At 38.5% G+C, this 72089-nt stretch overlaps 2 protein-coding genes, 1 long non-coding RNA gene and 1 pseudogene across 9 annotated transcripts; 2 read left to right on the top strand and 2 right to left on the bottom strand.

The window, feature by feature from the left end:
• Nucleotides 1-34124: 34124 nt before the first annotated feature.
• On the top strand, nucleotides 34125-39832 carry LOC103956986 (mitogen-activated protein kinase kinase kinase 1). 2 transcript variants are annotated; one of them, XM_048581277.1, is made up of 10 exons: nucleotides 34125-35295; nucleotides 36596-36680; nucleotides 36842-36904; nucleotides 37512-37669; nucleotides 37868-37940; nucleotides 38048-38110; nucleotides 38735-38845; nucleotides 38973-39221; nucleotides 39363-39371; nucleotides 39464-39832. In XM_048581277.1, the coding sequence occupies exons 1-8, from the start codon at nucleotides 34316-34318 to the stop codon at nucleotides 39183-39185; spliced, it is 1746 nt and encodes a 581-aa protein (XP_048437234.1). In that variant the 5' UTR covers nucleotides 34125-34315; the 3' UTR covers nucleotides 39186-39221; nucleotides 39363-39371; nucleotides 39464-39832. The 2 variants fall into 2 exon arrangements, with proteins under 2 accessions (XP_048437234.1, XP_009367318.2); XM_009369043.3 differs by having other exon boundaries at nucleotides 39363-39832.
• Nucleotides 39833-43256: 3424 nt separating this feature from the next.
• On the top strand, nucleotides 43257-46258 carry LOC103956985 (annotated as a pseudogene).
• Nucleotides 46259-47091: 833 nt separating this feature from the next.
• Nucleotides 47092-49370, bottom strand: LOC103956984. 2 transcript variants are annotated; one of them, XM_009369039.2, is made up of 3 exons: nucleotides 48091-49370; nucleotides 47588-47752; nucleotides 47092-47435 (listed from the first exon to the last, which is right to left on the bottom strand). In XM_009369039.2, exons 1-3 carry the CDS (start codon nucleotides 48430-48432, stop codon nucleotides 47346-47348), a joined length of 597 nt encoding a protein of 198 aa, XP_009367314.2. In that variant the 5' UTR covers nucleotides 48433-49370; the 3' UTR covers nucleotides 47092-47345. The 2 variants fall into 2 exon arrangements, with proteins under 2 accessions (XP_009367314.2, XP_009367315.2); XM_009369040.2 differs by having other exon boundaries at nucleotides 47588-47749.
• Nucleotides 49371-50860: 1490 nt separating this feature from the next.
• Nucleotides 50861-55358, bottom strand: LOC125475904. Of its 5 annotated transcripts, XR_007257269.1 has the most exons (4): nucleotides 54598-55358; nucleotides 53995-54120; nucleotides 53591-53675; nucleotides 53012-53499 (listed from the first exon to the last, which is right to left on the bottom strand). It is a non-coding gene; the product is annotated as an uncharacterized LOC125475904 (long non-coding RNA). The 5 variants fall into 5 exon arrangements; XR_007257270.1 differs by lacking the exons at nucleotides 53995-54120; nucleotides 54598-55358 and adding an exon at nucleotides 50861-51953 and having other exon boundaries at nucleotides 53164-53499; nucleotides 53591-53987; XR_007257271.1 differs by lacking the exons at nucleotides 53995-54120; nucleotides 54598-55358 and adding an exon at nucleotides 50861-51338 and having other exon boundaries at nucleotides 53164-53499; nucleotides 53591-53987.
• Between the last annotated feature and the right edge of the window lie 16731 nt (nucleotides 55359-72089).

Genomic DNA, 72089 nt, shown 5'->3' with positions numbered 1-72089 from the left:
AGACAGAGAGATTCTAACTGTTATGCTGCTCTACTTTGTCAAAGATGCAACAATCGACATTTTGGGGAGTGTAGATGAGGTAATAGTGGATGTTTCACTTGTGGCCGGATGGGGCATTGGGCTTACTAATACCTGTAGAATCAGCAGAAACCATAGCCTCCTGTTTTACAATCAATAGTTCTTCTTTAGCAGATTTAGGTGCCTCATAGTTATACCCTGACGGGTTACAGTGGTGCTTACCACTATCAGAGGGATGTAGCTCCGTATTCTGGTGGAGCCTATCAGTATCCAGTTGATTCGTATTATCATGGTGGTTATCCACCGTATCAGGGAGATTATACATCGTATGCACCATACCAGGGTGATAGACCACAATGGTATGTTGGATGACAATCTTAGAACTTTGATGTTACTTCTAGCAGTGCTGGTTTGACGAGGCAGCCTGATCAGCCCAGTCAGGGATGCGGTAATCATGAAATAGAGCTCGTGGAGGTCAGCAGCAAGCGTAGGGCGGTGTTCATCACATCACTCTGCAAGATGCTCAGAGCAACCCTGATTTGATTATGGGTACGTTGAATATTCTTGGTCATTTTGCTAAAGTATTGATTGATTCAAGTGCTACACATTATGTTATTTCTCATATATTTGCTCAAATGACTTAACCTTACCCCACACCTCGGGTATGAGTTAGAGTTTTCGATGCCTAGAGGTGAGACATGTTATATTAGTAGGGAGTATCAGGGATGTCCTGTTCTGGTGAAGGATGTTGTCATGCCAGATAATCTTGTTCCTCTGGATATTGTCGATTTCGATGTTATTCCGGGCATGGATTGGTTACATTACAATCGTGCCAAGTTGGATTGTTATGAAAAGGTTGTTATTTTCCATCGGTCGGGCTTGCCTGTGGTTACTTTTGTTGGCGAGCGTTGTGGATTGAGACAGGGGGTTATCTCGGTCGTAAGAGCGGAGAAACTGTTGAGGAAAGGATGTCAGGGTTATCTAGCTCATATGGTGCTAAACGAGGATACTTCTCCTCGTGTGGAGGATGTTCGGGTAATCAGGCATCTTCCTGACTCTTTTCCTGATGATTTACCAAGATTACCACCATATCGTGAAGTGGAATTCGATATAGATTTAATTCCAGGTACATATCCTATGTCTTTAACTCCTTATCGAATGGCTCATACTAAGTTAAGAGAATTGAAAACCCAATTACAATAACTTGGTGATAAGGGTTTTATCCAGCCGAGTACTTCGCTGTGGGGAGCTCCAGTTTTGTTTGTATGAAAGAAAGACGGAACTCTATGGCTATGTATTGATTATTGACAGTTGAATTGGGTGATGATTAAAAATCGTTATTCGCTGCCTCGTATTGGTGATCTTTTTTACTAACTTCGGGGTGCCTGTGTGTTTTCAAAGATTGACCTAAGATCAGGGTATTGTCAACTAAGGATCAAGCATGAGGATGTCCCGAAGACAACATTTCAAACTCGATATGGTCATTACGAGTTTCTTGTAATGTCATTCGGTTTAACCAATGCTCCAGCTGATTTTATGGATTTAATGAATCAGGTATTTCGCCCGTATCTTGACAAGTTCATTATTGTCTTCATTGATGATATTTTGGTATATTCTAAATCTAAGGTGGATCATACTAGACATCTCAAGCTGGTTCTGAAGAAGTTGAGGGAACATCAGTTGTATGCTAAATTTAGCAAATGTCAATTTTGGCTAGATCAAGTATCATTTTTGGGACATGTGATATCAGCCCAGGGTATTCTTGTGGATCCTCAGAAGGTAGTTGCAGTAGAGAATTGGGAACAGCTTCATACTGTCATGGAAATATGGAGTTTTCTTGGTTTAGCCAGCTATTATAGACATTTTGTGAAAGATTTCTCAGCTATAGCTCTGCCATCGACGAGGTTAACCATGAAGGGAGTTAAGTTCGAGTGAAGTGATGATTATGAGCGAAGTTTTTAGCAGCTGAAGTATTGCCTTACTCATGCACCTGTTTTAGCACTTCCAGATGATAGTGGGAACTTCGAGATTTATAGTGATGCTTTCTTAAATGGCTTAGGTTGTGTGTTAATGTAGCATGGCAGGGTGGTTGCTTATCCCTCACGACAATTAAAGCCCCACGAAATGAATTATTCTACTCATGATCTTGAGTTGGCGGCCATTGTTTTTGCTTTGAAGATTTGGAGGCATTATCTTTATGGAAAAGGTGTAAGATTTTTACGGATCATAAAAGCCTCAAATATATTTTCACACAGAAAGATCTTAATCTTTGGCAAAGGAAATGGATAGAATTACTCAGTGATTATGACTGCACGATTAAGTATCATCCCAGTCGTGTGAACAGAGTGGTAGATGTACTTAGCAGAAAATCACGCGGCCGAATTAATGCTATACATGCATGTCGTATTCATTTCCTCACTGAATTAAGATCTACTGGAGTTGATTTAGAAGTGGAAGATTGGGATAAAGCCTTACTTGCTAGTTTTCGAGTCAGACCAATCTTGATAGATCATGTGCTCGAGGCTCAAATGAATGATGCAGAATCTCAAGAATTAATCCAGGCAGTTTTAGACGGGAAAAAGAAAGATCTAAGGATTATGAATTCCAATGGTATGCTGATATAGAGCGACCGAATGTACGTGCCTAATGTTGAAGAATTAAAGAAAGATATATTGGATAAGGCGCATATGTTGGTTTATGAGATGCATCCTGAGAGTATCAAGATGTATCACACTATTTGACCTTTTTATTATTGGCTTGGTATGAAAAGAGAGATTGCTGAATATGTGAGTCACTGTGCAGTATGTCAACAAATCAAGGTAGAGAAAAAGAAACCTTTTAGGTTATTACAGCACTTCCCATACCTCAGTGGAAATGGGAAGATATTACCATAGATTTCGTGTACAAGCTACCTCATATGCAGAATGGTTATGATGGTATTTAGGTGATAGTGGATCAACTCACCAAGTCAGCACACTTTATACCTGTTCGAAAAAATTTCTCGTTAAGTCAATTAGCAAAACAGTTTATTTTGGAGATTGTCAAGTACCATAGTGTTCTAGTTAGTATCATTTTTTATCGGGATCCTAGGTTCACTTCTAAATTTTGGGTAGCTTTCCAAGAAGCTCTCGGTTCAAGACTGCTTTACAGCACAGCTTATCACCCTCAGACGGATGGGCAATCCGAGAGAACCATTCAGATGCTGGAAGATATGTTGAGAGCCTCGGTTTTGTAGTTTAGAGATGCTTAGGATAAGCGTTTGGCTTTGATCGAGTTTGTTTATAATAACAGCTATCACTATAGTATTGGTATGTCACATTTTGAGGCCTTTTATGGTAAACCATGTCGTACTCCATTATGTTGGTCTGAAGTTAGCGAGAGAGTGCTGGTGGGCCCTGAGATTGTGGATGAGACTACGTAGAATATCCAGGTGATTAAAGCTAACCTGAAAGCGGCCCAGGATCGACAGAAGAGTATCGTCGATAAACATGTCATTGCTAGAGTATATAAAGTTGGAGATTTGGTATTTCTAAAGTTATCTCCGTGGAAAGGCGTGGTACGGTTCGGTAAGAAAGGTAAGTTAAGTCCTTGTTAAATTAGACCGTATCAGATCACCGAATAAGTTGGTGAAGTTACCTACAGGTTTGAGCTACCTCCAGAGTTATTAAAGGTACATGACGTTTTCTATGTATCTATGCTTCATCACTATATCTTTGATCCATTGCACGTGATCCCTCTTCAACCACTAGAGATTAATCTGGATTTGACCTACGATGAGGAACCGGTGACGATCTTGGATTGGAAAGATAAGGTTCTTTGGAACAAGACCATTTGTATGGTGAAAGTTTTGTGGAAGAACCATTCAGTCGAGGAGGCCATTTGGGAAACTAAATAGCGTATGCGAGGCCTATATCCACATCTGTTTTATGGTTATTGATGTGTTGTTGATGTGTAGGAATTTCGAGAACAAAATTTTCTTAAGAGGGTAGACTGTGACAACCCATTCCAATTTTTCATTATAATTTTCTCCCCGAATATGTAAGATGACGATTATGCCTTCGGTGGCTTAATGACGAGGATGTACATATGCAGTTTTAAATTATCTTCCTCGTTAGCGTAATTAAATCGTGCTCGATGTCACGAGTACGTTGACACGAGTTAGACTCGAATCGGATTGTAACGAGAAAGTTACGATTATTGAAGTGCGTAAACGAGTAATTACAAACTAATTATATAGGCTCATTTTCTCTTAGGCCCAATCAGATTTTATTATTTTCTTTTCTTACTAATCATACACATACGCACATGTACACCCTCACCTTTTCTCTCATTCCTTCTCGACTCTTCTCTCTATCTGTACACCCAAGACATCCTAGCTCACAAGCTTAACTAAATCGGCACAGATCGAGCTTATAAGGACCACCATCATCCTTCTCTTGACTTCATGATCATCACCATACCCTTAGTTTTCTATTTTGGTAAACGCTGACTTGTCAATTCTTGAGCTCCGTCACGGTGGAACTTTGGACGACGTGATCGCAGACAATTCATGAAGTTTTAAAGCTTGAGGAAGCTTCCAATCAACTTCCCTAGCATTTTGGAGTAGTTTTAGAGGGGAGTGGACGTCAGAATAAGAAAGTTTGAGAGGGTACATAGTTGGCCCGAACTTTCGAAGGTTTTTCTGACTTTTTTTCGGTGGATTTTGGACCTCTATTAGGTATGAACGTGTTCTACTTTCAATACCTTCAAATCCATATAAATTTCATAGATTTTGATTGAGAAATGATATAGTTATAAGGTTTAGAAGAATTTTCCAGTTTCTGACGAGTACAGACGGCGGCTTGCGACGGCGGATGGTGGAAACCGGTAGAGTAACTCGAGAAGAAGGCGAATATTCCATCAAAGATAACTGAATATTCCTAATGGCGTCAGGTACCGGTGTTAGGATTTCGGTTAGCATGCTAGGCACGTGCCTGTGCGTCGCTGGTGCGTGTGGCCATGCCTTGGCCGGCATGTGGTGGCGCATTTGACGTCCAAAAAATATAGGGGGTGTTCGTGTTGTCGAGTAGATCACTTTGGTATATTCAAACACCCCATTTGAGCAACGTTTGAGAAGTTGTTCCTAGGGTTTGTGTATGTTCTTTAAAATTAACATAAAATTAGTTATTTCGCATATGGGTGAGACGTAACTAGAGGACAAGCATGGACAAGCGAGATTGGGGGGCTACGATCCTGCTACTTAATAGTGAGTGGGCATTTGCTTTCTATATATGTGTGTATGTGTGTGTATATATATATATATATATATATATATTATGGTTTCCAAAACATTTTTAAAATGATTTATGTTTTAAATGCCACGTCGAAAATGAGTTACATTTTAAGTATTGCATTATTATAAATTGTGAATTATATCGTTTGATGTTGCGGAGGCCCATGTAAGCTTCAGGTGAGTATATTATGATGGTATTGGTTGCATTGTACATTGTTATGCATATATGCATTTGGAGTTCATCATTGCTGCACCCCGGTGTTAGTGCTCCCACCCAAGCCCCTACACAGTCCTTCACGTTATGTTCACCTCCCACACCGCACGCTCACCTTGGATCCAAGTTTGGTGCTAGCCCTATTGTATAGACCACAATAGGTGGTTTCGACTCGTAGGTGACCCGCGATTATTAACACAGCCTTCACATGATCGTAGCACTTGAGCGTACATATTACACTCAGCCCTGTCATACAGACCACAATAAGTGGTTCCGACTCGTGTGCTATCATATATTGATGAGCTATAGATCCAGTCGTACAGGTCACATTAGGTGACTCCGACTGGCATATTATTTAATATTGATTTCACCTGGCTTACATCTTTTAGTGCGGAAACGATATGACATGGCATACTTCAATTTTTACTGGCCTTATGCATTGGTATTCGTATGTATATACATAGTATTATCTTCTAGAGACTATACGAGTTTTACAGTGAGGGGTTATTATGTTCAGAAAAGATAAATGTGTTTTCAAACGTTTTGTTTTTGCCCACTCACCTTTCTGTTTTGCACCCCTCTAGGTCCTAGGTAGTCGTACATCTTGGTGGCTCACGAGGACTTCACGGTGATTCTGATGATCTACTAAATAACTGTAGGGATTTTCTCCCCGTTTGTATAATTAGTACTTCGTTTGTCTGACTGCACTGTTTATACATATGCTCTAAATACTTGTGTTTGGTTATGTTCACTTTCACACACTTATTTCTAGTCTATATAAGTTTGAGTTTCATTTTTTTTTATTATAATCCACATTTTCGCATAATTATCACTTATGTTGCGCACTTGGCTACGTCACCCTCCCATGACGGCCAGCACATCTCGACTCCGGTCGGGGTGTGTCAATATTGCCCTTACATAAATAAATTATTTTCATACTAATTAATTAAATTAAATTCTTAATTAAATTTATATAATAGGATAAATAACAAAAACGTAAAAAATAAATAGGGGAGGAAATAATATCATTAAACCCATCATCATCTTCCCCACATCTTCACGCCTGAATTTTCTCTTTCTTCTTTCTCCTCCTCTTCCTCTATTTTTTGTTTCTAATTACAGAACCCTCAGTCTACAGTATTCAGAACCCCCACCCCGCACCTAGGGTATTTATCCCAAAACCCCCATCTAGGAAAACGCCACAACCCATCACATCAACAGAAAAAATAAAAATAAAATAAAAACCAAAAAACCAGTTTTCACAAAGTGAAAGTGATAAGGAGATCATTCATTCCATTCGGTTTCGGTAGAGTATGAGAAGTTTTGGCCCACTACAAATCACAATTTTCCTCTCAATTGAATTTGTGAAATGACAATTTAGGCGTTCGTTGTTCTAAATCACAGTCATCGTTGAGGCATCGTTCCAGATCGCGACGATGGGGTGTATTTGCTGTGAGAGAAACACACGAAGGGAAGGGAATGCAAATAGGTATTTTGGGTAGAAAATTTTGATTCCTGATGTAACCTTCTACCCAAAGCTCGATTACTACCCCTATAGAGGTAATCCAATTCCGGGATATTAAGGAATTGAACTCCTGATATTGGGTGGGCCCTACATAATTTCTGATGCCCTACTTGCTGGCAAATGCCAGAATACTTTGCGAGGAGTGCAATTCCGTTTCTCCATATTCCAATCTCGATTGGTAAACACACCCTTGAAGAATAGGAATGTGGAGAATGGGAGTCATTCCCATTCATAACGAACCTTTGTTTACTTACCCAAGGAGAATGAAAATTTTACGAGTCTCACTAGAAATTAGGAATCACATTCCTGATATTCAAGGAATTGATGACACGTTTACGTAACCGTAATCAAAGTAGGAGGAATTGGATTGATGAGGAATTGAATTGATGAAGAGTTAGGAATGAGGAGGAGTTAGAATCAGATTCCTATTGAAACTGTTTACTTAAATGTTCTGTAATCGAAGTACGAATAAAATTGAGTTCATATAAGTTGTTTACTAATTCACCTGAATCGAAATAAAAAGCAATATAATTATTAAAATGCCTTTGTTCCTTTTTGTTTTATTTCATCTGTATATTTATTTTTAATAACATTTTAATTAGTTATTTAAATTGGTTTTATTTCATGCCCTTATTCCAAACAATTAAACTTGCGTACAAATTTAGGGATTTATTGTATTACCAATATTAAAATATTAAACACTTTAACAACAAACCTAGTTAAATAGAAACCTCTCTGCAAGTCTGCTTACCTCTTCTCTCCTAGCCCTCACCTCCATCTTCCCCATGCACCCTACCCTATAGCTGCCACATCTTCTACCTGCGAAGTATTTCATGATTTCTGAGTAATTGCTTCCATGGATTTGTGGGTTTGGATTTGGCTTTGAATTATTTATTTTCTAGGTTTGGGTGGTTGATTTTTGAATCCTGTTTGGGGGAGATGTGGCTGGGTTTCTTGAGCTAGTGGGTTAGGAAGTGAAGCACGGTTGCACAGGGAGGTGAAAGTTGGAAAGTAAGGTGCAGACGCATGAAGGCAGGGTGCGCAGGGAGCAGTGAGCTTGTTAGGTTGAGTGGTAGACTTGAAACTTTAGAAATAATGAGAGGGTCATAATTGGTAGAAAAAAAATACATTTTTGATTCCCTCACTCTCCTGAAATCCAAATACTAGGGCTGGTTCGGATCGGGATCTCGTACCAAAACCCTCAACCCAAATCCCAAACCAAAACATTTCGGGATGGGATTTTGTATCTTGAAACTGAACCGAAAAGTTACAATTCCCGAAATTCAGGATACCCGAAATTGTTTCAGGATTTCGAGTCACTTTAGGATTGTCGATCTCCCCTACCTTTATTAAGCACTACAATTTCATAGACATAAACAATACCAATCCTATTGTCGATATCCTCTATTTCTATTTGTCTAATGTCCAATTTCATAACCTATCCCCTTATAATTCGTGCAAGTCCTATTTCCCCATCCTAATCTAGTAATCTAAGTATCAATTTATCTGAGCCTAATCCTAATTTGTGCACCCACCACTACCCTACACGGCACACGACTGCAACCACCCACCCTAAACCTATGAACCTTACCTGGATTTTAGGACTAGATTCATGTTGGATTCGCATATTCCTTTGTCTCTATGTGTGTTGCCAAAGGAGTGTCGTTGAATTGGATGAAGGAGTGACGTTGAAGTGCACAGACTCGACGGATGAGTAGGGTTCGAACTGGATGGACTCGACAGAGGAGTGCCGTTTGAATTTTTCAGGAGTGAGGGTAAGAGCGGATTGAGAGAGAGAGAAATTAAGTGAAGGTCTACAAAGTTACAAATGACCTAATTACAATGGAGGGTTGGATTTAATCTTACCCAATCCAACTGTCCAAGTAATTTCTAATTACAAATTAAAAATAAATAAAATATACATAATATTAAAATATATATATATATATATATATATATTAAATATTCAGTTCAGTTCAGGATTACCGAACCATTTCAAAGTTAAGGTCGAACCCCAAATCAAAACTTTAGGGATCAATTCGATTTCGAGTATCAAATTTTTCGTGAATTTTGATTCGGCATTTTCATGTCAAATTTCGGGATGGGTTTGGGATGGTTCAGGATTTTTGAGAAAAAAACTTCACCCCTGCAAATACCTCACCCATCTAAGGAGTCCAAGTCCTCTAATTTAGGGAGTTGGATTCCTTATTTTGTGTGGGCTCTACAACCTTTTTTATTCCCCAGAATTAGTAAACGCTTCAATACTCCGTAATCAAAATTCAACTCCTTGTTTTGATTTCCATTACTAGTACGTAAACACGCCATAAATTTTGAAGGGAGGAGGCCAAATTGGGAAGGTAGAATGGGAATGAGAAATTGTGTATAGTTGAACAAAATTTATCGATAAAAATTAAAATATTATAGAATTATTTGGCACAAAGGCATTTTGGTAATCAAATTGCTTTTTATTCCGATTTTGGACAATTGTAAACAGTTATAAGGGGAATTGTAACGACCCGTCCCTAATTTTCCATTTAATGTTCTTCCTAAGTGTGTAACATGATGATTTTGCCCTTGATGGCAAAGTTGAACCTGACGTGGACGTAGTTATTTGGCTTTTAATTTATTTTTCCTATTATCGTAATTAAACTCGTTGTTACGAATGTGTGAGCGTGAGTTAAACCCGAATTGGATTCGTAACGAAAAAATTATGCTTAGTTAAAGTACGTTAACAATAGGTAGAATTATACATGTGTGCGCTAATAATTTAGAGTTGGGAATACTATTTTCAATAAGGTGAGCCGGATTGTGTAATTTTAAATTGTACCAAATCTTATCACCTTCTCTCTTTAAAATCTGTCCCATGACCGTACTCACTCACCAATCACTTCACTTCCCTCACTTTTTCAAACCAATTAGAAATCTCTCTTATTTCTGTCCAATTAGAAACTGACTCTCTCTTTCTCTTCTTCTTCTCTCCTTCACGCCGAGCCTGTATGTTCTCTTTGCAACACAAACACCATCATCAAACATCACATATCATACCTCAAATCACCATCATCGTACTCCTCTCATCATCATAAGTCCATCTGTACGAACCAATTCTAAAATGATCGAGTTTTGAGCTTTCAACTTGGAGCAACTCGGAGCTCCGACTTGGGTTTAGGTTTTCTGACAACTTTCCATTCGAGTATCAAGGTTTTGGATGGTCTAGATGCAACTACACAACCCTCTAGAGTCCCTAGGTTAAGTTTGAAGTTGAGCTAACATGTAAACATGCGGTTTTGAGACGACGAAAATAGGTCTGAGAGTTTTGAGCTTTTTTTCAGTCCATTTCCATCCACTTTTTGGACTTTTGAAACGTACAACCTTGTTCTTCTCTTCCCAAGCTTCATTTCTATATAAAGTACGTTGAAAATGGTTGAGAAATGAGAAAGTTATGAAGTTTAAAAGTTTTTACAAAAATCCAGCCAAATTTTCTAGAATCCGACGAACCAGGTGGCGGCGGTGGATGGTTGTGACAATGGCAGAGGTCTATAAGAGAAAAAGGATGAATATTCCGTTAGGTAATGGAATATTCTAACATTGTTAAGGTATTTAACTGACGCCGTTAGATTTAACGAAATATTCCGTGACGTCATGTAGAATGTTTTCGTATATTTAAACCCTCCGTTTGAGCAAACTATGGGGGATTTTCTTAGCCTTTTAGTGTACATCCTAATTCAGTAATTACTATACTTGTTTCACATATAGGAGAGAACTATCCCGAGGAGGTATGAGGACAAGCAAGGCTAGGACGCTAGGAGGCTATGATTCGACTACATATCAGTGAGTAAGCATTTGGTTTTATATATATTTTATATAAAGTTTTATAGTTTCCACAAATGCTTTTGGATTAATATTATGCTTATCATGCATGTTTTATTTTATTTGGAAAGTGATATTATATTGTTGAGATTTATAAATTATCATGGCATGTTCATATTCATTTTACTTGCTCATCATGCATGCTTGCACCGGTGTAGTACTCGCCCCGAACCAGGGCCAAGCTTCACATGTATGTTCACTTCGCACCGCACGCTCACCTTTGATCCATTGTAGGTGACAGTCATGTCCTAGGTTGCAATAAGCAACTATGACTCGTATGTGATGCGCCTAGCGCTAGTCTTCACTTGATTGCAGTACTAGAGCGTATCTTATGATTACACCCAATCTTGTTCATGTTAGAATCCCTCTGCATAAACTCGTGTGTTAGCATAGATTGATGAGCACCTGATTTTCTTATGCTATGATTGAGATACTATGATTTTTGTATTTCTGGAATTATTGTTGATTTACATTTGATTTCATACTTATATGTAGTATGATTTTCTAGAAACTATACATGTTTTACAGCGAGGGTTTAGTATGTTCATAAAATAAATGTTTTTATAAACCTTTGTTTTTGCCCACGCACACCTTCTGTTTTTCGCCCTTCCAGGACTTAGTTAGCTGAATTCTCTGTGGCATACGAGGAATCTCTGACGATTCTCACATATCCCTAAATAAATGTAGGAGCTTATTTCCGGTTATGTAATAAGTACCTTAACTAAATTCGATTGCTCTATTTATGTCGTACTGTCATATATGCTTTGAACACTTGTGTTTAATGGGTTCTTCCAACTACCACGCACTCTCTGTATTAGTTTAAATAAATTCTAGGTTTGGTTTAAATTTATCCATATTTTATACATCACATTCCTTTTGGCTACGTCACATTCAGGTGTTGGCTAGCATACCTTGATTCCGATCGGGTTGTGTCAAGAATGATATTTATTTTCATTTTGATTCCTATTAGTTAATAAATATTTTAATAGAAATACCTGATTTCAATTCCTGCTTATTCTAATTCATGCTTATCATGATTCTTGTTTACTTTGATTCATGCTTATTCTTACTTGCTTTAATTTGTCGTTAACAAATATACCCTCAGTGTAAATTAGTGCACAATATAACTTGTACGGGGATAACTGGCCAAGATTTGTTTTGGAAAAGTTATAGCCGACGTAACTAATAAGAGCTAAAATAGCTAGCATGATGGAAATGTTCTTGGGCATCAGAGTCATTCTCTATCGAGACAGCACTGCTTGTGTGGGATAGCCCACCTAATATCTGATTTTGAAACTATGGCCCACCTACACAATACGATGGTTTTAGAGGAACTCCACCGTTGGAGTTTGCTTGGGGGACGGGCCAGGAAAAAGGGCCCGAGAGCCCGAGCTCCGGGGCCATGAGGAAATGCCAACCAGAGAGCTCGAGTGGATGTGATGCAAGGGCTGACGTCGGCCCAATTTTTTATTTTTTTTCTGTTAGGCGCGTGCACCTCGCCCGCCTGTGGGGGTGCATCACCCGACACGGTTTCAGCGCCTAGGGCCCACGGCGCAATCTGTCGAAGTTACCGTTGGGAAGCCACGTGGCTTCCCACGGTCTGTTCGATCTCAACAACTCTTTAAATTGGACTGTCCGATTTGCAACGATAATAAAAATTAAAAAAAAAATCTTATTTAATACCAATCGTTGGATCTGAGATCAATGGTTGATATTATTCTACTTTATAAATAAATAAAAGAAAAAATAGTTTTAAAATTAAGAAAAGTTATCGTTGTGACACGTGGCACAATCTGGAGTGTTGGAATTCAATTTTTTTTTTAAATCCAATGGCAAAGATTAATTAGTTCAATAAAAATTTAAAAAAAATTGTAAGAAATCGGAAAAAAAATATGAATTTTTTTTAAAAAAAATTGTTTTTACTTTTCTATAAATACCTTCTCATTATCATTTACCTTACACCACAATTTCATATTTTCTCAACTACTTTCAATCAAATTCCTATCTTTCTCTCAAAGTTTCAATCCAATTTTTTTTCAACAAAATGACTACTGATGCAGGTACGAATTGTACGCTTCTTGGAGATATTGCGTTGTGTACTAGCTGGGTTGAAGTTACTCATAGTTCGCTTACAGGTAATAAGATGCAGTTGCGAGAAATGTTCAGTCTTATTCATACCAATTATCTTGAGAAAATGGGTGGGAAAAGAACCAAAGAATCAATGTCCAGTCGTTGAAAATTACTTAGCAAATCATTTAGTACGTGGAGAGACGCCTTGACACAAGCCAGTAATAATATTCGAAGTGGGGAAAATTATGTGGATCATGTAACAATATATTATTTATTTGTTTGTATTATTTATTTGTTACCTACTTTCATTATAATTATTTGTTTGTATTATTTATTTGTTACCTACTTTCATTATAATTATTTGTTTGTATTATTTATTTGTTACCTACTTTCATTATAATTATTTTTTATCCTGCATTGTGTAGCAACTTTAAGTACAAGCTTGGTATGGTGCCAAAACCAAAACAAAAAATAAATCATTCAACCGGTGGGAATGTTGGAATATTGTCAAAGATTGTCCTAAATTCAAAGTTGTGCATGTCGGTCCAAAAGTTTTCATGAACAACACCCCTCTACATTCTACACCTGATCATGGCTCCCATGTTCATGAAGATGAAGCAGAAGAAGTGCCTGAAACGCCCCCCTGAACAAGCATCGGGATCGACCCGTTATCCAATTAGGCCTGAAGGTAAGAAGGCTTTAAAGAGAAAAAGGAGTGCTTCGAAGAATGATTATGCAAAGTATATGGAACAACTTGCTCGCCAAGGTGAATTGACGTTGGCGTGGGAAACGGTGAAATTTGAGGCTGATAAGGCTAGAAAGGAGGTAAATGCTGCAACTGTTGAGAGAGCATTTCAAGCTAATGAAAGAGAAAAAGAGCTACTTAGGCAAGAAAGGGAACATGTTAGAGAAGAAAGAATGGCTCAACGAGATTGTGACATTATGAACACGCCTTTAGAAGGGAAGTCTCCAAATTCTAAATATTTTTGGAAGTCGGAGAAAGCGGATATGGTGCGAAGGTGGAGTGCAAGAGAAGCAAGAGCAAGATGAGATGGTCCTAGCACGACAAGAGAAGATCATCCTAGCACCACAAATTGGTTAAGTGATTGATAGGCGCATATTCATGCGACTTAATTAGCTTGTTCTCGTGCATTTATGTTGTGTTTACTTATCTATTTCAGTGTTTAAGCCCACTTTTGTGTATTTTCAGATTATAAGGCCAAAGTGTGCAAGAAGATGCAAATTGGAGTCTTTTGGAGCGAAAGAGGAATGAATGAGTTGAAGACTTGAAGAAACGACGAATTCCTACGCCAACGATGAATTCTTACCAAAACGAAGAATCCTACTCAAACAAGGCTTCCTATTTTAGGAAAGTTGACCCTAAGTTTCCCGTTTTGGTAACCTTTCCTAATCTTAAATGTCCGCATTTTCTAGCCACTTTGAAGTCCTTGTAGGCGCTTTAGGACACAAAACCAAGGCCCTAGCCGCACCCTTTAATCTTTCCCCTTTAATTTCTGATTTAATTCCCTAATTCTAGCAGCCTTTGAATTAACTTTAATTTAATTTTAATAAGCTAGGGTTTATTTTCTAAAACCCTACACATTTTTACTCCCCTAGCCGCACATTATTCTTCATATATCCCATAATTCATTCAACCGCAATTTTGGACCATTCTCCCTTAATCCATTCCATTTCAGCCGTGGCCCCCATTTAATTATCACCCTAATTCCATTCCATCCGCAATATCCCATTCATTCCATATTTTATTCATCACTTTTCCCATTTTAATTATCAATCCGTCCACACCTACCATATAACCCTAATAAACCAAAACAGTTTTAATCCGTAGGACCATCCCATTTTAGTTTTCTGACCTTTGCCGTGCATTCCATGAAAATGCACCCAAATTCCCTACAAGCCGTGGCCCCCCCCCCCCCCATTTATCATTCACCCTAATAACCTAAACCAGATTCCATTATTCTCTAGCCGCAATTCCCATTCATGCATTTTTATTTTTTTATTCAGCCACCATCCCATATTTTTCCATCCAGCCGCATCAACCATTTCCCAAAACTGTGCAGCATCATCCCATATTTTCCCCAACAGCCGCAGCCTTCCTCCATTATTCCAGCCACCATACCAACCTTCCTCCATCACTCCACCACCTTGCCGCACCACCACACTTCCCTAAACCCATTCCTAAACCAGAAAATCACCCAAAAACACAATAAACCTTCTCTGCCGCAGCAAGAAGAAAGGAGGAAGAGGACTTAGACGCGCAGAAATTCAAGTGGATTCGTTGGGCGTTCTAGGTGTAATCCATCCTTTGTTCTTTATGTTTAAATTCAATTTTATTTTTCTTGTTGTGAATATGAGAGGCTAAATCCCCCTAGTTAGCTAGGGGGTGATTCGAAACCATGTTTATGCTTGCAATATGAATTGATTATATTTGGTTGGAATTTCATAAGTTGTGGATTCAATTTGTTTAACTGCTTGATCGATAACTTATTTATGTATGTTGATTGAGAGTGCACGCTTAATTTTCATGCATGAATATGACGCTAGAATATAAGTGAATTTCACCTAATAGTTATGAACTTATTTTCACAAGTAGTGGAGGTTGCTTATAAACAATCGCGTTAAATAAATTCTTGGCATAAGTTTCATGCAATCATAGTAACGAATGCCTCGTCAATACTTATAATTTTCAATGTGCTTAATGATTCTTGCTTGTATCTCTATTATGCAATTCATGTAGGGAACTTGTGGGGAATGCTTTGGGTTGTCGCATGCAATCATCCAATTCATTAACTTAAGGAAAACTTGACGGTTAATTTAAGCGGACCTAATTAACCCGGGGTGTTGAGTTTCATAATTCATCGAAAGACCAACTGAAAATCAAAATGTATGCAAGTGTAACATGTGTGGAGAAGAACCTTCTAGCTAGCATTCATTCCATATTTCATCACATTCATATTTAAATTCTGCCTTTAAATTACAATCGTTGCATTTAGTTTAATTTCGTCAAAACTTCAATCCCCCTTTACTTTAGTGTCCAATTTAGTTAGAAAGTGTCTTAGTTTGTGTTTACAAGTGTTTTGTAATTCTTGAGTCTTTTGATTTGTTTTAGTTTTTTTTATTGTTTAGTTTTGCATTCTTTGAGTCTAGTTTAGTGTTTTTAACGTTTGTTTTACGTTTTTGAGTCAGTTTCCAAGTGATTTAGTAATCCCTCCTAATCCCCGGTCTAGAACGATCCCTACTTATTTATATACTACAATTGTCACAAGAGGGTTTTAATTTGTGTGCTTACTTAGTTTGCATCAAATTTTTGGCGCCGTTGCCGGGGATTAGCAACTTTGCTAATCCCTTGGTTCTTTTCTTTTTGGTTTAGTTGTTTCCGTTTTAGTTTCTAATTTAGTGTTGTTTTCTTTGTTTGTTGTTACTTTTGATATTTGATTTAGTTCTCTTTCTTTGATTTTAGGTACTAGAGAAGTAAGATATGGATTTTGATAGCATTCAAGCTCAATTGGCAAATCTTACTTCTCAATTGTCGCCGTATGCCGAAAGGACCACAATGCAGAGTGTCCCTACATTTGGTGCTTCATATAGGCAAGGATTTCAAGCCAATCAATGTCCACAAAGCGATTGGAGGGATCATTTGAACTCTATGTGGTGGGAAGCTCAACAAGTTCAACGTGAAGCATATTGGCAGCCATATGAGGAGCTCTATTCAAGACCTATGCAGCCATCACAACTTCATATGCAATATGCTCAATTAAATTCAAGTTCATCAATAGATTATAATCAAATTCTTAATGAATTAAATTCTTTGGTGCAGGGGTCACAAAATCAAGCCAAGGAGGCTCAACAAGAAGCATATTGGCAACCATATGAGGAGTTCTATACGACACCTATCCAGCCACCACAACCTCCCCCACAACAATTCCAATCAAGTTCAAGTATGTCCATGGATAATGATAAAAATTTTCAATTACTAACCTCTTTGACGCAGGACGAACAAAATCAAGATAAGAAGTTGGGTAAATTGGAGGAGCAAATTGGGCAGATTATGGATTTCATGAAACAAATTCAAGAGCAAAGTGAACTCTCCAACTCAACTATTGAAAATTCGAAGGAAGATTTTGAAATCCATAATGCTATCACTTTGGGAAGTGCTATGGAGGTTGGAGATGACCTAAAAATGTCCAAATATAGCCTCGAAGTGGATGAGGAGCTGCTAATTGAGGAGGAGGAAGAAGACATGCACACGGCAAGGGTAGAACAACCCTTGCCACAGCCCCCTAAGCCCTCGAAACCGCCCACCACAAGTAAGGACGTCCCAATTCCATGTTATTCTGATGTTATTCCACCCAATGTCCCTTTTCCTAGCAGGTTTTTGATTCCCAACCAAGAAGAGAGTAAAAAGGACATCGTGGAAGCCTTCCCAAAGGTGCAAAATGCTATTCCAATTCTTGGTGCAACACAACAAGTTTTAGATGGTGTTGAATTCTTCAAAGGACTTTGTACACCAAGAAGAATGATTCAAGAGAAGGTAGTGGCTGGAGAAGATGTAGAAGGCATCAAAGAGGACATATTTGAAACCACAAAATCCAAAGAAGTAGAATTTGATGACATTGGACAAGTCATAACCATCACATGCAATTTGGCCAAGTCCAATATCCCTGAAACTTTCAAAGGAGTGGTGTTTGTCATTGAGTTCTTGTCGGACAAAACAAGTAAGTCATCTTCTCCAAATTCCATTACATTTTATACTAACTGGCTGATTTTGATGAATCAGGCACCTACACTAGAATTCAAACCAATGCCGGTTCACTTCAAGTATCACCTTCCATTCAAGGATCAATTCCATGCCGTGGGACCTAGGGAAGTTTGAATGGAGGTCTCGTCTGGCTGGAAGACGTTAAAGCAAGCGCTTCTTGGGAGGCAACCCATGCAATCAACAAAGGAAGAACTTGGGAATCGCTCCACACTCAGATTTGCGTCCCTAAACCCTTCCCTTTGTTGCTTACTTTATGTTTTGTGTAATGTTTTTAATTGTGTTTAAAACATTGAGGACAATGTTTAGTTTAAGTGTGGGGGGGTAACATTCTGTTTTGAGACTTTGTGCATGAAAATCGTAGGGTATTACCACCTAACATGTCTAAACTTGTTCTTTGTTGTTTTTAAGTGTTTTTAAGCTATTTTAGAGTGTTCTAGTGTGTGTTGACTTAAAAATCCGAAAATACCATAAAAATTTGAAAAATTGTGTTGAAAAACCCAAAAAGAGTTGTTTTTGTGTGTTTGTTTGTGTCGTAGGTCACCTTCCAACGCAATGATGAGTATTTGGTTTTTAATTGCATGATGGTTAAAGAAAGTTACAAACATGGATGGACGTTGGATATACTCTTTGTTTATGCTTGGTTGTAGTTATAGTTTACGAATTCACATGTAATCACAAATGATAAAAATCAGTTTTTGTAACATGCTTGAAGGAAGGAACTTAAACAAACGCTACATCCCTGTGAGACTTGAGCCTAAACGTTATTTGGAGAGTTATAATCTATGCATCATTGTTTTCTAAGTCGTTGCATGATCTCATTATTCATTGCTTGGTTACTACTTAGAAGGCGTTTCATCACTTAGTTCCAAATGCTAGAACTCATGCCCATTTCATTCAAAGCATGTCATTGATTTGCATAACACGTATTCAAGATGAAGTTGTGTAGTGAACACCATAGCCAAATTGCCATATTTCCCTTTTCATTTGTTTTGTAGGATTTAACCCCGTTGAGCCTTGTGTAGCCTACTTTCTTTGTTAACCCACATTACCCTCACCTAGCCTAGATTAGGACCATCCGTACCCTTGTTCTTGAAGCATAGTAAGCATGAATGAATTCCCTTTGATTAATGTGTGCAGAAAATAAGTGTGGGGGAAAGTGTATTGATGTGAGTTTATGTGCCATAGGCACGGTTAGAAAAAAAAAAAAAAAAAAAGAGAAAAGAAGAAAGAAAGAAAAGAAAAGAAAAAAAAAAATGAAAGAAAAAATTGAAAAGTATTGGTTGTTGAAGTAAGGGCCCAAAACAATGAATTAGGCCCTAAGAGTTGTTAGAATCTCCCCTATTTGTTTAAAAGTTGATTTCTGCATTCTAAGGGAATTCTAGGTCTTAATTTCATTACTTTACTTACTATTGCTTAAAGAACTTTTGTTTATCCCTACCTTTCCTTGTTAGCCAACACCCCAAGCCCCGTTACAACCCTTGACTTCTATCTTGAGTGTTGTGCATTTCAATTGTGGAGTTTGAATTTGGTATGAGCATATGGTGTCACTGGTTCTCGCATTTAAGTAGTAGCATTCCATTCATGAGATCATATCTAAACACATTTAATTATTCCAGAAATTGCGTTCTTTGTTATAACATATGTGAGTACTAGTCTTTCATGTTTACATCAATCTTCTCACATATAACTAGTGTAGGGTGTGTAGTCAGAAAATTTGAGTGAAAATTGAGTGCATAACGAGTGAGGAATTGAGGGAATTCTCTAAGGCATGTTACTACATTCAAAATGTGTTTTATTTGATTAAATGCGAACTAGTGAATGGTGACTATGATTAAGTATGTGCTCGAGGGGAAGGAAGACTAAAAGCTATGTGAGTAATGATCTTTGATATGTCATGTTTCATTGGAAATCCCTGAGGCAAACGTTGGAAGGTTTAAATTATGTTTTGTTTGTTTTGTTTCGTATTGTTTACTTTAGTTGTTTTGTTTTGCTCGAGGACTAGCAAAAGTTAAGTGATGATGAATAGAGTACTTTTTGTAATCAGAGCCCATAATTTTCCAATCACTTTGGGTTATAATTTCTTATTTATTGAATATAGTACTTTATGTTGTTTCCAATTTATTGATTTTAGTACTTTATTTAATTTGGTAATTTATTTATACTAAGAGAATCTTTATTCAATAGACATTTAAACACATCAAATAAAATTACATAAACATACCAAATAACAAAAAACTCACTAAATGAACTAAAAGAAACACACCAAATAAAATTAAATAAACACACAAAAAAAAAACAAACATACTAAATGAACTTAAGTATCTTGAGCTTGTTTCAATTCTCACTGGTGCTCTATCAAATCAATTTGCGGGGCATTGTGCATATATGGCCTTTGAAGTGCAGTATATCGTTGAATGATCAATTCATTGTAATGTCCATCCCTTTCTAATGGCTCATGTTGCATGGGTTCTTCGTTGGCGTCATGAGCACAATATATACATGTTCTTGAATTGTTTATCGTGTCTGGCTCATATTCATCAACGACATCATAATCGTACTCATCTTCCACAATCATGTTGTGAAGAATGATGCACATCATCATGATAAATCAAAGCGACTCTACATCAAATAATATGGCAGCACCCCTGACGATCGCCCAACGAGCTTGGAGGATACCAAAACAACGCTCCACATCTTTTCTGCACCCTGTAAACACGAAAAATTCCTGAAACAAGAAACAAGAATACGTGTACAAAATAATATTTTTGTGTTTAATGATTTTGGGGTTACAACCTCTTTGTAATTTGATCCTCTGATTCTATCTTCGTAGGGTGTAGGTTTGTGGATGAGTTGTTGATCCAAAGGGCCGTCGGGGCTTGATCTAAGGGTGAACAGTTGATGAACGGATCTTCAAGGGGCGTTGGGCTTGATCTTGAAGAATGGGTGTATGGGTTTGTTGAGGTTGTTGATCCAAAGGGCCGTTGGGGCTTAATCTTAGGATGAACGGATGATGAATGATGAACACTTTCTTCAAGGGGCCGTCGGGGCTTGATCTTGAGTTGGTGGGAGTTTTTCAAGGGCCGTTGGGGCTTGATCTTGAAGGAGGATTTGACGAAGAACGAAGAGTGCTTTCTTGATCCTTCGGGATTTTCTTGAGAGCTTTAGAACTTTAAGGCTTCAAGGTTTTGGTGTGTGTAGGGAGTATTCTCTTCCATTTTGGGAGTAGAGAAATGTATTTGTGAATTAGTGTCTCTTCTTCTTGATAGAGAAGCCTATTTATAGGCTTTGAGAGTGAATCACCACCATTCATTTTTTTGGTGAAGTGAGTGGATGATGTAGGTGAAGTGAGTGAAGGTTGTAGGTGAGGTAAATGGATGATGTAGGTGAAATGAGTGGAGGTTGTTGGTGAAGTGAGGGAATGATATAGGTGAAATAAGTGTTGTATTGGTTAACATTTATTTCACTGAAATTTCGATGTTTACAAATGCCCCCCACTTCAAGGCGCGTCGTAGACATGTGCTTGTCACGTGTAAAAGATGCGTTTTGAAGTCCCTTAATGTAGATGTCAACCCAAGGGCCGTCGAGGCTTGATCTTGAATTGGGCTGGAAATTTCTTCAAGGGCCATCGAGGCTTGATCTTGAGTTCGACTGGAAGATTTTTTGGTTTCCTCCAATTGTTGATTTTCCACAGGCTTAATCTTGAACTGGGCTGGAGGATTCTTTTGGTCTCCCCCGAAGGTCTGAACTTACTCCTTTTATCTGGAGTTGAATTTGATTCAAGGGTGGTGAACACTTGATTTTGAATTGGACTTGTGATTTCTTCAAGGGCCATCGAGGCTTGATCTTGAGTGAAAATAGGACTATGAGCGGTTTCAGGATTCAGACACATGGCAGACAAGCACGAGGTAGAGGTGATGACCTGTTTCTTTGTTCAATCTTTCCAATTCATATTGAAGAGGGTTAGAGGATGACTCAGCATATGCAGTTGTTGCATTTGCTGACGATCCACAAGATTGATGTTTCATTGTCACTCGTCTTAGCTGTTCTCCAAGCAGATGTGGTCCATTCTCTGGAAGTGTATCAACCGTTGAAGATGACTACTCGAGAGTAACCCTAGGTAAGCAACCAGGGAATAGATTCCAGGTAGTCGGTTCCAGATCGGAAGACTGACTCCAAGTACCGGCTGATTGCTCTCTTTCTCTTTGCCATGCGAGTAAGAACAAGGACAAAGGAAAAAACAGGGAAAGAGAATGATATGAGATACCTTTGCTTTCGCCCTTGATGATATGAGATACTTTTGCTTTTGAAGAAGCAGGGAATGAATTAACACATATATTTGTTGCGCTCGTCTCCACATGCTTCGATCTACCGTTTCCTCCTGCTTCATTTGTACTCCAGGCATCTGGTATCTTCTTTGGGGGTACATCAATGGTTGAAGATGAGTACTTGAGAGCAGGGCTGGATAAGCAATCAGGGAAGGGATTCCAGGCAGTTGGCTCCAAACGGAAAGCTTGATTCTAAGTGCCGACTGATCTCTCTCTCTCTTTGTCTTTCAGGGAAGAACAAGAACAAAGGAAAGGATGAGGGAAAGGCATGCTATGAGATACTCTTGCTTTCGACCCTAATGATATGGGATACGTTTACTCTCGAAGACTTGGTTGAATAGGTGTTCTCAAGGGAAGAAGAAAACTTAGCATGTTGAGAGGTTTGGTTGCAGCTACATTCTCGCCCGAGAAGAAGAGTCATGCGTTTTTGGATGTATGTCTTGCCATGAATGTTGACATATATAGGAATTTTAATGGCAAGTAGTAGTGCGGATGCGGCTTTGTCACCCACGCTTGTCGGCAAAAGTGTGGTAGTTGGGATAATGACCTCCACGCGTTTTCAACTTTATCAGAGATCTTTTGACAAAGTTGCACGCGTTATCTGAAAAGCTGAGATTGTGTCTGAAAAGTGTTGACGAACTTTATGCAGGAAAATCCGGCTTTTAAGATTTGAAGAGTGGTGTCTCTTCAATTTTTTTGAATCGGTGGTTGTGTCGCCTCTCCTTTTATAGAGGTATCGATCACCTCCAACATGCACACTTTGAAGATTGCCCATTCGTGAAAATCGTCTCCGGTGTATTTTGTTTTAACGGCCCTTTGAGATTTTACTCCATCCAACCCTTCTCTTTTAACATTTTTGAAAATGACTAACCCTCTTACATTTGCTTAAATTTGAGTCTCAGCAGTGATACGGGTGCACCGCGTCAGGGTAATATATGGTGCCCGTCTTTCTTATCTTCTAATGGCCCTCTTACAGGTGAAGACTCCGTGATGAAGGATGCAACAACAGCTACGATAGTAGCTAGGAACCTCCTCACTCCTAGAGATAGTAGGCTGCTTTCAGAACGGTCCGATGCGTTGGCCGTTCAAGAGTCCCTAGCTCTCAGTGTTCAGTGTGCAGGCTCTGTGTCCAACATAGGCCAACGCCTACTTGCTCGATCCCGTCAAGTTGAATCATTGATGGCGGAGGTGGAAAATCTTAAACAAGAGATCAAATAGCTTAAGCGCGAGAATAAAGGTTTGCACGTGCTTGCAAATAATTATTCGACGAGCATGAAGAGGAAGCTTGATCAGCTGCAAGAATCTGAAGGTCGAATTCAAAGTGACCGTCAAAGGCTTGCGGCTTTCTTCCAGAGGCATCTTTTTCCTTCGTCATCTAGCGTTCCACCAAGTATTGAGGCCTCGAATGATCTATCTTCGATGCCTCCCGCTCCTGGAGTTTTGCCAAGTAGTGAGGCTTCACGTGAACAACCTTTGTGAAAGCTCCATCTTTTTTTTTTTTTTTTTTTTTGTACGCACTTGTAATTTCTCGGAGATCAATGGACATGCTTTATCTTATTCAGTGTATTGTGCTAAATATAGATAAAACATATATATCACCAAGATGTGTTATTTCCTTTCTTTTTTTTTTTTTTTTTTTTTTTTTTTTTGGTGATTTTGATGATGATTTTGCCGTACACAGTTTATGCTCTTACGTGCCAGGAGCGTGGTGCGTTTGCTTTAGGGGTAGTAGCGCTTCAAAAATCTGCCGTTGATGGGGCCGATCTTCAAGCCGTCTTCTGCCATGATTAAGTAGGCGCCATTGGTGTAGACCTCTTGTATTACGTAGGGTCCATCCCACTTTGATGTGAACTTGCTTTTTGTCTTGTGGGTTGTAATGATAGGCCTACGCAATGCCAGCACGAGATCTCCGAGTTGGAAAGACCTTGGGCGGACTTTCTTGTTGAATGCCTTGGATAGTCGTGCTTGGTAGCATTCCAATTGTTGTTGAGTTTCGAGCCTTCTTTCATCCAGCACTTCCAACTCTTGAAGGCGCAACTTTGCATTTTCTTCATCAGTCAAGCCTTCTTGTATAGCCATCCTTAGTGAGGGGATTTGACTTTCGAGCGGTAGCACAGCTTCCACGCCATATACAAGAGAATAAGGCGTAGCTTGGGTGGGAGTCCTGTATGTAGTCCTATATGCCCAAAGTGCTTCACTTATTCTTTCATGCCAATCTCTCTTTGTTCGGCCGATTACCTTTTTTAGGAGGTTGCACAACGTCTTGTTGAATGCTTCTGCGAGGCCTTTGGCCGGAGCATGATACATGGAAGACTTGTGCTGCTTGAACTTGTATTTGTCGCAAAGCTCGTCCACAAGTCGGTTGGATAACTGTTTTCCATTGTTAGTGATAATGTAGCGAGGCACACAATATCGGTGGATGATATGTTCCTTGATGAAACGAACAACAGTTTCCTTTTTGACTTCCCTTAAAGGTATGGCTTCAGCCCACTTGGAGAAGTAATCTGTTGCAGCTAGGATGTAAGCTTCTCCTGTAGATGACTTTGGCGTAATTGGTCCTACAACGTCCAATCCCCATGCGTCAAACGGCCATGAAGCAACTGTAGGGTGTAATGGTTCAGGCGGTTGATGTATGAAGTTGGCATGGAATTGGCAGGCTCGGCACCTTTTGGCGTGTTCCAGGCAGTCCTTCACCATGCTCGGCCAGTAGTAACCCATTCTTTTAAGCTGGAAATGTAGCTTTGGTCCAGACTGATGTGCCCCACACACACCTGAATGTGCTTCTTCCAAGGCTTGATTAGCTTCTTCCTCACCTAGGCATCTCAAGAGCACTCAATCAAAAGAGCATCGGTAGAGTGTCCCTTTGTAGTAAAGGAAGCAAGGTACTCATCGACGTATTTCGGAACGGTGTCTAAGATCATCTGGAAGCTTTCCGTGCTCTAAGTAGTCGATCAGCGGTTGTCTCCACTCTTCAGCATCGACTGGAAGTACTGAGATGACATTTGTATCATTTAGTGAAATTTCATTAACGAGCGGAATCACCCATCTTTGGCAAACTGGCATGTCTGCAGCTTCAACTTTTCTTAGTGTCATACTCGAGGCTAGATTGGCAAGAGCGTCTGCCATTTGATTTTCCTTTCTTGGCACATGTTCTAGTGTCACGGCCTCGAACTTTTGTAGCAGTTGAGTTGCCAGCCGGAAGTATGGAACAAGATCATCTTTCCTCACCTCATATTCAGTTAAGAGCTGATTGATTATGAGCTTAGAATCGCCATATACCTCAAGAGCTTTGATTTCCATGTTGATCGCCATTTGGAGCCCGATGATCAATGCTTGGTACTCAGCAACATTGTTGGAGCATAGCTCACTCAGTTGGAAGGAGTAAGGTAGTATTTGCCTTTGTGGCGACATGAATACTACTCCTGCCCCCGCTCCGTCTGCTCGTGCGGATCCGTCGAAGAACATCGTCCATGTCAGGAAGATGTCAATGTAGAACACCTCATCGTCAGGCAAGTCGTCTGAGATTTTCTAATCAGCCGGGATTGGATGATCGGTAAGGAAGTCTGCTAGCGCTTGTCCCTTGACTGCTTTAGCTAGGACGTAGATGATCTCATATTGATTAAGAAGCAAAGCCCATTTGGCGAGTCGCCCTGTTAAGACTGGCTTGGACATGACGTATTTGACAGGGTCGGCTTTAGCAACGAGGTGGATGGTGTAAGCATGCATGTAATGTCTGAGCTTCTGAATGGCAAACACCAAAGCGAGGCACATCTTTTCTATTGGGGAATAGTTCAACTCAGCGCCGGTGAGAGTTCGACTGAGGTAGTAAAGTGCTCATTCTTTCTGGGATTCAAGAGTGCTCCGATTGAACTTTCCTGAGCAGCAATATACAATATGAGCGGTTTCCCGGGCACAGGTGCCCCCAGGACAGGTGGACTTGACAAATATTTCTTTATGCTTTCAAAAGCATTATGACATGCTTTGTCCTATACGAATAGAACATCTTTCTTCATAAGGCGACTAAACGGTTGACAACGCCCTGCGAGGTTGGAGATGAAGCGTCTGATGAAGGCTAGCCGTCCTTGTAGACTTTTCAGCTCGTGCAGGTTTCTTGGCTCGGGCATGCTTTGAATAGCCTTGATCTTTGATTGGTCTACTTCAATGCCACGGTGCTTGACGATGAAGCCGAGGAATTTTCCAGTGGTGACGCCAAATGCACACTTTAACGGGTTCATCTTGAGGTTGTATTTTCGCAGCCTTTCGAACACTATTCGCAGATCCTTCAAGTGGTCTGATCTTTTCTTCGTCTTAACCACCACATCATCTACGTAACATTCTACGTTTTTGTGTAGCATGTCATTGAAGATTTTCTGCATTGCGCGTTGATACGTAGCTCCAGCGTTCTTTAGACCAAAGGGCATCACCTTGTAGCAGTAGATACCTTTTGGAGTACGAAAGGCTGTTAGTTCATCGTCTTCGAGGGCCATGCGAATTTGATTGTACCCAGAAGAGCCATCCATGAATGATAATGCCTCATGGCCAGTGGTTGCATCCACCATGATTTCAATGATTGGCAAGGGGAAGTCATTCTTTGGGCAAGCATCGTTGAGGTCTCGGAAGTCTACGCAAACACGTATTTGTCCTGATTTCTTAAGAACAATGACGATGTTGGAGATCCACTTGGGGTATTGCACTTCTCGAATAAAGCCTGCTTCGATTAGCTTGTCGATCTCGACCTCGATTTGTGGGATAAGCTCAGATCGATAGCGTCTTTGAGTTTGCTTTATCGGTCGTGTTCCAGGACTGACCGCAAGATGATGAACATCGATGATAGGGTCCAAGCCGGGCATTTCTTTGTAGGTCCAAGCAAAGACGTCTTTGTACTCTAACAACAGCTGATAATACTCCTCTATCTCATTCGTACTTAATAATGCACTTACGAAGATAGGCTTTGGTTCCTTACTTGTACCTAAGTTGAGTTCCTTGAGATCATCGACCGTGGCTTGCCCCCCATCTTCGAGCTGTGGTGGTGCAGCAGTGACATCCTCCTCGGGGATTTCGTCTTCTTTACCTTCTTGAACCGTGATGTGGAAAACATCTTGGACTTCCTTTTTAGTGTTGTTTTCTCGAGCTTGTTGGCATAAGGATTGTCTGGTGTGGATGATAGTACGTCTTCTTACTTTCAGTGGTCCCTTTATGTCAACCTCTAGGATTGCTTGGCGCTTCATCCTTGAAGGAATCAAGCTTCGAACGTCGCATTTTTCTGCTAACCCATCGAACTTTTCTTCCTTTGGTGTTGTCTTCCTCTTTCCAAAAGGCTTCTCATTATCTTCAAAACTTTCCAAAGATGATCGTCGCAGAGGAGAGATAGTTGTGTTGCTTTGTTTCTTAGGCTTTAACAACCTTTCAAAAACAGAGCTTTGGGATGTTGGCGTGTTAAGCCTTTTGAAGACAGAGGTTCGGTCTTGACTACCAATGCGATTAAGCACTGAAATTCTGGAGCTTGAATGGCTCATCCTATCGAAGACCGACGTCCGAGGGGCAGGTTTAGGCTCTTCTTGGTCTTGTTCAATGCTCACGCTGACGTATTGAGTGCTAGTGTTTTTCGCTTTGTTTGAAATCATCATAGGTGCATTTGGTGTGAAGCGAAGTCCAGCTTTGTTGTTGTCAACTCCGTAACCATGCTCCTTCAACTTCTTTTGAGTTTTGGTGAGGTTACGTTCTTTTTCATTGACAGTGTTTGAAACCTTCTTTCCAGCCGCCTCAGAAGAAGCGAAGTCGTACCCGGCCTTTGACATGAGTTTGTAGGCGTTTGGGTCGAAACCTTCCTCGGTCCTCTTGGTTGGAAGAAAGCTTGATTCCACCTTCTTTGGTAGAGCTTTTATGAAGCCTTGTGGTAGTCTTGCGGCCTTAGCACCCCCTAGCTGTGTCAGAGGCAAAACTGCATTCGTCTTGAGCAACTTTACATTATCCGTGTGCCACTGTGTGTCGGCTTTTCTTGTTCCAGTTTCGAATGGAGATTGACCATTCTTTCTTCTTGACATCGGGATATACCGGAATATGGGTGCGTTCGGTCCTTCTGACGGCATCCTACCCTTTGGTTGTTGCAGGTTTAGCAAACTCGTCACCGTCTTTGCTTGAAGATGGATCGGCCTGCTCTTTTTGCTTTTTAGGCATGGCTTGCCACTCCTGCTTTTTAGGTGCTGCTTTGCCCGTGGATTTGATCTCTTTCGGAAGAGCTTCGGGTACCATGTCTTCATCCATGTAGAACTTGGTGTCTGCAAAGTGTGATTCGGCTTCGGTGAATGGCTTGGTGTCACCTTGGATCACCTTCACTCCTTCTCGGTAAAATTTTAGGCATTGGTGAAAGGTGGACGGCACTACCCCATTTGCGTGGATCCAAGGTCTTCCTAAGAGCAAGCTGTAGGAAGTTCTTGCATCAATCACGTGGAATATCGTGCCTGATTTGAGCTCACCAATGGTCATCTCTACTCGGATTATGCTCATCGCCCTTTGTCCTCCTTGGTTAAAACCCTGGATCAGCAGACGGCTCAGGGACAGTTCATTCACCTTGATGCCGATTATGGTCATTGTTGATTTTGGCATGATGTTTATGGCCGACCCACCATCCACAAGCATGTGGTTGACTTTGTATTCTCTTACGTACTCTGAGACGAAGGAATGACGGTTGTGAGGCTTTGATCCCAGCAGTAGGTCTTCGTCAATGAAGTTAATTGCGTCATGGGTGGCACAACATGTGGCACATTCATGTGGCTGAAGCTTCGAGCCTTCGTCGTTACTTTCTTGCATTTCGTGGTCGTCGGGACCTGCCAGGACTGCTGCTAGTGCTCTTCGTATTGCTGCTAGTGCTCTTCGTATCTTTTTTGGCAATGGTAGCGCTTCCTCGATGCTAAAGTGTGTTGGCAGAACTTCTTCAGGTGTGAGGGTCTTTTCTACCTCAGTGGCGATAGCTTTGCCTTTTGAGGGCTCTTCTATTTCTATTTCAACCATGTGACAGGCTACAGTAGTGCACTGTTGGAAAAAGTCATTCGGGAAGTACTCATGCAAGGAAACGGGAATGCGTGGCTCCTGCTCCATAGGTTCCCCAGCATATGTTGTCTTATCATGCTTTATGTTTCTTTTAGGCTTCGCATTGTTGCGGCCGTGGTGATTTCTTTTTTGTTCCATCTTTGGCTGTATGACTCGTGGTCTTGGTTTCCTTGTCTTTTTGTAGGTTACCAATATCCATCCTTCTTCATCATCAGCATGTGCATCTTGGTCGCTTCCCTCCAGTGATGGTTGTGTAGGAGGTGCCGTGCAACTTGAGCATTCACGGGAATGGTCAGGTGTCGTTTGGAGAGGCACAGGATTAAACGATCCAAACGCAATTGTAATGGTATGCGTTGCGGCCGTGTCCTCAAGGTCGAGCTCAATTTGCCCTTGTTGTGCTAGCTTCATGATGAGTTCTTTAAGAACGAAGCACTTGCCAACAGGATGACTCACAATACGATGGTACTTGCAGTACCTAGGATCGTTTGTGCGATTCATTTCTTCAGGACGCTTGCATTCGGGTAGCTCAATCACCTTTTTTTTCCAGCAAGTCATCTAACATGGCAGCCATATCAGAGTCAGGAAAATGGTACGTTTTCTGTTCCAACTCTCTCAAAGTGCTCTTGTATCTGTCTTGGGTGCGAGAAGGCTCACTTGTCTTTATCTCCTTCGCTTTCTTCTTGGAGGAGATCTTGATGGGCGCTGAGGTGGTCTTGATGGGGGTAGTGTTGACGGTGAAAGCTTCCTTAGCGGGCTTCTTCCCAGTCTTGTCTACATTTGGGGCGAATACTTTGTCCTTCTTGAAGTTAGTAATCGGCTCATTTTTCCCGTGATTAGCGATACTCAGCTCCATGTTGTGGGAACGAGTTGCCAGCTCTTCGAATGATCTTGGTTTTATGCCTTGGAGGATGTAATGTAAACCCCAGTGCATGCCTTGAACGCACATCTCAATGGCAGAGGTTTCAGAAAACCGATCTTTGCAATCCAGACTTAAAGAACGCCATCTATTTATGTAGTCAACGACAGGTTCATCTTTCCATTGTTTCGTACTGGTCAGCTCTAGCATGCTTACAGTACGACGAGTGCTGTAGAAGCGGTTGAGGAATTCCCTTTCTAGCTGGTCCCAACTGTTGATAGACTCGGGTTCGAGGTCGGTGTACCAATCAAAAACGTTACTTTTCAGTGAACACACGAACTGTTTGACGAGGTAGTCTCCCTCTGTCCCAGCATTGTTGCAAGTTTCAATGAAATGGGCGACATGTTGCTTCGGGTTGCCTTTTCCATCGAACTGCATGAATTTTGGGGGCTGATAACCCCTTGGCATCTTCAAAGCATCAATCTTCTTGGAGTAGGGCTTTGAGTACAGTACAGAGTCATGTGAACTTCCTTCGTACTGTGTCTTGATAGTGCTTGCAATCATCTCCTGTAGTTGCTGGATAGAGAGAGATCCCATGAACGCCGTTGCTTGGTCTAGCTTCAGCTTCTCTTCGACTTTCTCTGCTGGAGGCTCCTCTTCTTCGTCGACTTCTTTCTTTACTAGGCTATCATTTGGGTCGACTTTCACCTCAGGCTGCGCATCTAGTTGGTTGACGAGTGCGGCAATCTGCAAGTCATTCTCTTCCACAGTCCGTGTGAGCTTTGCGATTGTTTCATTCATCTGAGCTAGCTGCTCCTCGATTGAAGTTGCTCCAGTGGTCATGACTTGCATGGTTGTACTGCCGCTCGAATCAGCGTCAGAGAGTAGGGACTCTGAGTATTTCCTCGGGCTTTCCCCTCTTGATGCCCTTAGCGAGGCTAGGGTGATCACAGGCTCGTGCCTCAGGTGCTCTTGTTCCTTTGACAGAGTTAATGCAGGGGCGGAAGCCGCGGCAAAAAGAGCTCTTGCCTTACTTCGGGTTATGATGCACGAAATATCACCACTTGCAGCGATGATGTTCTTGTTTTTTGCTTTGATTGTAGGAACAACTTGATCCTTTCTTGATGCCATTTGCGTTTTTCGATGATTTCAGGATAGAGATGAGATGTAGAGATGTCCCACCGGGCGTGCCAAATTTGTAAACACGAAAAATTCCTGAAACAAGAAACAAGAATACGTGTACAAAATAATATTTTTGTGTTTAATGATTTTGGGGTTACAACCTCTTTGTAATTTGATCCTCTGATTCTATCTTCGTAGGGTGTAGGTTTGTGGATGAGTTGTTGATCCAAAGGGCCGTCGGGGCTTGATCTAAGGATGAACAGTTGATGAACGGATCTTCAAGGGGCGTTGGGCTTGATCTTGAAGAATAAGTGTATGGGTTTGTTGAGGTTGTTGATCCAAAGGACCGTTGGGGCTTGATCTTAGGATGAACGGATGATGAATGATAAACACTTTCTTCAAGGGGCCGTCGGGGCTTGATCTTGAGTTGGTGGGAGTTCTTCAAGGGTCGTTGGGGCTTGATCTTGAAGGAGGATTTGACGAAGAACGAAGAGTGCTTTCTTGATCATTCGGGATTTTCTTGAGAGCTTTAGAACTTTAAGGCTTCAAGTTTTTGGTGTGTGTAGGGAGTATTCTCTTCCATTTTGGGAGTAGAGAAATGTATTTGTGAATTGGTGTCTCTTCCTCTAGATGGAGAAGCCTATTTATAGGCTTTGAGAGTGAATCACCACCATTCATTTTTTTGGTGAAGTGAGTGGATGATGTAGGTGAAGTGAGTGGAGGTTGTAGGTGAGGTAAATGGATGATGTAGGTGAAATGAGTGGAGGTTGTTGGTGAAGTGAGGGAATGATATAGGTGAGGTAAATGGATGATGTAGGTGAAATGAGTGGAGGTTGTTGGTGAAGTGAGGGAATGATATAGGTGAAATAAGTGTTGTATTGGTTAACATTTATTTCACTGAAATTTCGATGTCTACACACCCCTCTTGACAGCTTGTAAAGTGTTTTTCCTTTGCAATTCGTGGACGTGGCACTGTTTTGACAAATGTTGACCACCTTGGGTAAATGCCGTCTGCTAGGTAGTATGGCCCGTCGTACATACGTCTATTGATGCAGTACGTGACTTTTGGTCCCTTTCCTTGCAGGACATCATTGAACATTGGGGATTGGGCAAGAACATTGAGGTCGTTTTGAGCTCCCGGAACTCCGAAAAAGGCATGCTAAATCCATGTATCAAAAGATGCGACCGCCTCCAAAATGATACTTTTTACTTCTTTTCTGTCCCCATAACCGCCTTGCCATGCACTTGGACAATTTTTCCACGTCCAGTGTATACAATCGATGCTTCCAATCATCCCAGGAAAACCTTACATCTCGCCCTTCTTCAGTAGCCTTTGCAAGTCTATGTCAGTAGGCGTCCGGAGGTACTCTGCAGTGTAGATAGATTCGATTGCTCCGTAAAACCTCATTAGGGACTCAAGAATGGTTGATTTCCCCATCCTCGTTATCTCATCCACTTGGTCTGCAAATGCTCCATATGCAAGCATCTGCAAGGCAACAATAATTTTTTACTCTAGAAGGAGACCCATAACACCAAAAGCATCATTCTTTTGCACAAAGTAAGAATCATGGTTGCAAACAGCAATCATGATTTTGTTGAACAACTGTCGTTCCGTTCTAAAACGACGTCTAAAGTAGGTATTAGGGAATGCACAATTACAGACAAAATATCGTCCAAGAGTTCCGTACCTCGTCGTTGCCTGCTTCTATCAAGGTTTCCGGAACTGGCTGGGCCTGCACCTAGTATCTCGACCGTCAACAGCTGCCTAGCTTTGGTGGCAATTCACCATGCTCGTAACCACAGTCAAGTAGGCTCAGTAGTTTAGAGCATCGAACTTAGAATCTCCGACATTTGTTTGTTTATTGGTGAGATAGCCTGCGCCCTTACCATTGGGTTACTTGATTGTGGTTATCACCATTACCATTACACGATAATCACCATTGCCAATCTCACCTTCATGTTATGGTGATATCAAACAAATAGGTCTTAACGAGTAGCCATTAACAACCCAACAGGTTGTAATAGGTTGTTTTGCCACCTCTTTGTCTAGCTATTGGTCTAATTGTAGACATTAGCACATTAATTAAGAAGAAACCTACTTTTAGTTCACATGAATATGAACATAATTAAATAATTTGTAATCAATCTATACCATTATTAAGGAGGTTGATCTAACGGTTAAGGAGAAATTCTCATATTGAAAATTTCTTGTAGAAAAATACTTTTTCCGTAACTAGGATAAAAGAGTGGAAAATACGAAGAAAATTTTGACTAAATTGTGAACAACATTATTAGTGAATCAAAATTGATAAAAATGCTTCTCTATAACAATTTTTTGGGTATTCCCAAAAAAAGAGAACCCCCATTGTGTGACATGTAAAAAAATAGCATCATTAAGACATCGTTGACATAGGATCATTAAGACATCGGTTCAAGAGAGAATGTTTTCAATTCAATGAGTTTCTAGTCTCTTAATATACTTGTGAATATTTAACATATTAATCACATCATTATCATGTAACACTCTTAATAATTCTTTTATATTCAAATTTGAAGAAAAGTAACTTATCTGATAACAGTGTTGTGTTTGAATGGACCTAAACCGATCCCTAAACACGAATTGCGCTCCTTTAATCATGACATTCCGAGTACTTTCCAATAAAATAATATTATTGTTTTAGTAAAAACCCTAACAAATGTTTAATCAAATTTTTAATGAACATGAGTGGCCTGCATAATGGAGTATGATTCTCTCCTTTTTTTTTTTTTTTTTTCCTCTTATTTGAATTCTCACGGTTAAATCACATCTACATCTTATATTCATTTTTTATAGCAAAAATAAGAGAATATGAGAGGAAGAGATGAAAGAGAATAAAAAAAGAAGGAAAAAAATCCTAATCGCTGCGGTATATCCTAGAAGGTTAAAATATCTGATGAACAATATCTTTGTACGGACGTAGGAGAGATCCTTGCACTGCCACGTGGCACCGTGTCTTCCCTTCTCTCTCCCCCTTCGACGGCGTTTACCAGTCTCCAAGATTCGCACCGTCTCGCCTTTTGGTCAGCGTCCTTTACCGAAAACGCCCCCAAACCCCTCTCTCCATTTTCTCGCTCAATTTTCTCGGTAAAAAAACAGAAAATCAGACACAAGTCGCCGCTTGCTTCTCCGATCGAGTTTCGTGGAGGTGGGGAAAATTTAGATGGATTTAGCTCCCTATGCATCACATACCTCGATTTTTCTCTCATAGTAAGGGGACGAAAGCCATGGATCCGAAGAAGAACCGCCGGAAGCCGAGGCTCGAGCGCCGGAATGCGGGGAAGCACTTTGACTACGACGCCGCCTCGATGTCATCCTCACTCGACGACTCCTCGTCGTCGGCCTCACTCCACACGCGCTCGTTCGACTTGGACCGGACGAGCTTCCGGGTCGAGGGGAACGAGGGCGATATGGAGCGGATATACAAGACCTTGGGCCTCGGACCCGACGACTTCTCGATATCGGAGGAGGACTGGGTGGCCCGGAAGATCCGCTCGACTTCGGATGTTCTCCCCATATCCAGATTGTACGGGTTGGATAGTCTGGATAGTCCGAAACCCGACGAATTGAGGGAAGAAGTGGCTGAGTTGTCCGATAGAGTAAGGGCTGTTACTGTTGCTGCAACTGAGTTGACTCTAGCTGACTCGCCGGTTCCAAGCGGGGTTTATAATGCTGATGCGGCTGCTGCTGCTACTTCTGTTTCAGCTGGGGTTTCTATTGGGATTAAGGGTGTGCGGCCGCCCGTGCTCAGGCCGCCGCCGTCGATGAGGGTTCCGGTGATTGACGACGGATGCTCGACTTGGGACATTCTGAGGGATTTCGCGCCAGAAGGCGCAGGAAATGCGGTGGGAAAGAGGCTTGGTTTTTCTTCGGCAGCTTCCTCTTGTTCTGATGAAGAAGAAGAAGGAGAGGTTGGAGAGGAGGACGATGTGGAAGGTGAGATTAGAGAGACTGTGCCGGTCTCTGAAGAGACTGTATCGGTCTCTGAAGGGTGTTCATTTACGACGTCGAATGATGATGATTCTTCTAGCACCACCACTGTTTCTCCGAATGAGAGAATTTCGCCGAATGGGAGGCTAAAGCTTATTATCACTCACTGGGAGAAGGGTGACCTTCTTGGTAGTGGGTCTTTCGGGTCGGTATATGAAGCCATTTCTGAGTAAGTGTTCAATACCCTTTACAGTTTCTGAATGCTTATTCTTGAGGTCGAAACTTCAAATAACTTAGAGGGATAACTAATGACATAATAAGCAAGCTTAGGGAAGAAAGATCAGCATTGAAAGATAGTTTGTTGTTCTTAGGACTTGGGCTAGCTGTAGGTTAAATTTTAAGTGATTTAACATTTCAGTGTTTAGTGGTGATTGTTAAAGAAAGGGTTCCACTTGGTTTCAAAGTTTACGTGTTGGAAGAGAAGATAGATGACCTCATTTAACTTAGCGATACTAGTGACGGAAAGACTAGCCTAGCTTGATGGAGTGTTCTAGACAGGAAGTTTGAAAGGCATTATTTAGCTTTGATTGGAAGAATCGCCAATACCCTGAAAATCTTAAGATGATAGTTGTTCAAATCTGAGACCTTGCTCCAATCAAGTGCTAAATTTGCACTAGCAAAAGCATTTTTTAGACATATATTGGAATTCAATGGGTTGTAGATGAAGAGATTGTAGGCTTCTTTGCCTTTTTATGTTATTTGAGTCTTAAAGCATATCCGATTTTCCTACTTCATGGGGTTTAAGGTGTTTTTGAGAACTATCAGCCAGTATATCATGCCATCCTTGTGGTGTGCAAATGTATGGACAATTGAGTTATGCCAGGAACCCTTTTTGCAAAGATTGAGTTCTAGGTGTTGAATAGAAGAGGAACTTGAGTTCTTAAATATAGGAGGAAGGTGATTTATATTCGAGGGTGCTACTAGATTTCAAAGCAGAGGTTCTCTATGATTCATTTCACCATTTATTTATGGTTTTCCAAATTCTTATTCCAAACTTGCAATGGTTCCTTGAAAATATACCATAGTTGGACCCTTTGAGGCAGAACAATGGAAGGTTAATAAACAACTGAAGAAATATATTATTTTTACAGATAAAAGAAGGTTATGGTTGCTATATTTTTAGAGATAGCAGACACCTAGGCTGCAAATAAGCACAGCTGAGACATACTTTTGGCTGGCTCAGCTGTCTAGATTTTTTTTTCTGAGCTTAACGATAGGGGAATGGATGCAATTCTGAAGTTATTTTATCTTTCCCACTTCTACAGTAGCTTACTGTTATTCATAGAACCTTTATTTCTATACGAAAGTTTGATAAACTCTACATGAAAATGAATTGGTTTGTTTTTATGCAGATCTCCCCTAATGAACTTAAATAATACAACTGCTCATTTTAAAAGAGCGGCCATGCTTCATCTTTAGCTTCAGAGATATTCTATCATCTTGTTGATTATGGTTATTCTTTCCTTCAGTGGTGGAAGCTTCATTGCTGTGAAGGAAGTTTCATTGCTTGATAAAGGAAGTCAGGGGAAGCAAAGAGTTTATCAACTTGAACAGGTGACGGAGGCTTTTCTTGTGTCTGGTTCTGTGTCCTGGTTTTGCTTCCCCAATACCATGTTATTAAGTAATTGATTCAGTTATTATATGTGAGTAGAGCCTAGGTTGATTATTGTTTCTTGCTGACATACTTTTCTCCTCATTTGTTGTTTTCCTTTCAGGAGATTGCTCTTTTGAGTCAGTTTGAACATCATAACATAGTTCAATATTACGGCACCCAAAGGGTACTCCTTTTTATTTGCTTGTTCTTGACTTGAATGTATGCCCCATGTTTTTTTGGTCATGCTATGCCTATGTCTCCCATGATGAGTATTTATGCACGTCAAGATCATATGTTCAGCATATAAAATTCTACAATTCGTGCCATTATGACAATGAGAATCATAGAGGTTGTTGGTGTGCACAGCTACAAAAAAGTCCCCCTTAATGTACACAAAATATTCTCATGCATTCTATATTTTGTATTTCATGACATGGTATTTGTTATATGCTATTGCTATTACTATCTTTTATTTAGTTTTCTTATTTTTATTCACATACAAATTGATTTTAGATATAAAAATTATACTGGTCAGGGTGTCATGTATGGATGGTTACCGGTTACCCTTTCAGCCACTTTGGCTATACAATTTGATGGTCTTGTTTGACTCCAAAAGTATTTAGGATTTGTAGTATCAACTGTAGATAAATTGATTTTAAGCTTAGGTATTTCTGACCTGTTTTATACATTTACCAGTTATGCATTGGATCTTTATAGCTTTTGTATTTATCAATCTACACTGGTTATGAGCACCAGTATCTGATGTATAATTTGTTCAATGGTCGTTGTAGGATGAATCAAACCTTTATATCTTTCTGGAGCTTGTAGCTAAAGGTTCCCTTCAGAAACTCTATCAGACGTATCATCTTACAGATTCTCATGTATCTGAATACACAAGACAGATCCTGCATGGACTGAAGTATCTTCATGACCGAAAAGTGGTTCACAGGTAATTCATATCACAAGATTTATATTTATTTGAAAGATATTATGTGGATTATTTCCACCAATGAGCCATCTCATGTCAGGGTCATTCCATAAACGAATGAAGATAAAATTGAAGTGGCCGTGCCATCAGAATGTTCATACTATTTCCTTCTGTAATTTTGTCTGCATCCATTCTCATCTATATGTTTCTTGTATTAAGGGACATCAAATGTGCAAACATTCTGGTGCATGCAAATGGATCTGTGAAGCTTGCAGATTTTGGATTGGCAAAGGTTTGTCCTTCATTCCTTGAAATCTTTTCTGTTTTAGTGTTTACAATATTTACAAGTGATTGCGAACTACTTTTCTACTAATATTTTTTGATGCGTCCTTTTTCCAGACTATCCAAAATATGAATGACATTAAATCTTGCCAGGGGACTGCATTCTGGATGGCCCCAGAGGTTTGCCTTTACACTTCCATTTTAATTTCAGTTATCAAAAATAAATATTAGACTATTTTGAATGCGTATGAGCTCTCTTTTTCATTCAATCGAGGACATAAAGTACTTCAGTTTGATACTGATGAAGACTTGTACAATCATGGATTGCTAAATTTAGTGGTTATTGCAGGATGATTTTCCCAAATTGTACTTACTTCCTGAACCCTGATCAAATTGTACTTGCTTCCTGAACTATGATAAAATGTTAATGTGTTTTAGACAGGTTGCTGCATTACCTAGTATAACATTTATGTGAAACATTGCTAAATAAATAAAGCAACAGGAACCATTTAAGTGAATATTTTGAAACAAGAAGATAGAATTTTCACATGTGCAACTTGAATGTTTGCCAGCTTCTGTTTTTTCTATATATCACATCACATGGAGTATCTTTCTCGAGTATGTAGGCGGAATGGATGTAGTTCTGTTTTTACAATGTCTAGCCTCTGAAAATATTATATAAGTCGCTGCATGTCCTATATTTTGCAAATTTTTGCTTGGGAGGCAAATATGTTGATACATGCATGTTATAGGCTGTGTCCAAACTTTATTGGAGTATTTCTTAGTCAACTTATTCTTGTGCAGGTTGTTAACCGAAAGAGCCAAGGTTATGGGCTTCCAGCTGATATATGGAGCCTTGGATGCACTGTGTTGGAGATGTTAACTGGGCGGGTTCCATACTCTAATCTTGAATGGGTTTGTGCCAATGTCATTATGAGTTTTACTCTTTATGGTCTATACTCTAGTGATGACGACAATGTGTTGGATGATGCATCTCTTTTGACGTTTGTTTCTGACACAGTCTCTTCTTATGTCTCAACAGATGCAGGCATTATTTAAGATTGGAAAGGGAGAGCCTCCTCAGGTTCCCGATTCTCTTTCAAAAGATGCACAAGATTTCATCGATCGGTGCCTACAAGTTGATCCAAACAAACGCCCCTCTGCTGCTCTGCTCTTAACTCATCCATTTCTTAAGAGACCCCTTCCCACGTCTTCTGGATCAGCATCTCCATATCATCGGCGGGGGCCCAGCTGAAAACATGTGTTCATCTATAAGCTGTTGAGATATAAGGTAAAAAAATTGGCTTTGTTTTCCATTATTTCATATTCGTTGCTCGCTCTTCCCATGAATTTAAACTCAAAGACTTATAAAACCAATACTTTCACTGTTTAATATTTTTTGCTTTAGTAACATCTCTGTCCAACACTACAGATGCAGGACTTTTATCCCCGTTCTGTAACTTGCTCCGGTATCCAGTGTTCATGCCATCAATTATTGGCTTACACTGGTAGAGTGCGTGTGCGTTCATCCATTTTCAAGGTCTTCGAGAGATGTGCTAACGGGGTCCATGACTTGAGAAGAACAATCAACCGCCCTCCGTCCACACCTCCTTACTCAGAAAATCTTGCACCACGGAGCATTCTGGTATGAAGTTATTCGAGTTTATTCATCTGTTTCCCTTTCTAGTTCCACAGTAAGTTATTTAGTGGGTGAAAGATTTGTATTAGCCAAAGTTGTGGTAGTAAGATTTGTAAGCATTGGAAAGGAATCACGATTTGTATATAATTTGTTATCGTCGTCGTCGTCGTCGTGGCAGTCGGCAGGCATACGTAATACAACCTGTAATCTGTGTGTATAATATTTTACTTAGCAAATAATTTAGTACAGCAATTTCCGAGCAACCGAGCTTGTGCAAAGTCTTTATATTCGTGGAAAAGGAATAGCCAACCATTTGGGAATTAGCCACGAATTTTGACTCTTTATTTTATTTTTGTTCAACTTGGAAAACCATTTATTAAAAGAGTAAATTTACTGAACATTCCATGGTTTTATTCTTTTTAATGCATTTTCAACCAAGACCATCAGTCAAATGTCAACATCAACAAGAAACGTCTGTAGCTATCAATTTTGGGGGCGGATTTTTAATTTTTTTGTTTTGTCAATAGAACTTTCATTACATTAAAAAACTTTTACAAAGCCCAAAAAAAAAAATAAAAATAAATAAAAATAAAACGGGTAAACAAACAACATCTAAGGTAAAAGGCCCAAGTAAAATGAGAGTTGCAACCTAATATACAACGGGGGACCTTCACAAACTTATGTTTGAAGGCAACAATAACATTCAACAAAAAAACCCTAATCTCAAGCTACATAAATCAAACCATTGCCGTCGTCACATCCTCGAATGAAGCCAAACTTCGAACGAAGAAAGTAGACACCAAATCCAAGTCTCCTTCACAAACCCTATGCAAATATATACAAACAAAGTATCATATGGGTAAAGAGTGAGGCTAAGAAGTATGTAAAATACCTAACACTTCGCCTAATAGGGATTCGGCATGCTGGTTGGGGGAAGTAAGGGAGGGCAGTAGATTTGGTATCCAATTTCTGATTGGAGCCCACCTATTCGAGTACATGATGGGGATGGAGTATCACAGCTAAGGAGGAGGGAGAAAGGAAAATTAAAAGACAGAAATCAATAAAAGTAGGCAAAAGACACTAAATAAGGGGCATGAAGCCCAAATCTGAGACAAACTCAAGGAAAACTAAAATAAACTCAGGAGAACCAAGAATAAAACGAAAAAAGGAGACTGGAAAGGGGAGATGAAGAAGAGGTGGATGCAGGGAGGGCGATGAGGCAAAGGAAGTGAGACGGAAGGAAAGATGGAAAGGGAAAGGATGGAAAAGGCAAAAGAGGGAAGGAGGGAAGGATGAGGGAAGAAGAAAGGAAGGAGTAGTGGACTGCCGCCTATCCCGAGCAAGAGCAAGGGGTGGCGGATGTTTGAATTGTGGATTGTGAGAAGCCAGTGCAGAGTATAGCAAAGGTGCATGCGCAATCCAACTGGGCTCTCACAATCTACATGTGGACAATGTCAGCACTTGATCGTCTTACACTTTCTTCACAAGATTGTTTTTTCTTCCTCAAGTGACCAAAAAACAAGAAAGGAATCGTGCTAATGACAATTTCATTTCACATGTATCAATTTCTTTTCATCTACGTAATTTGATTTGATAAATAATAATATATATATATATATATATATAAAACAAACGATAGTTTTACACTAAAAGCATTTCCACCCTAAAAAGCCCCATGTGCAATAGGCAATTCAATCCCCAAGTGTGAATAGTAACTTCCTTAGTGACCGTAACTGTCTAAATACATCTCTACCCTAAACTAAATAGCTCAGACAATCGTATTAAAATATTATTAATTTTTTTTATAAAATAATAAAAGATAATTTTATTTTTTATTTTGAATGATAATAAAATATTGATTGAAAGTATTTGAAAATATTGAAATGTGGTGTAAGGTGGAAGAACATGGTTAGATATTTTTAGAAAAAAATTATTATTTTATATTTTTTGTATTTTAATTAATTTTATGATTTTTTTTATAATTTTTTGAAATTCTTAATTAATTTTTTAGAGTAAATTACACTTTACCTCCTCAAGTTTGAGTACAATTGCAACTTTATATACCATTTTTAAAAGATTTCAATCTTATACATTTACTATCATTTTATTTCATTATTATACATCCGTTAAAAAATCTGTTAACTTACTGTTAAGTAATGATGTGACACATATCTAGTCAATATTTATGCTAATGTAGTTGCCAACTTTGCACTAAGTGGATAAAAACAAATAAAAAAAATGATTAATAATAACAAAACACAGTGGGCCCCACCAATCTACCATCCTCACCCTGCTTCGCCCTTCTGCCCACCCCCTCCCTTCACCACCAAAACACAACCCACTCCCCCCATCGCCACCCCAATGAAGTGGACACTCGCCGATTTTGCGATCTCACTTGGTCTCTCCTTCGAGTTCCAGCCGTAGGAGGGTAAAATCAGGAGCATAACCGAGCTGAGCCAACTCGGAATCTGACCGAGCGAGGCCATTGTGGTCCACTAGATTGTACGACGTCATGGGCAGCGATGGAGGCGCTGGGATTGCTTAGCTCGTTGAGACCGAAGTTGATCACGATTGCCGAGCAGAAACCCTCAAATTTATTCATTTGTTAATTGAAATCCAAAAAAAAATAAATAAAAGATGCAAAATTAAAGCAATGCACAGAACACCCAGATCCCAGAACATCAGAAAAAACACGAACGACATTCAAATTAGGCAAAATTTGAGATTTTAACAATCTGGGTTTTAAGAAAAATGAAGGACATATAAAGGGAAGGGAGGGAAACACCTGCAGCTGCAGAGGGTTGGTGATTGCAGGCTCCTAGGTTTGCTCATTTGCCAATCATTTTTGGGGTGTAGGGGTTTTTTTTTAGAAAATGAAAAGATGGGGGATGGTACCACTCTTTGTCTGTCCTTGAAGTCAGTTGGAGAGAGAGAAAAGCCAGATGGGTTCTTGCAGGTTGTTGCAGAAGCTGAATTCTTGCGGAGGAAAACTGGAGGAGATATGCGAATTTCAGAGCAAGAGAGTCGAGATTCGATTGCTTGCGGTGGCTGAAGGAAGGGATGAAGGTGGCGATGTTGGTACGGGGGAGAGGAATAACTACAGGCGTCGGACGGGGACAGGAAATAGATGAACTCCAACTTTTGTTTATTTTATTTTAAGTTTTTAATTATAGAAAAAAAATTATTTTTTTATTAATTCATCTTTTATTATTTATTTATTTTATAAGTTAGCAACCTATATCAGCACAAATCTAGACTTAATTTTGCCACGTTATCACTTAACGGTTAATTTAACAAACTTTCTAACGGAATTTATGATATTGAAATGAAATGATAAGTAATGTATGTGATTGAAATGTTTTAAATATGTTGTATGAGATTATAATTGGACGTAAACCTGAGGGGCAAACTGTAATTTACCCAATTTTTTTTTTTTTTTTAAATAATTTTTAGTTGTAGCTAATGTTAGCCAATTTTTTATAATTTTTTAGTTGTAACTGATGTTAGCCTTGCGTCACATGGCCTAGGGGCTAGGCTGGTCAGTTTTGGCCTAGGGGCTAGGCTAGTCGGTTTTAGCCTAGGTGAGCAACTAGGTTCCCCTATAGCCTAGTGGATTCAAATGGGGTGGAGGAGTTTTGGAGGGAGGGAGGAGATTTAATCCACTATCTCCTAGGGGATTTGAGACGGATGGAAGTACTTTAAAGGGGTGGGTGGAGGAGCAGGTTAAGCCTCACAATTGGTTAGACCAGTATAAGTAGCAAGGGTGTGCTATCCACACACCCTTGTTACTTTCCACACACCTTTTTAATTTTCGATCATCAGATTAGATGTATTGAAGAAGATCAAATGACAAAAATTAACAAAAAAAATGTGCAAGAAATAAAAAAAATTGTGTGAATATCACATCTTGAGTCTAAACTGGGCCCAGTACATAATGAAAATGTACTCACTCAAAACTGCAAGCTTTGTAAGCCCAAATTATTTTCATTTGAGCCCAACAAAAAGCCTCCGTCTTCATCGTCGTCGTCATCATCATCTGTGATGATGCAGATGGCAACATTATGGTGCACCACCAACGCCATCGATCGGATAATATTAAAAGCCGCGAGCCATAAAAACTGCACTTTTTACAGTTTCCGCACGCCACCCAACTCCCTCTTTCCTCCCACGTGACCCTCCAAGATCGGACCTTTCTCTCACACCACCTCACTCTCTCCGCTTCCCCATTCCCACCAATCCAAAACTCTCCCCCCGCTCTCCTCCTCACCTCCCCCCCTCTCTCGCCGTAATCTCCGCCGCGTGTTTTCCTCTCTGCCGCTTCCCAGGTACTGGCCGAACCCCATTTCTCCGCCGATCTCAAATTTGGCCTCTCTTCGATTTCATTTTCTAGGGTTTTACTCTTCCCGTTTGCTTTGTCTCGATCGTTGCGACGAACCCATTTTCTCATATGTGAACGCGTACGTAGTGTTACATGTAGATTTGCATTTTCAAATTTTCACTGTTCGTTCATGGTTTCGTCCGTACAATCTGTTTTTGAAGGACCCGTACAGTCGATCTCAGATTGCATAAACTGTAGAGATGAGGCCTTTGGCCAGCCAAATTAGGGTTTTTTTTTTAGCTTTTGTTCAGTAAGTAATTAAACTGCTGATTTATCTATGTGACATTTTGATCCTGAAAGGAGATAAATGCTTGAATTTTTCGCCCTTTTCCCACATTTTAGGAAGTGTTTATTATTCGAATTAGTGCTTAGTTTAGAACAATTTAGTAAAAAAAGATGTAATCTTTTCAGGTTGGGTACTGCAAAAATGTAGTTCTCTGTGATGTACTCCTGGTGCTGTACCTCAGAAGTATCTCTTGAATACTTCTGGGCAGTCATTTTGGTTTTGATGCCGGTATATAATCAATTTTAACCCAGAAAAGGCTATAAATTGCAGAAGTGAAAACATAGGAGATGTTTTTAATTTTTGTAGTGCCTAATCTCTGAAAGGGTTTCTTAATGGTCAAATTATTGTCTCTTGCAACTTTAAACTGACCCATGTATTTAGAATTTTAGATTATTTCTAATCCTGAATCCTAATTTTTTTTTTTACTATTACTTCATTGTTTTGTCGGCCCTGGTACGTATGCTTCAGATGGTCATTTTAACTTGTACCGATAAAAAGAAGTTATTATATTCTAGTAAGATAAGCACAAGCTATTGGTATGCACTTATATTTCCTATGCAGAGACTGACAGAGTGAGTTCCCTTTAACAATATGATAGCTACTAAATTTGATTATGGCAGTCATTGGACATTGTGTCGGATCTCCATGAATTTGTTGATATTTTTTTGTTTTCGTAAGTTTATGAAGCTAGGCCAGCCAGGTCTTTACAAAGATCTATCTGGAAATTTTTATAATTTTATCTTAGATACACTGCAAAACTTTATTTCTTTTAAATAACCCCCTCCCTTTTATTCAAGGAGGTTTTGCTCACTTCTTCTGTAATCTGGTTATTGTTGAATGTCTCAATATTACCTGCTAAATAAAATGATGAACTGTGGTTTGTCAATTTGCACATGCGTTTTGTTTTGCATGAGATGTATGCCAAGCAACCTAGTTTGTTTACTCATCTGTTATTCTTAGAATGCCGAAGATTTGTAAGAATAATGTTCTTTCCCTTTCCCTCTCTTTCTCTTGATGAATTTCAGGTTGTGTTTGTAAATGGCCAAAGTAACAAGTTGCAATGTAAACATGACTCCCGAGCTGTAAAGAGGATACAGCATCCATTAAAGGTTCTTAAAGATGTACATTCAAAAAAGAAACCTCACAAAGCAGTGGAGGAGAAAGATTGGGAAGATGTGACTTGTTCAGTCTGCATGGAGTTCCCTCACAATGCTGTTCTCCTCCTTTGTTCCTCTTATAATAAGGGATGTCGCCCATATATGTGTGCCACTGGCCGTCGCTTTTCAAACTGTCTCGAACAATACAAGAAAGCGTACACAAAAGTGTGCTCAATTGAAAATTCTCGACCATGGAATGGAGTCAATGGACCAATGTATAATTTAGGTTTCAGTTCAACTCAAGGGGAGCCCGAGGAGAAGACAGATGTACCAGAGCTTTTATGCCCGCTATGTCGGGGGCAAGTGAAGGGTTGGACAGGTGGTGGAACCAGCACGACAATATTTTGATGCCAAGAAGAGAACATGCTTGCAGGAAAATTGCTCATTTGCTGGAACTTATAAACAGCTCAGAAAACATGTTAAGGCAAAGCACCCATTGGCACGACCCCGAGAAGTGGATCCCTTACTTCAAGAAAAATGGAGGAAGCTTGAGTCTGAGAGAGAGCGAAGTGATGTTATCAGCACAATAGTGTCATCTACTCCGGGGGCAGTGATCATGGGGGATTATGTGCTGGAGCCAAACCCTGATGGCATTTACAGTGATTCTGATTCGGAGCTAGATGATGACAGCGACTCAGATGATTTTGGATTTCGTTCGTTTGATATTGGTGGTCTCTTCTCACGACGCACGATTCGAAGGAACAATGATTTTTTGGATGACAATGATTTTTCCCGTGCTCCGCCTTCTAATTCTGCCTTTGCATCTCGACGTGGTTCTGTTCGAGGCAGGGGAGTGGTACGAAGGCTTGGCGGGCTTAGAGGTGGGGGTGTGCAGCGTAGAATTAGAGAACCTGGACGATTCTTATGATCAAAATTGCCCTAAAGTTGGGGAAGACTGCATTCTACTTTTGCGATTGTTTGTTTGAATGCATTCGCCTCATTGATGCACCTTGTTATGGTACGCGTTAGAACCATTGTCATTTTCATTGGAATCTTAGGCAGTTGAACCCCGCCTCTGTGGTTTCGTATCATTGCTTCTGCGCGACCGAATTGCACACTGTGATTAGTGACAGGTTATTGTGATCACCAGGTCGTAGGAAAAGCAGATGGCAGGGCCTAAACCCTGGATATTTTAGTGCAGTTTCGTGCTCAATTTTCCTCGTAGGTTGTATTGATTGGTCATTCTTTGTCATTCAACAGGGGTAAAAATTGTGCTTGTGTACTATCTTCTGTTAAATTCTGAATTCAGTGACTTACTGTGCTGATTCTTTTGCCAATTTTAATTATAGCTGGTGTACAGCTTCTGGAGGAATAATGTATTTCCTGTTGTGAATCACCATGTGGTTTTTTTAGGACCGCTCCTTTATTTTGGACCCTCTGTTTTAGGGGCCCCTACGCAATTTGATTTCCCAATTACCCTGCAAATCACAGTGCAAAAGTAACTCGTTAAAATTAAAGAAAAAAGTTTATTCACAATTGTCAAATTGTGATTTATTGTAACAAAAAAGGACTTCTTGCAAGATCAATATTATTCCGCGGGGCTATGAATAAATGGAATTGATATGATGCTTTCAATTTGTCTTTAAGGATAAATTTTTCAATAGGCTGGGAACACAGTGATGAGTCGAAATCCTATAACACGGCTCGGTTCACGATATGTTATAATACATTTGGTTAGAAAAAATAAATATTTTCAACTAATTGTATTATTACACTTAGTATACCCGGCTTATATTATTTAAGGAGCTAAAAAGTGTTCTGTTTACACGCATACTACGATTTTTTCTGCAGTAACTACTCTTGTTTTGAGTATTTTTCACTTGGCAAGATGTTTAAAAAGTCCACGCATGGAGGAAAAGATGGATCTTAAATGTACTTCTGTAACAAACAGAACTGGATAAGGGGGTAAAAAGACATAAGACCCATTCAAGCAAATTAACATTAAAAATTCTAAATCAAATAGCATGATAATTTCTCTCTGCAACCTTGGACCCTTTGTTGCAGCGCAAACCAGAAATTCCTCTCAGCACACACCTTATCTTCCTCTGCTCAAACACACCAAATAAAAACATATATATACAATGATAATTCTTTTACCAAAAAGAAATATAAACGATAGTGTCGAAACGATCATTTTTCAAATCTCAATTGCTGAAATAAAAGCAGAAACAATTTGATTAAAATGTACGCGATTTACCAGAAAGTTAGAACTTGTTTCTGATCCGACGGCCTTTTTGTTCCTGCCTATGATGGATTTGGGATTGCAATATACGTCCACTTCTGGTACTAAGCGTTGATATCTCCCTCTGCTCTTTGTTCTTTTGTGTCTTATTGGAGTTATGAACCTTTTGTTTCCCACCTGCTAAGGACACATGTATTTTCAGTTTGATAATTTATTTACTCGTGTGCATTTCTACTGCGGAGAGTGATTGGCCGACACTACAGTATCTGCTACATTGTCGATACCAAATATCAACTAAATGATCAATACAGCATTGCAAAAGAAACATATTTAGGTTTGGTAATTTCTAAGTTCATATGAATTCTAATATGAGAAGTGTATAGTACCTGTTATATTGTCGATATCAAATTTCAACAAACTATTGATAGAGATCAACAATGTACCAGAAATCGACTATTGACGAGAAATCAACTGTGTATCAACATTACCAAATAATCTATATATGCATGAAACCTTACCCTAGGCTTAGGCTTTGAACCGTTGTTAGTCCATTGCACTTTCTGAGCATCACCAGTTGTTCGTAGCTCTTGAGAATAAGCAAGGAGTTGAGCCCGGCGATCATAGATTCGTGTTTTCGCAGTCTGATGAGGCTTTTCGGAGCTCCGCTTGGGGTTAATCTTCTTGACAGGACCAGGTTTCTGATGAGAATCAGACGATGCTGGTAATTCCACATAGACAGTGATGATCACTTCCTTCTTGTTAGGTCTCTCTCTTGTGCCATTGTTCTTCTCCTCTTTCTCTAACTCTTGTTTTGCCATGGCTTCTGGATGTGATTTTGCTTGCGATTGAGTTGAATCCATTCCCTTTGGTCATGTTAATTAACTTTTGTTTTTGTTTATTAATTGCTTTTGTAAATATTAATTTCTAATCATAAAAATAAAAGGGCCAATTGTTACACTGAAAGCAATAAAAACAAATATAAAACTAATAATTAACAGTAAAAAAAATTTATTCCTCCCTCATAATTTACCTACCTTTTTTTTCTTATTCCCATTAAAAATATACTCAAAAGAATTACGTTACTTAATCACCAAACGATATTCTGTAATGAACTCTAATCGTAATTCTACTTATTTAAATAAAAAAGTGTAACTAATGAATTCGTTTCACAACAAACTGACAAAGATGCAAAGATGCTATTGATAAAAATAAAGGGTGCGTCTTTGCTAACCATTCTCAAGTGTTGATAATACTTATCATTCTATTTATTACTGTTAGATGAGTTTAAATTTTAAGATTTGTGTCTATCCACTATACAGATCTCGAAATTTAAACTCATCTACCGGTGATGTCAAGAGAAAACACAAAAATTTTCTCCCAAATGTAAAAGTGTAATGTGAATTGGCCTTCCTATTTTTGGGGAATTTATGTGTTCAAAGTACAAGTCGACTTACCAAATTTAACAATATAAAAATGGCTACTACATATTTTCTATTTACTACGCAGTTATTGTTGGGCAATAATAGTCACACGTCTTTTTTCTTTTTCAACGCAAATCTTTTATTCTTTTTATTTATGTTCATCGAATTGAATTAAATGAATCGAAAACAATATATAAGATTAAATATGAAAGTGCATGGGAGGAAATAAAAAATGGAGCATTAACGAAAAGGACTTGTGTCACATCCCGGCCCCGAGGGGGGGGACCACTTCCCGGGCCCGATTCACCACCGTAGCACGATATTGTCCGCTTTGGGCCCTGACGACGCCCTCACGGTTTTGTTTATAGGAACTCACACGAGAACTTCCCAGTGGATCACCCATCATGGGAATGCTCTCGCGCGCTACTCTCTTAACTTCGAAGTTGCGATGGAACCCGAAGCCAGTGAGCTCCCAAAAGGCCTCGTATTAGGTAGGGATGAGAATATATATATAAGGATCATTCCCCTGGGTGATGTGGGATCTTACAACTTGGGCTAACTTTTATTTAATGAAAAACCATCCTAAACTATTATTTAATAAAAAAGGTTTAAGTTTTAATTATAAGGACATAACTCAAGCCCTTAAAAAAGAAAAACACGGGCTCAACTAAAAGCCCAACCCGCATAACATTTATTGTCCCAAAAATGACCCTGACGGAAATAACCTAAGCCCGTTACAAAAATAACGGTTACTACATTCAATCCGCCACTCCACCGCCATTAATTGCACCAACCACCCCTACAATTCAGATTCCTTTCAGCAAAACCCAGTTCCAACTTCAAACTCCAAATTTCAAACCAAAATCTACAAGAACCTGCTAAGAACAACAAATTCCGACGAGCAACAATGGCAGAAGAACAACAAATTCTGACTGAATAACAAGTTCCCAACGATTAACAACTTCAGATTGAACAACAAACTCCCGAGGAGCAACAAGTTGCCTCCAAACAAAAGGTACTAAACTAAAATCATTGTTCGCATGTTCTTGATTCCATATAATCTATCAATTTTAAATTAGAAATTGCATTTTGATAACTAATCAATTATATTCGAAACTGAAATTCTATGTGTTCACTACTATTTTTCAATTTCATGTTTAAGTTTAGGATAGTTCAAGCAATATTGTGTCTTATTTTTGCCTCAAATCCACAGTTAGTTTGAGTTATATTGTTTTAGATCAATAAATAGTGTATATTTTGTTAGATCTCATAAAAATCGGGGGTTATTTTTCATCTATTTTACAAAGTAGTTTGGTTATTACGCTTAAATTCCAGAAATAATTTTCGGTTTTGATCCATTTCCACATAAACAGTGTGGGTATATCCATAAACAGTTCTTAATTGTTATTTCTCATAAATATTGGTGGCTATTTTGGACTAATATTCATTTTGCTCCATTTCATAATAATGTCGATTGATTTGGTTTTGTTTTGAACCCTTTCATAAACAATGTAGGTTGATTTTATTTTGTTTTGCTCCCTTTCCTTATAAATAGTGTGGCATAATTCATAAACAGTGTGGGTTATATTGTTTTATATCCATAAATATTGTGGGATATTTCATAAATAGTTTGACATATTTCATAAATATTGTGAGTTCTATCATTTTTTTTGGTTACTTTTTGCCATTTATGTGTAGTTTTTTCCAATGGGGTTTATTTTGGTACATTACATAAAATAGAATGAGTCTATTTAGTATAGTTTCATAAATAACATGCATTTTTTTGTTGTTGTTATAGTTCAATAAATAATATCCTAACAATTTTCATTGTTGAAGATGAAACAACGAAAAAACCTGCAAAGAAAGGTAAAACGAAGAAAAAAGAAGCTAAACAGAAGAAGGGATACCTCTAGTACAGATGCAACATGGTTGGGTTTGTAGAAGCAATGAAAGTCTACAACCCTATGTTATAATGGTGTCAATACATCTGTAATGAACTAGCAAAGACGCCATTTTGGAGTCTACTGAAGATGTATATGGATGGGACTTTGATTATGTCAGAAAGGAAGAGGAAGTCCGACATGGACTTGATCAAAATCATTAATTGCTACAACCCAACAACCCAAAAGTTCAAATTTGGGCGTCATAAAGCACATGGGATTTCCAGCAATGATGTTGTCCAAAACTTCGGATTGAACAACAAAGGAATCAATCTGCCGAATACAGACGAATCAACCAAATTTGGTGATGATGATCCCCTCATCAAAAAGTACTTCGCAGATGTCAAGGTAGTCAAGAAGAAGCATCTTGCAGAGGATATGAGAAAACACTTCTAGACGAAACACCTGAGGGCACACAAGATATTTCTTCACTCATATGTGCACATCTTGTTGAATCATTGCTGTTTACAAACTCTAGAACCTACATCACCTATAGTTTCCTGAAAATTTGTACGAACTTGCAGCAGATAAACAAGTACAATTGGGCCAAATGAGTAAGGGACTATCTGTTTAAGATGCTTGGAAAAGCAAATAAAAAAAAGAGGGAGGAAGGAGAAGAACCAACCACTAGTGGATGCACCATCCTTGTTTTGGTAAGTAACCAACATAGTTAATAAAAATAACATGAATTGTTTCTTACAAAGTTTTGCACAAACTAACATCAGTTACTTAATTCATATAGTACTGGATATGTCTTCACACAAATCTAGTGGAGACAATAGAATGACGAGAAAACATGATTCCGGCAATCACAAGATGGGACACAAGCATGATCCATAAAGCAATCAAGGATATCCCAGTGGAAAAAATAAAGGTGATCACCAATAATCAATATATTTCACTTTGAAAACAGTATTTTTCAACACAAAGATAATTACTTATCATATAAAATGACACCTATCTAATGTGACTGTTTGCAGATTAAGGATGCCATTTCTTCTCAACAGCCACATGAAGAATCTACAGAGAAACGACAACAAAAAAAGAAAGCAAATAAAAGAAAGTAGCTTGATACTCAAGAAGATGAATCAAACAACAAAGATGAATCAAACACAGAAGACATACCACAACAGGCACAAAACAATCTCCAAACAAAAGACTATCATATATGACCAAATAACATTTATAAACAATTAACTGATTCTACAAAAAAATGGTTCATTCAATGTGTCTTTTATACTCTTCCATAAATAATCGTGCCTTATTATGTGTTTGTTCATAAATAATTTGAGTAATTATGTTGTAGTACCATAAATAGAGTGCCTACTTCATAAACAGTCTTAGTTAATTTCATAAATAGTGTGTATATTCCATAAACAATGATGTTTAATTTCATAAATAGTGTCTATATTTCATAAATAATGTTGGTTATTATCATAAATAGTGTGTACATTTCATAAACAGTGTTGGTTAATTTCATAAATAATGTGTATTTCATAAACAGTGTGCTCAATTTCTAGAAAAAAAATGTTGGACATTTTGTGAAAATTAACAAAAAAATGTAATGTTATTGTGTGCAGGCTTGTTTTGAAATTCATTCTGCTCAACCAAAAAGACAATTTTCAAAGGCAAAAAGGCATAAAATGCGAGCAAAGAAATGCAAGACAACTGATGCCAAAATTGAATTATGAAAATGAAGAAGGAGAAAACATGGAGAACATAATTGGGTTTAATCAGAATGTCATCAACAACGATGAAGAATGTGAACAAGCACAAGGAGCATACTAAAGAACCAGAGAATATTAGCATTAATGAAGCCTAAACAGAATTCGACAAACTCTTTGGTGAAGAAATGATCAAGCTCAACACTATTGTCTAAAAATGCTGAACAATGAAGTGAAGAGTTGTTTGATGAGTTCAAGAAAGCTAGAAGCATTGCTGAGAAAAGGTATATAACCTTTAGGGAAATGATGGCGCATGCAATGGATGCATCAAACAGAGAATGCTTAATACGCGGCTAGATGATCAAAATGCTGAACAATGAAGTTGAAAAACTTCTAAAAAAAAGTAGAGATTAATTAGAAGAATAGCAATGCACTTAATGCCGAAATGTCAAAGATGCAGACAAAGACCACTGCAAATACTCTGAAGATCAATGACCATCTGAAACAGATTGGGAGCTTAAAAAAGAAGTTACAAGAAGCTCAATCAAGGGTGGCTGAAATGGAACCTTCACAAATTCCATATTTGAGTGCTTCTCCACAAGGACTTCCAGACACCTTGAAAGATAAGAAAGAACCGTCACCAGTACCACATGCGGCTGAAATACAAGTTCATATGAAGACACCAACAGTGGAACCAATGTCAAATGTGGTTGAAATGGAAGTTGAAAAAACACTGACAACATGACTAATTATACCAATAGTGGAGCATGTTCTGACTGATGTCAATGAAGGAAAACAATATGTTACTGAGAGAAAGGAAGATACGAGAACATTGGTCTGAAATGTACGTGCCAAGAATGATCGCAAATAGAATCTTGATCCAGGATTCGAATATGGTTGCCCTAAAAAAAAGAAAAAAGAAGATTAAATACAAGTTTGTAGTGAGTGACAGTGAGAGTCCATTGGTCATGCAATTACAAGAACAAACCTTACCCCATCAATGAAAAGGAGAAGGAGGAGGAGACCCCTAAAGGTGAATCACCTTTGAAGACAAAAGTTGAAGCAACACAAGTTCAAGCTGCAAAAGTTGAAACAAAAGGTGAATTACCTCTTAAGGCTTATGTGAAATCCAATTTGAAGGCTATCATTGAAGAACCAGAGAAGAAACCTAAAAAGAAGGCAACTAAGAATATAACAAAAGGGGAGACAAAAAGTAAATGCCCTTCAAGTACAAAGGCATACAAGCTGCTGAACCAAGAGATAAAAGAAAAAATCAAGGAGTACTACAGACATTGTCACTGTAAGTTTACCTTATTGACAATTTTTTTTTGTTTATAACATTTAAAATTATGTACTGCATAAATATGTATAATGTTTTTTTTTGTTTTATTTCTTACACATGGACTGCTTTTGGTTGATGCCGAAGATAGGGAGCATGGCCACTGAGCTTGTTCTACTGAGAAGTGATTTGACGTCATTGTTTGTTGATGGACCAATTGACGCGAAATTAGTTGATGTTTTTTCTACATCATGTTAGAAAATGAAATGAAAGAGGGCAAGGAACAAAGTCTTTATCTTTCTTCCTACATCTTTGTAAGTACCAAAAATAATTTTTCTACAAATATGTGGTTCTACGATTTCATATACATAGTATAACAATTAGTTCCTTTTTCATAAACACTGTATTTTTCTTGTTTTAAGTTTCTAAATAGTGACTAGTTCTTAGTGCATTTTAATAAATAATGCCTAGTTGTTCGTCTAGTTTCATAAACAGTTCAAGTTCTTAGTCAACTTTCATAAATAGTGCCCCAATGTATAGTCCAATTTCATAAACAATGTCCTAGTTACTCGACCACTTTCATAAATAGTGTATCTATTTTGGTTTCTGATTTCATAAATAGTGCCTAGAAAAACTATTGTCCATTTGTTTAATATAATATTTCTTTGTATTCAAAGAGAATGACATGGAGATAAAAAGACCAAAGAGTGATGACGAATACCTTGACCAACGTTTGAAGACAATATTGGAAGAAAATGTAGACAAGGTTGGCAAAGTATTCATCCTGATGAAACACTACTTCCACTTCACCTTAATAGTTTAGGACATTAAAAAATGAACAATGACTCATTACAATTCAAAACTAAAAAGGATTGAAGGAGGCAGAGACCAATATTTTGACCATGCTTTGCAAGTGGTAAAAACAAAACCTTAAATAATCCAGTTTATGTACTAAATTTCAAATGACAACAAATTGTTCCATACAAAACATTCCATTTCTTTCTTTTTTGGAGCGAGACAAGATCCAAACAATATACAAGACTTCAAGAGTGACAACACCTTAACAATAGATATTGAAAGCTACAAGACTTGCGCACAACAACGAGAAGACTCGTAAGTACAAACTTTATAATATCTAGAGTTACCCTAACTCCAAATATAAACGACATCATTATCCGTCATCTAATACTATCAATTGATGTATTCATCTATCATACTTATAGTTGAACTAAAAAATACAGGTTGGATTGTCGGATATTTGTCATTCACTATACACAACATGAACAAGAGAGCAAATTGATAGAACCCATGTTTGACAAGGAAAAATTATTTGAGAAAAAGGGAGAAATTATAACAACAATTCTACTTCTACTTACACTTTGTGCCTTCTGTAATTTAAGAAATAATATAAAAATTTCATATAGTTCTAGATTTGTAAATTTTAATGTGGTTTCACATATACTACATATTGTTCAAATTTAGAGTTAATGTGGTTTCACATACATTTCATAATCTAAACTTTCATGCAGTTTGCTTTGTATAAATGTATGCTCAAAATGGCTAAAATTATATAGCAAAATAACATTAATAAGATGTTAAAGCCATAAATATTGCCTTTTTTTCTTTCTAAAAATAAATACCACTATTTCTACATCCATAGGCAACTATTTTTGAAATTATCGACACTATTTCGTAAAAAAATAACAACTATTTATCAGTGATTAAGTTTGTCATCCAAAAGCCATAACATGTCACGTAACTTACTATATAACATGATGATAAGAAGTATCAATAGATCAATATGGAAATAATTATCGATAGTTCATCTTAACATGATGATAAGAAGTATCAATAGATCAATATGGAAAATAATTATTGATAGTTCGATAAGATGCCAATATGCGCATTGATCTCTTTTTTTTTTTTTGTTTTTTTTGTTTTGTTTTGTTTTGTTTTGTTTTGTTTTTTTTTTTTTTTTTTTTTTTTTTTTAAGTAAGGCATTCATTTTATCAGTGATTAAGTTTTTAGTAAGGTATCTCGACGTGTCCCATTCAAAAAACGACATGCCAACCAAAACATTCCATGACTAAGTCTGAAAATTGTATCTCAACGGTTCGATCAAATACAAAAATATACTTTATAGATGTACATTTGGAAAATAAATGAGTCATAATCATTAGTTAGCATCATGCTTGAATCATCAACTAGTTAATTAGTTTAATAATATCAAGCTAAGGTGGACTTTTGAAAAGAGGAAAGGGGTTGTGACTAAATCTTAATGTTATTGTTCAATTTTAGTGTTCATGTGGGTTCACATACATATAATAATCTAAAGTTTCATTCAGTTTTCTTTTTAAAAATGTATGTTGGACAACAAAAATGGCCAAAACATAACAACTATTGATGAAACTAGCAATAAGATTTCGTAAGAAAAACAACTATTTATTAAAATTGAAAAATCTGTTTCATCAAAATCAAATAAACCTCCTATTACATACTGTGAGTTTATATAAAGTTAAAGTCATTGTACATAACTATCAACTAATTTCAAAACTAAACAAAATAGTAAACGGATATAAACCACAAAGCCATAAACTTGGGTATGTATTACCTATTTATCAAACTCAATACACTGTTTTGTAAAAACTGGAAATAATCGAACAAAATTCTAAAACTAGAATTACATCCTCCAAAACATCAATTCAAAACAAAAACAAACAATCTTCAAAATGAAAATCTGTTCCATATCACCAATAAACTCTCATCTCTCAAAAGATCAATCATCTTGTATAACAACTTTACATGAAACCTTGTTATGTCCTGAACATCCACACCTGCTACAAGTGATGGTCTTCTTAGTCCCACTGATTTCACCAGCAGATTTATTCCTACTTTTCTTTGGTCTTCCAGCTAGACCATTTATGATAGTATCAACAAACTGTTTATCCAAATCTGAAAATTGATGCATCACGAACTGATATGTTTTCCGATAAAAGCTTGCCTTCTAGTAACCATTAACATACTCAAATACACCACGACTATCATGTTGCAACACTTGCAATGCATGAGAACATGGAAAACAATTATGCTGCCATTGCACGCAATAACATGTCCTATCGTCCAAACAAACAACAAACCAATTCCTTTCCATCCTAACTTCAAAAACATCTGCATCAGAACGACTAATCCTCCAATTCATGCCCTCATTCAACAACAACTTCATCTCATTTTCTTTCTTTGGACACAAAATTATGTGAATAGTTTGACCAAATATCCTCTTCTCAGCCATACTAATCATCAGTCGAACTCTAATATCTTAAAAAAGATCCATAAGTGGCATACGACGACTATTCGACACCATGATGTTAAAAGATTCTGAAAGTGCATTGCTTATCAATCCCCATCTTTTACCAGAAAATGGGCAATAACATAGTTCTCTTGGCAAATTAGACAAAAAATTCTTCACATGCCCTTGCTCGTTATCCTTGAATGCCGCCATGCAATCATCAAAAATCAGATGGAGTACATGCATACGCACAATTTGTTAAAAGAATCATCATTTTCTTCTTTAGTCCCTCACTAGCCACCTTTGGAAATAAAGTACTAACATTTTGTTTCAAATGAACAATACAAAATGAATGTGGAGACTCCAAAAAGAATTTTGCAATGCTCTTCAAAATACCATTATGTCTATCTGACATAAATCAAAAGACTTAACAAAAAGAGATATCATGTTCCATTACATGAAATTTTCAACATGACCAGCATTATAACTTGCAAAATATCTCACAGCAAAATATGTTCAAATGTTCAACATAAAAAAACAACATCCCAGATGTTTAACAACAATGTTCAACTACAAAATCAATATCCAACTGTTCTAATTCAAAAAGAAGAAGAAAAAAAATGGTTGTAACTTGTTTTCTTCCATTTGTGCAGTAATATCCAAACTACAAACTCCCTCCATGCTCAAGGCTTCTAAGGCTTGCCTCTCTTTGCTGGTGATTTGTATCATTTGTTGGTGGATTGTGATTATGGTGGCACAACTTGGGAAGTGACACAAATGTAGCCTTGTACCTATTGAAAACCAAAAGATAATAGCTTACACTTAGTCACCCTATAAAATCCAAATCGTACTCCTTTTATCACAATTTACACAAGTAATTGTTGAAAAAAAAGGAAAAGAATAAACAACACAAAAACTAAAGGGCTACTGAATGTACCATTTGAACTTGTGGAGTGGGTTGTGAGCTAGATACTATGCCTTTCCCTCTTCCCATTCCTCTTCCTCTTCCTTTTCCCATGCCCATGCCCATGCCCATGCCCACCTACAATATCAACCAATTTAATGGACTTCACTTTCATTATCAAAACCTACAATTAAAAAAAAAAAAATACAACACAAAACAGATTATACCTCTAGTGTAGATGTGTTAACAACAGAATGATTTGGCTTTTGAGTTGCTTAAGTTGTCACTGGTGTGTTTACAGTTGTGTGACTTGGCTCATAAGTGCCATGAGTTGGTATTGATTGACTTGTAGAGCCCCAATTTCCACAAGTTCTTTTTGTGTGGCCCTCATGTCCACATTGTTGACATGTATACGGTCTGTGTGAAACCCATTTCCCTAGCTTCTTTCCACCATGAGTTGTCACTTGTGGCTTTTCACCAGGCTCCTTTGTCCTATTCTTCTTAGGTCTACCTATTTTCTTTTTGTGTAAAAGAGGTTTAATAGTAATAGTATCTGCCACTTTTAACCATTGATTTGGACCAGGAAGGGGTGAAATAACAGAGACATAAACGCTGAGGTAAGATGCTTGCTTATAGCACTCATCAACATATAAAGCAACATTTTGTTTTTTTTCTTAGAATGCAAGCAATAACGTGAGCACGATGGATTCCACAAAGATCCCATTTCCTACAAGTACAAGTCCTGGCTCCTAAGTCTATTGTAAACTCCCCCCCCCCCCCCCCCCCCGTATAAGTGTTGAACTTGGTATTTCATATCTCCAGCTAGAGTAGTAAGGCAAATCCCACTCTCTTTCTTCAACTTGTCAATTATTTTCTCAATTCTTGGACTAACAATCCCCTTCCACTTTAAAGCAGCCATTTTTCTATTTGCCATCCTTACCATTAGGTTCTTCCTTATCATTTGGAGCATAGTCAAAATGGGCTTGTCCCTTGCTTTCACAATCGATTTGTTAAAAGCCTCACATAGATTGTTGGCAAGAATATCACACTTAAAATATGTGCTAAAATATGATTTACTCATCCAACCATTTCCAAGCTTCCTCATTGTCTTCTTTCAACTTATCCATAATTGATTGAAACCAAGGTACTGTTGTTGCCCTTGCTACCTCCCACAAAGTTTGCTTTAATGCGAGGCCACTATGTATTTTTTTGAAGTTATTATGCAAGTGCCTAACACAATGTCTATGCTCTGCATTGGGCATCAAGGTTTGAATGGCATTAATTAACCCTTTTTGCTTGTCTGTGATGAATGCATAGCCATGACTATTGCTCATGCCCAAGTCACCAATCAATATTTTAAAAACCACTCCCAGGTGTCTTCATTTTCTATTTCCATAATAGCATATGCAAGTGGGAACATCCCATTATTGGCATCAATCCCAATTGTAGCTAAAACTTGTCCCGGATGTTTCCTTTTCACAAAACATCTATCTAGTCCTATAACAGACCTACACCCCTTTGTAAACCCCGTTTTGCAAGCTTCAAAACAAATATACATTATCTGGAATCTCCTTATATCACCTCTCATCTGAGTTTTAATAACCATAGTTGATCCAGGGTTTGTACTCTTCAATACCTCAGCGTATTGTTCAAGTTTGCTATATTGTTAAGCCTAAGTACCATAATTCAATTGTTCTGCTCTCTGCCTTGCCCTATATATTTGTTGAGTAATCACCTCTTGGCCATAATCTTCCTGAACTGCAGCCTTAAACAAGTCAACAAACCAATCTGGATCAATGAAGAGTTGATTAACATATCTTTGTGTTAAGAATCTAGAATTAAGCCAAGAAACTTTTTCATTTATAGCACAAACATGCTCCAACTCAAGTGTTTTGATCTGGAAGGTTGCTGATTTATGCAACCTTGCACCATAAATGACAAAAAGGCAATCTTCTTGACAAACAACCCTAATTCTAACCTTGTCATTTCTTTTAAACCACACACGTCTCCTATTAATTACACTGTAATTAATGATAGTCTCCTTCAATTGTGGTTTATTAGGAAAAACTTTGGTGTAGGCTTATTCCACTGCCTCTATGCCTCTCATTAATTACATTGTAATTAATGATAGTCTCCCATTAATAGTCAGGATTTTTCAAGTTTATACCTCTATGCCATTCTCTCTAAACTTTGGTGTAGGTTTATTCTGCTGCCTCTTTCTCTTTCTGCTGGTTACCTTATCAAATTCATCTTTTTCTTGTGAAGTTTCATTTTCAAGGCTATGAAAGTCACAAGAATTAGCATCCTCATCTAATATTTAGCCTGCAAACCTCATTTCTTTGTGCTCTTTTGTAATAGGTTGGTCTACATGTTCTTCAAACTCATCATCATCAACTTCATAATCAACTTGCAGCTCAATATCAGAATCCCGCTCATAATCACTGTCTTTAAATACATCCTCATCTGCAACTTCCTCATTTTTCTCCCTTTCAACATCTGTATCTTCCCCATTTCGTCCCTTAACATCTTCAAGAAAAGACACAACATCTCCCTTATTTCCTATCTTAACCTCTTGCTCTACTGATACATCCACATTAGTTGCGCCTTCACCAATATCCTTCTTTTTCTTGTCAACCATAAATAATTTTGTCATCCTGTTTTTTCCCATTTCATCAATTAAAGCCAAAACTTCTATATCACGTGTCATTTCAACAAATCCTATCCCAATAGGCTTTTTTCTATGCATACTTAATTCCAATTGATACCCCAATTGTCTTGCAATATCATGACATTCCACCAAAGATTGTTGATCAGCTGAAACCCAATCTAAGAAAATAACTTCATCTCAAATGTATTTTTGTTGACTTCCCTTCTGAATGATCTGACCCCCATGGAGGATTTTGTAAGTGAATTTGTTCGGGTCAGCTACATTATTCAATGCAAAAAACCATTATTCACATGAGGATGTATTAGTACAGTGCGAAAAAAAAAAATCATTATTCAATGTCAACCATATATATATATATATGTATGTATGTATGTATGTATGTATAAGGAGGAGTTATATTTGTATGCAAAGACCTATAAAGTTTATTGTCAGTGTTGCTTTCCAACTATGAATGTGAATGGAAAGCACCACTTCCACAAAAAAATAGACTTATTAAATGTGAATGTAAAGCACTCAATCAATAAGCTTACCAAAAGGAAGAAAAGGTTGCAAAAAGGTTAGATGTCGAAAACCAGAGGACCCTACTTCCTCATATCTTCCCTACTCTTATTCAATTCCAAAACCTGTAAACTATTCCACACTACAAGACAGAAGTAAGCATACACACCAACCACTACAATGCCATTTAAAAAGCCAAAATGCAAACCAAGACAACCTTCAATAAAAAATGACAAAAATCCACACCTTAGGACCACATCACTGGCAGCTAAACATTTTAAAATACTTAAGTATCTCAAATGTATCAACAATCTTAGCATTATATGGTTCAAATGCAACTCACCATATTTGGGAGCCTTCCCAAATCTGCGAAAATGGTTTGCCATATCGTAGTCAACTTCACTGCCCTGTAATCCACCAATTCGAAAGATTCCTTACCGATATCTGATTTTTAGCCTTAGTTCTACACTGATCGAATCTCTGTTACCCAAAGCCCCAAGTCAGAAACCCTAATCATTTTTTCCCTTTTCTCTGTCAACCGACAAGGACGAATGTAGAGAGATGAGGACTTTGGTAGAAAAAAATGAGAGAGTTGATAGAAAAAGGGTGAAAAAGTAAGTGGAGAACTTGATTTGACAAAAATACCCTGAACTTAACGGAATTTTTTAATGGAAGGACCAAATTGATGGATGGTGGACAATCTCAGGGACCACTTTTATCGATTTGAAATCTCAGGGACCAAAGTGAGGAGTTATGCAAATCTTAGGGACCATTTTGGCTAAAAAGCCTTCATATAAAATGAACCAAAAGCTAACAATATTTCTAAAACAAAACAAACAAAACATCACAAACAAAATAACAACTGTTTCATAAACTATTATAGAACTACATGCACTATTTATGAAAAATTAAACACATACAACGTGATGAACAAATCAAGACTCACCTGCAAATTCTTCAAAACAGTAAGATCAAAATTGAGAATTAAAAAAAAAAAAAAAACAGGAATCGACTACCTGATATATTGTAATTTGAACACAAATTAAGACAGTATATCAGTCAATGCAAAAACTCAAAAAACTACGAAACTAGAATCTCAGAACTTGTAATGTAGAGCCAATTAACTCTAAACAACGAAACTATGAAAAATGGCGATCAATTACAGAACTCCAGTGAAACAATGAACACCAACGAAGATCATGAATGCAAAAAAAAAAAATCTAAGAACCTTCAATGAACCTTCAATTGAAGAATAATTCTTACTTCGAAAGACCTAAACGAACAACACAAAAATCAGGATTTCAAAAAATCAACTCTCAAAACCTTTGCCTAGTTCACAAAAATCGACTCTCAAAATCTGCAGATTAAAGAACTTTGCAATGCAAAAGCAAAGCCATTCCAGTCGGTTGTGCTAATTTCAAAATAACTAAACCAACAGATTAATTAACGTAAGTTAAACTAAAACTATTAAGGGCAAAATTGACAAACCAACTTGTTATTTAGGTTGGGCCATTTAAGTTGGGCTTATTTAAAAGTGGGCTTTGTACTAACCAATAAATAAATTTACAACATGGTTTTTGGTTAAAACTCAAAGTTTTGAAGTCATTTTGGTTAGTTTTCCTAATAATAAAAAAAAATCTATGATTACCATTTTCTTTGTTTTGTACTATTTACTTGGGCTTTAAGCTTTCAACCCCCTTGTGACTTTGAAGTGGAAACATAATTAAGCCAGAATCAAATATTTTGGCCCAAGTGGATGAGGATAGCTTAAGCCCATTTGTAGCAAGAAGTTTAGGTTCATCTTATAGAAATCGGTTATTAACATCCCCGCAATCCTAACGAGACAACATATTTTAAAATCTCTCATCAGATTTCAACCTAATACAAGATATAGAAAGCCCAAAGGCAACTAAATGTAAGTATAGTTCAAAAGTAAATACAACAGAGAAGCCCATAAAAACAAAAAACCCTAGATCTGGAAGAATGCAGACTCCACCACACCAGCTACGCTGCTATTGTCGATCTGCCACCACCACCAAGAGGAAGAACCCATGACCAAACTAGATGAACGGGAAATGAGGGTGAGAGAGCCATTTGCCCAAAAATTGCTCCCATAATCCTACTAAGGAGTGCTAAAAGCACTTTAACAACAATCCAACACCAAAGTGTGCCGCCAAGGAAAGACATGCAATGGCTTGGGTAGCAGAGGTCTAGGTAGAGGACTGACGACGGGGAGAAACATTAGAGAAAAAAAATAGACATAAAAGCCAAAATTTGAGACAAGCTAAGAGAGGTTGACACAAATCTTAAGAAAACTAGAGATTAAAGGCCAAAAGAAAAGGATATGCAAAAGCCAAATAGCATAGGGAAAAGGGAAGGAGGAGTCAGAGGGAAATATGGAATGCAAAGAAACAAATGAAGGGAGGGGTTGGAAGGAAAAGAGGGAAGCAATCATAGGGAAAGATGGGGGGAGAGAGGGGAGGGCTAGGAGTCTCGAGAGGGTGGAGGGTGTAATACCCCATATTAAAAAAAAAAAGTGGTTATATGTATATATGGATGTTAGTGGGTAATTATTTTTTTTACGTACAAGAACCTATTTTCAATATGTAAAATAGTTTCAATGTAAAATCCTTTTTGCTACAAATTATTTCAAAAACTAGTTATTTCATGTTCATAAGTAATTAGAGATATTTTAGTTTGAATTGGAGAAGGGAGATTAAATGAGTTTGGTTTGATTTTCCTCACAAAGGGCCGAGAGTTTGAGGTTGGACTAAATAAGTAATTTTGTCGTGATATTTTCTCTCAAAGATGAGGTGGAGAGTTTGTAACATTAGGAGTTAATGATTTAGTGATAACACACCACTCTAAATGTGAAGGTGGAAGTCTACTTAAGGGTGAGTTGGTAAGTTTGTATTCATTAGGAATATAAGAGTTAAATGATTTGTGATGATTCATCCCTCCAAAATTTGAAGAGGTGGGATTCATATCCCTTAGACTTTGAACATGGTTTTTGAGCTTTTGTCCACTTTGCATCACCACTCTAAATAAAGGAAGATTACAACTTATTGTGGTTAGAACATTTCACGTGGCCTTTGATGCAAAGAACATCTTGATTATTATTCATTAGTTGACCGCATTTCACTGCTAAGGATTAGGACAACATTTGTTGCCTTATTATTGGAACACATTTCATGGTGATGATTAGGTTAACAATTGATGTGTTTCTATTGGAACACATTTTATGTCTAATGATTGGCACAACACTTGCTTTCTTTCTATTGCCACACTTGTGAAGATTCTTTGGAGAGGAAGATGTCATGCAATCTTTATAAAGGAAGGAGCACTCACCAAATGGAAGACATGGAGAGAAGAGAGAAGAACGGAGAAGAAAAAAAAAAAACAGCAACACCACCACACTAGCAAGAAGAATGTCTCCTTCCTCAGACCACCCCCTCCTTCACTATCCATTTCTTTCATATTATGTAAAGGCTCAAAGGCAACTCCATTGTCCTTTGTAAATCTTCTTACATAAAGAAAACAAAAATGCATATGCAACTCTAATGGACGTAACCGATTTGGTGAACCACTTAAATCTATGTGTTCATTATTACAAGCTGTAGAAGAAAGGAAGGAAAAGAAAAAGAGTGCGAAGCAAAAGCAAGAATGAAAAGGAATGAGAGAATGAGTTGGAAGAGCTGGGAGTCGATTTGTAGAAAAGAAAGGAGAAGCTAAAAGATGATAAAAAGACATTAAAGGGTACAGTGTTGAGTGGGAGGAAGAGGAGAGTCAGGTGAAAGAAAGTGATCAAGTTTGTGAGGAAGAACATAAGGGAAGTGAGATGAGAAGAAATAGAAGTGGTGGGCTAAATTAAAAATAAAAGATGATGTTTGGAAAGGGAAAAGCTAGAGACATGATTTTATGCCTTGTGGCCTTTGAGACTTATATTTCACTGTAACGATTCTCTTCTATAACATGAACGTCTATTCCTTTCTAATAAAAACAGGTTGCTCGACCAAAATGGACGAGACAATGGAAAAATATATAGAGTGATCAATGAGCAACACTTTATATGATGGTTTATAAATTATTACCTTGCTTATTAACTAGTTTGAATTATACATTGATTTAATGGGCACGTGATTTTTATATCTACATTGCATTATTTATGTATATGCATTGCAAGGCAAGAAAAAAAGTTGTGTTGTGTCAAGTGCTCACTTGTGTAAAGTGTTTAAGTTGTGAAGATATTCAAGGGCTGAAGTTTGCCTTGAATATAAAATAATGAACCTTGTATATGTCAAGCGTAGGGTGCAGGGCTTGAATATACAAATTGGTTGATTATGAATTAGTGAAATCTTGTATACGTCAGGCGTCGGGGGAAGGGCTTGAATATACAATTGGGCGTCGAGGGAAGTGCCTATTTAATAAAGTGGAAACTGAGAGTTTAATTACAACAATGGGTTTAAGGGATGAACGGGAGTTAACTCATATTTTAAGGCATTGGGAGCCAAGTGGTATAAGTATGGTATGGGACGTGCATGCTTGAGAATTTAGCTGAGATTAAGCTATTGGGGGTTAGCATGGTGGTGATTAAGGGCAACATAATAGTTTTCTTGTTTTTGTCAGTAACAGCGTAACTAGTGATGGAAGGTAGCGTAATGCTTTAAGATCACTACAAAAGAATGCATTTAATTAAGATATTTCCCTAACTCACATCGATGAATCTATTACTAGTTGCCAATGTAAATTCATCACTACCTACTCATCATCTTGATGCTATTCAAGCTCTTTAGTTCTATAATTCATTTGGATATTTGTTGTATCTCATAAATCTGTTGGAGAGTTGACCTTTTGTAATTAGTTTAGTTACCTTTTTGAGTCTTTATAATCAAATTGTAATTAGGTTATTTGATGTTTATTTCTTTCCTTGTAAATCACTTTTGTACAGTATATATTTTCCTCCTTAGTGAGAAGAATGATATAAGAAAATTAAGCCCCAAAGATAAGCTCTAATTAGCATGGTATCAGAGCAGAGATCCTAGGATTTCTGCTCTGCCCGTTCCTTCAAACAAACTCGGCCCTCCCATGGAAAACCTACCACCACTTCATGGTGGAAACAACCCCATCCTAACCGATTCTACTCTTACACTAAACACTACAACCCTAAACACTACTACCCTAACCGACCCTACCATGAATCCTACCCTACCTATACCGCAAGTTGTTACATAGATTGTCCATCATGATTCGTTTACTGCTTCAATTGGCGTCAAACTTAATGATGCTAATTATGGAGTTTGGTCTCAGATTGTTGAGATGTTTGTTGCTGGAAAAGACAAGTTGGGCTACTTGTTTGGGAGTAATCCCTAACCACCTATCGACTATCTGGCCTTCACCAAATGGCGTACGAAGAACGCTATTGTGAAGGGTTGGCCCATCAACTCTATGGAACCCAATTTGATTGGGTACTTTGTTCGACCACCGACAGCAAAGGAAGTGTGGGATGCGGTTGCTCGCACGTATTATGACGGCTCCGATATATCTTAAGTCTATGATCTTACCTGCAAGGCCTCTCGCATGAGGCAAGATGGACGACCGGTGGAGACATACTATAGTGATCTTCAATCTTTGTGGCAGGAGATTGATTATCGTCGACCTAATCGGATGAAGTACGGTACTGATATTGAAATTTTTAATAAAATTGTTCAAACGGATTGTGTGTACACTTTGCTTGCAGGATTGGATGAGATGTTTGATAAAATTAGTAATGATATTCTACGAACTGAGCCCCTTCCTTTCGTCGAAAAAACTTTTGCCTATGTTCTCCAGGAAGGAATGCGACAAGCTGTGATGAATACCGGAGCACAACTGCCAAATGGGGCAGCCATGGTGGCTTGGCCTGCCACACGAGCCATAGCTCCACCTCATCCTCGTGCCCCCGATAAGTCACCTGCACTGAGCCCAGGACTGCAACCCCAGACTACTGCCCCAAGCCTAGCACAGGGCTTGCTCTTTGCTGCTAGGCCGGCCTCACGGCCCACCATGGGTCCACATCCTCCTAGTCCTAAAGCACCCATCCCGGCTGGTGGTTGTACTTATTGCGGTAGTGAAAAGCATGGCCATGATAATTGCTTCCAATTGCATGGCTATCCTGACTGGTGGGAACCGTTAAAGCTTCAGAAACAATGGGAACGAGACGAGCAAGCCAAGCTTGGGCAAGCCAATCTCGCCACCTCCATGTCCCAATTATCTTTGATATCTCAAGATGATCCAAGTCTAGTTTCGAGTTTTTCCGACATGTCTCTGGAGTCCTCAGGTAACTGTGGTTATGTTTTTAATATGAATAGTGATGCTACTCCATCCAGATGGATCATTGACTTCGGTGCCACATACCATATGACTTATGATCCCACTGGTTTAGCTTGTGATACTGTTCCATTCCAACGTAGTATTACTAATGCTAATGGAGTCACCTCACCGGTAACTGGCGCTGGCACCGTGCGCCTCACGCCCATTCTCTCTTTGCCTCGTACATACTTTCACTAAAGCATAAATTGATGTCTCCTAGCCAAGCTACTGAACAATTGAACTGTTATGTGCTAATGTATCTAAAGTTTTGTCTTATACAGGATATTCTCACGAATGAGATAATTGGTCATGGTACTAAGAGGGGGGATCTCTATTTTGTGGATGATGTCAGTACAGGACTGGTCACTTTTACCCAAGGAACTGTTGATCACAAGAGGCGTCAGATATGGTTATGGCATCACCGTTTAGGTCATCCATCTTTCAGTTATTTGCAGCATATGTTTCCGGATTTATTTGTTGGTTGTTCAGTTTCAGACTTTAAATGTGACACTTGCATACTCACCAAGAGTCACCGTGTTTCTTATCCGTTGAATTCTAATAAAAGTGTTATTCCTTTTGGTCTTGTTCATTCGGATGTTTGGGGACCATCTCCAATTACTACTTCATCTGGTATTCGATGGTTTGTAACATTCATAGACGATTGCACACGGATGACGTGGTTATATCTTCTTAAGCATAAAAGTAATGTTTTTTCAGCTTTTAAGACCTTCCACACCATGGTTCAGACACAGTTTTCTACTACAATACGGATTTTGCGTTTTGATAACGGTGGTGAATATGTTAATAATGAATTTTCCCATTATTTAACTAATCAAGGAATTCTTCACGAAACTACTTGTCCTCAGACTCCTCAACAGAACGGGGTGGCTGAGCACAAAAATCGTCATCTCTTAGAAATGGCTCGCTCATTCTTGATTGGGGCGTCTGTTCCCCATTCTTCTTGGGATGTTGCTCTTCAAACCGCCACTTATCTTATCAACCGTCTGCCATCCAAAGTCCTGGATTTTCTTACTCTCTTACAAGTCTTTGCTACTTTCGTGCATCTACCGTCGATTTTGGTACTCCTACCTCGGGTTTTTGGATGTGTTGCATTTGTTTATCTTCATAAAAATCAACGGACGAAACTTGAACCGTGTGCTATTCGTTGTATTTTTATGGGGTACGGACTCCATCAGAAAGGGTACCGTTGTTACCACCCTCATTCCTGTCAAATGTATGTTACTATCGATGTCATTTTTTCTAAGTTTGAGATGTATTACCATTCGGATTCTTCCAATCCTCCTCATCAGGGGGAGACACAACATCATGAGAAGGATTGGAATGATAGTATTGATCTTCCACTGCCACTAGCCGAGCCTATAGCGGCTGCGCTACTAGCTCAGCCAACAACAGCTGTAGTGCTGCCCACAGAATCAACGGCAGGCACGGCAATGCTATCCTCACCCACGGCAACAGTGCTGCCACTTGTCAAATTTGAGACTTCTACTGATACTACTCCCCCCTCATCTCCAAATATAGTACCACCAGATGACCATACTCTTAAGAATATTCCTAAGGTAAGCTCTACTATCCCTGTTGATGATACCGTTGTTCCGAATTATCAATTACCTTTCAGGCACAACTGGGAAAGCCACCCAATCGATATTCACCAGACACAACGAAAGGCTCTAAATACCCTATTGCCAACTATGTGTCATTACAGAAGTTATTAGAACCCGACAAAGCTTTTGTACAACAAATATCTAATGATAACACACCAAGTTCATTGAAGGAGGCACTATCTGACGATCGATGGACCAAGGCAATGGAGGAAGAAATGGCTGCACTCCAGAAAAATCAAACGTGGGATTTAGTTTCACTTCCCTAAGGAAAGAAAAGAGTTGGGTGTCGATGGGTGTACACCATCAAGTACAAAGCTGATGGGTCTGTTGAACGATACAAAGCTGGATTGGTGGCCAAAGGATACACTCAAACGTATGGTGTTGATTATACAGAGACATTTGCCCCAGTAGCCAAGATTAATACGGTAAGAGTATTGCTTTCATTGACGGCCAACTTAAATTGGCGATTACAGCAATTTGATGTGAAAAATGCTGTCTTACATGGTAATCTTAAAGAAGAAGTGTATATGGATATTCCACCTACTTATGCATCGGTTTTACAACCCGGAGTACTGTGCAAGTTGAATAAAGCGTTGTATGGGTTGAAACAATCACCTCGAGCATGGTTTGGGAGGTTCCGGACTGCTATGAGGAAATATGGGTTCAGGCAGAGCAATTCCGATAAACACTTTTCTTGAAACGTCGAATGGGGAAATTGACAGCACTTATCATCTATGTGGACGATATGATTGTTACGGGTGATGACAAAGAGGAAATCTCAAGGCTCAAAGATTACCTAGCAACCGAGTTCAAGATGAAAGATCTTGGTGGTTTGAAATATTTCTTGGGGATAGAAGTAGCTCGATCTAAACAAGGTATATTTCTGTCTCAAAGAAAATATGTTCTAGACTTATTAGCTGAAACCAGAATGCTTGATTGTAAACCGGCTGACACCCCTATAGTCCAAAATCACCATCTTGCCGTGCACCCTGATCAAGTTCCCACTAACAGAGATCGTTATCAAAGGTCAGTTGGGAGTTTAATTTATTTATCTCACACTAGGCCTGATATTGCATACGCAGTAAGTGTTATTAGTCAATTTATGCATTCTCCGAGTGAGGCACATATAGGTGCAGTTGAACGTATCCTACGATACCTGAAGTCCTCACCAGGTAGAGGCATCATGTTTTCCAAGAATGATCATTGTCGAATAGAGGGTTACATTGATGCAGATTGGGCCGGCAACGGTACTGATCATCGGTCCACATCTGGTTACTTTACATTTGTGGGAGGAAACTTAGTGACTTGGCGGAGTAAGAAACAGAAAGTGGTCGTTTTATCAAGTGCAGAGGCGGAACACAGAGGTATGGCAAAAGGAGTATGTGAACTATTATGGCTTCGGAGATTACTTGGTGAACTCGGGTATCCTTCGAATTCAGCCTCAGATTTATTTTGTGATAATAAAGCAGCTATCGATATCTTACACAACCCAATTCAACATGATCGCACAAAACACGTGGAAGTTGACAGACACTTCATTAAGGAGAAGTTGGATGGGAATATTATTCAATTCCCGTTCGTAAAGTCAAAGGATCAATTAGCGGATATCTTAATTAAAGTTATTGCAAGTCAAGCGTTCTACAACTCTCTTGTCAAGTTGGGCATGAACGACATTTATGCACCAACTGGGGGAGTGTTGGAGAGTTGACCTTTTGTAATTAGTTTAGTTACCTTTTTGAGTCCTTATAATCAAATTGTAATTAGATTATTTGATGTTTATTTCTTTCCTTGTAAATCACACTTGTACATTATATATTTTCCTCCTTGGTGAGAAGAATGATATTAGAAAATTAAGCCCCAAACATAAGCTCTAATTAGCAAAATCTTTGTATGATCTGCAATATATCTTTAGTACTACTCCAATTCTAATGTATTGGTTTACGATTTTCTACATGAAAGTAGCTTTATGAACATCCATGGTTAATTAGAGAGATTTATGTTGTCAAATAAAGAAAAGAATAAAAATTCGTTTCTCTTTACCAACTATACATCCATTCTTTCAGGCCAATGGGTTATAGACAGCTTCTAGACAGCTCTCCCGCTGATCAACGAGGATGATTAAACTTTCTTATCAATTACAGTTGGATTAAGCTACTCACAAAAAATCTGATGCCACATGAGCAAAATGTGATACTGTGGCATTATCAGTTTGAAATTCAAAGCATATATGCACCCAAAAGCCAAAAAATTAAAGTCCCATAACAACTAGCAAGATTTGTCTTATGTTATGTTGACGTGTATTTTGCGACCGTCAATTGTACATAAATGTATGGATCAATCGTTCACGCGCACATGAATAATCTTTTTCAACGAACTTTTAACCAAAAAGAAAAGGTTTAAAATGACCCGCCCAAGTACCAGCCTATGGACGGTATTCAATTTTGACAATGATTTTGTCCGATAGTGGTGGCAGAGGGAGAGAGAATTTAAGAGAGATTATGAGCCACCAAATACCAAGGTGGCTCCATGCTTCACCAAAGGGCAGAGATCAATTTCATGCTTAACCCCCTCAGTTATCTATGAGCCGCCCCCCAGTTGTGATGCTGTCCCCCAGTTGTGATGCTGTGGGTCGTGACCCTTTCCGTTTTAGTTACTGCACCCCTTGAGCCTTGACCCATCCAGTTGTGATGCTGTGGGTCGTGACCCCTTGCGTTTTAGTTACTACACCCCTTGAGCCTTGACCCATCTCTCTGTCTGTCTGTCTCTCTCTCTCTCTCTCTCTCTCTCTCTCTCTCTCTCTTGTGCTTGGTTTCAGCATGAAAAACCATATACTCATGCCCCATTTTTTTTGTCAATTGGCTATTGGGAACTCCATGCGCCACTTCAC

This window comes from the organism of the source record quoted next, unplaced genomic scaffold (genome assembly GCF_019419815.1).
Source record: "Pyrus x bretschneideri cultivar Hongxiangsu unplaced genomic scaffold, Pyrus_bretschneideri_v1 Contig17, whole genome shotgun sequence".
Lineage (NCBI taxonomy): Eukaryota > Viridiplantae > Streptophyta > Magnoliopsida > Rosales > Rosaceae > Pyrus > Pyrus x bretschneideri.
This window is presented reverse-complemented; position numbering and strand designations above follow the sequence as displayed.

What these genes read in the sequence shown, in the direction of transcription:
- LOC103956986 (XM_048581277.1), top strand. Translation starts at nt 34,316, where the DNA reads ATGCATCACATACCTCGATTTTTCTCTCATAGTAAGGGGACGAAAGCC. An exon ending in GTATATGAAGCCATTTCTGA is followed by an intron (nt 35,296 to 36,595) that starts GTAAGTGTTCAA and finishes TCTTTCCTTCAG; the next exon opens with TGGTGGAAGCTTCATTGCTG. An exon ending in GACCGAAAAGTGGTTCACAG is followed by an intron (nt 37,670 to 37,867) that starts GTAATTCATATC and finishes TCTTGTATTAAG; the next exon opens with GGACATCAAATGTGCAAACA.
- LOC103956984 (XM_009369039.2), bottom strand. Translation starts at nt 48,432, where the DNA reads ATGGATTCAACTCAATCGCAAGCAAAATCACATCCAGAAGCCATGGCA. An exon ending in GTTCAAAGCCTAAGCCTAGG is followed by an intron (nt 47,753 to 48,090) that starts GTAAGGTTTCAT and finishes ATGTGTCCTTAG; the next exon opens with CAGGTGGGAAACAAAAGGTT. An exon ending in AAACAAGTTCTAACTTTCTG is followed by an intron (nt 47,436 to 47,587) that starts GTAAATCGCGTA and finishes GTGTTTGAGCAG; the next exon opens with AGGAAGATAAGGTGTGTGCT.